Consider the following 71787-nt stretch of genomic DNA (forward strand, 5'->3'; position numbering starts at 1 on the left):
GTGTGGGAAACAGAATTTATTCAGTGCTTTATTTTGACACATTTATTTATTCATTTGATTCCATAGGAATGTATTTGTTTCCACATATAGTTCCAGTTTTATTTATTCATTTGTAGATTTCTCTGTTTATTTCTGCATTCTCTGATGGGCTCCAACTATCAATCAGCTTGTTTTGGTCCACCCACTAAACCCAAAATCAGAATCAGAATCATGTTTATTGGCCATGTAGGTTTGCACATACATGGAAATTGACTCCAGATTCGTGGCTCTTTCAGTGTACTTAACATAGACTAACAACACTACAACACAATAATCTTCAGATATATACACAAGGTTGACTATATACAGGTGAAATAAGAGGTGATAAAGTGCAATGGTTCAGAGAACATATCAGAGATGCTGAAATAGATGTTAGCCGGTTACTTACATACATGCCTGATGTAGACGGACATGACAGAGCGTACCAGTATATGTACAATGTACAGTGTAATATATACAAAATGGTTGGATTTTTTGACAGTGTTAAGTGTTCATTTGAATGACAGCCAGCATAAAATTTGTTTTTATATCTGGTTGTTTTGGGGTACAGTGCTCTGTAGCGCCTACCAGAGGGAGGAGTTGGAACAGGGTGTGACCAGAGTGTGACGGGTCGACAGTGATGTTTCCTGCCCGTTTTCTGACTCTGGAGGTGTATAAGACCTGAATGGAGGGCAGGTTGGCGCCAATGAGTTTCTCTGCAGACCTAACTGTCCATTGTAGTCTGTCCCTGTCCTGTTTGGTGGCCGATCCAAACCAGACAGGGATGGATGTGCAGACGACAGACTGGATTATTGCAGCGTAGAACTGAATCAACAGTTCCTGAGGCAGGTTGAATTTCTTGAGCTGGCGGAGACAGTACATCCTCTGCTGGGCATTTTTGATGACTGTGTCTATGCTGGATGCCACCTTAGCTCCCGGGAGACTGTGGAACCCAGAAATCTGTAGGTTTTCACTGCAGACACCGTGCTGTTGAGTATGGTGGGGGCGGGGGGGGCAGTGTTGGGGGGCTCCTCCTGAAGTCCAACTCATTATCTACAGACGATGTTTTTTCAGCCTTTCTAGACATTCAGAACTACATGCAGAGTTTCGCAGTGTGAGCCGATAGAAAAGTCAACCTCTCAAATTTTAAGAGATACTGACAACGGGTTGTATGCTGTTGGCTCCCCACCGCCAAATCCAATTGGTGTACCATAACGACACTCTCCGTACATGTTTTTATATGAAATCTAATCTTTTACAACTTATTTACCATCACGGCAGTGTTGTTTTTCCCGAAGAAATCAGAATCAGAATCGACTGTATTGGCCAAGTGTGCCAATGCACATGAGGAATTTGACTCTGGTTCACAGCAGCCCCCCCCCTCCTTTTTTTCTCCCCAATTGTATTTGGCCAATTACCCCACTCTTCCGAGCCGTCCCGGTCACTGCTGCACCCCCTCTGCTGATCTGGGGAGGGCTGCAGACTACCACATGCCTCCTCCAATACATGTGGAGTCACCAGCCGCTTCTTTTCACCTGACAGTGAGGAGTTTCACCAGGGGGTCGTGGCGCGTGGGAGGATCATGCTATTCCCGCCAGTTCCCCCTGAACAGGCGCCCCGGCCGACCAGAGGAGGCGCTAGTTCAGCGACCAGGACACGTACCCATATCCAGCTTCCTACCCGCAGACACGGCCAATTGTGTCTGTAGGGACACCCGACCAAGCCAGAGGTAACACGGGGATTCGAACCGGTGATCCCCGTGTTGGCAGGCAATGGAATAGACCACTACGCCACCCGGACACCCCGCAGCAGCTTCTTGCACTTGCAGACATCCCTCACACATACAATGAAAGAAAAAAAAAAAAACACAACAAAACAAAACAAAACAACAAACAAATAAGAAACAAAAAATCAGGAGAAACAAGTGGAACAACAACAGGACATTGGAGGCAAGCATGTAAACACAACAGGTATGTCGCTACTATACAGAGTTTTTGTTATGGTTGAATAATTAACAACCTATGCCCATTTATTATACCGTATTACTTACATACTACATTGCCCATACACTATACACTATACCATATACCATACCACAACTCCACAACTGGGCAAGATGGGTGTGAAGTTGTGCCTGTGTGTGAAAATGTATATCTTATAAAAGTGGGGGATTTAATGTTGACAAAATAGATGTGCACGTGTGGTTATATCTACACGTGCATGAATATGTGCACACACATGGATGTAGGGTGCTATGATCATGTGAGCAGCCAGAAAGATCCCATGCAAAGCTATGCCCACAATTTGGAATGTCTCCCATAGGCATTAACTGAAAAGTAGTCAAGTCAGACTTATTTGTATCACCACATAGTAAACCCTAGTGAAGTCCTGGAGGGTTTTATAATCACATTACATTCTCCCAAACAGATAAGAAATAAATAACAATGTACAGCATCCCTTATCCTTTGATCTTCAAAACACATCAGAAAATATCTACTTTTAGTCTCCTCGATTCCTTTCTCATACACTTTAATTAAAAATATAACCACTATTGACCAGATGTTTGATTTGTGTCTTCAGCATTAGAATCAACCAGTTGCACATGGCTGGTTTGTTCATGTGGGTATGTGTACATATGCACTGTGTGTTTGAGTATAAACACACATGCACATGAAAGTCTCTTTGCATATACTTTATATTTCTATGTGTTTTGCTGCAGCAGGGAGTGGGATGTCTGTGGGTCCAGTGATGATTCCTCAGACCCCCTGGTGATCCATCTTGACAAAAGCAGTCATTATTCCTCAGGAGACCAGATGAAGCAGCGGATCGTGGCAGCATCTCAGATCCTCTTCAGTGTAGCTTTGAAGCCCTATGTAATGTCGTAAATAGATGACTTTGCAGAGTCAAGAAACTCTGCATGCTATTTTAGTAAGTGGAATTTTGGTTGACTATAACTGACAAAATGCTCCCTCTATCCCATAAAACCTGTTTTTTTTCTTCCTCTCATTTTGAATACCAATATTCAGGATTTTAGTTTTGCATTGGTTACTTTTCCTGTGACCAGCAACAGCCACAGCATGAAGATCTGGAAAGAGTAATAGAAGCTAGGTTAAGAGGAGTGGTGATGATTAGCGAGCAGCAGTTTGGTTTCATGCCACAAAAGAGCAGCACAGATGCGATGTTTCCTTTGAGAATGTTGATGGAGAAGTACAGAGAAAGCCAGAAGGAGTTACATTGTGTCTGTAGATTTAGAGAAAGCATATGACAGGGTGCCGAGAGAGGAGGTGTGGTATGAGGAAGTCGGGAATGGCAGAGAAGTATGTAGGAGTGGTGGTGCAGGATATGTATGAGGACAGTGTGACAGTGGGTGTGTGGTTGGAATGACAGATGGGTTCAAAGTGGAGGTGGGGTTACATCAAGGATCGGCTCTGAGCCCTTTCTTGTTTGCAATGTTGATGGACAGGTTGATGGACGAGATCAGGCAGGAGTGTCCATGGACTATGATGTTCATGGATGACATTGTGATCTGTAATAATCATAATAGTAATGTAGCAAGAGTAGGGAACAGGTTGAGGAGAGGCTGGAGAGGTGGAGGTATGCACTGGAGAGAAGAGGAATGAAAGTCAGTAGGAGCAAGATGGAATACATATATGTGTAATGAGAGGGAGGACAGTGGAATGGTGAGGATGCAAGGAGTAGAGGTGACGAAGGCATATGAGTTTAAATACTTGGGTTCAACTGTCTAAAGTAACGGAGAGTGCGGAAGAGAGGTGAAGAAGAGAGTGCAGGCAGGGTAGAGTGGGTGGAGAGGAGTAAGGAGCGCTTTGCGACAGAAGGGAACCAGCACGAGTTAAAGGTAAGGTTTACAAGATGGTTGTGAGACCAGCTATGTTATATGGTTTGGAGACAGTGGCACTGATGAAAAGACAGGAGGCGGAGATGGAGGTGGCAGAGTTGAAAATGCTAAGATTTTCGTTGGGAGTGATGAAGAAGGACAGAATTAGGAACGAACATATTAGAGGGACAGCTCAGGTTGGACGGTTTGGAGACAAAGCAGGAGAGGTGAGATGAGATTGTTTGAACATGTGCAGAAGAGAGATGCTGGGTATATATATATATATATATATATATATATATATAATTTTTTTTTTTTTTTTTTTTACATGGTGATGCTGATCATGTGGCTCAGGTCCTGGGCTGTTCCGGTGGCGTCTGGACACTGCTTGGCGTCCTCCTCATCATATCCTTCATATATTTTATAATTCCATTATAATTCTGTTATCCTCTTTCAATGACGTATTCTGTAAATTGTGTAAACACAACATCCCTTGTACATTGTCCATCTTGGGAGAGAGATCCCTCCTCTGTTTCTCTCCCTGAGGTTTCTCCCTGTTAAAGGTTTTTAAAAAAAATTTTTTTTTAGGGAGTTGTTACTTAACTGGTGCGAGGGTCTAAGGACAGGATGTTGTGTTGCTGTAAAGCCCCTTGAGGCAAATTTGTAATTTGTGATATTGGGCTGTACAAATAAAATTGACTTGACTATATTGGGAGAAGGATGCTGAATATGGAGCTGCCAGGGAAGAGGAAAAGAGGAAGGCCAAAGAGGAGGTTTATGGATGTGGTGAGGGAGGACATGCGGGTGGCTGGTGTGACAGAGGAAGATGCAGAGGACAGGAAGAGATGGAAACGGATGATCCGCTATGACGACCCCTAACGGGAGCAGTTGAAAGAAGGAGACTTGTCCGCTCGCCACCACCTTTTCTGCTTGTTTTATAGATTATTTGCTTTGTTTTCATACATTGTGTATATATCATATGACTTTTTCTGAAGTTTGTTATGTAGTCCTGGATTGCAGGCCTCCTATCTACATTCATCACGTTTGGTTCATGCATTGGGCAATACTGGCCACAGCAATGCTTAATATCTATGTGGATGTGGGCAAAAAGGTTTAGGTATGGCACAGAAGTAATTTATTCTTGAGATAAACAATATTTAAATAAATAACGTTAGGTGCCCTGTGAACAATATTTTTTAATACTCAGTGACATCTACCTTGCGAGATACCTTAAGTTATATCTTCAAAAATTCACAAGTAATTCACAATGCATGCTGTATAGGGACAAATGTGTTACTGGGAGTTACTGAACTGCAGGGGCAAAACCATGGTATAGACATGGGGGGGGGGCAGTATTTGTTTTGTCTTTTTAAAGTGCATTTCCCACAATTCGATGATATTTATATATGAAAATTCACACATTTGGAACATAGTTTTGAGGGCTTGCATTGTGACCACATATCATCATCATTTTAATTTGATAGCTTGAATATCCTGCTTGTATTATTAGTTTTATTGCTTTAATGTTATCACGCTGTTTAGCTTGTTGTATAGTAAGTGTATAGTGTACAGTGTACAGTAGCAACAGTTACTTGAAACGTTAGATATTGCCTTATCTACTAAGCTAACGTTACCTATTTCGGTATCTAGTTACTTACTGTCTGAAAAAAACCTCATATATCTGCCAGTGTGGACAGGTGTCCTGCCAAGGTTTGTATCCCTTGATGGAAGTGTGCCCCTGGCCAAAACCCAAGCTTGTTTTTCACTCTTTACCAAACCGAACCGTATCATACGCCAAAATCTTCAGCGTCTTCTGCTGAATCTAGCAATACCAAGTGTGAAACAAAATGACCCCCGTTTTGGACGCTAACACCGCCGGAATTTACCCTCTGATAGGAGGTGTACCCCCTCTGATAGGAAATGTACCTCCTCTGATAGGAAGTGTACCCCTCTGATAGGAAGTGTACCCCTCTGATAGGAAGTGTGCCTCCTCTGATATGAAATATACCTCCTCTAATAGCAAGTGTACCCTTTGATAGGACATGTACCTGCTCTGATAGGAAGCGTACCTGCTCTGATAGGAGTGAAAAACGCTATATAAAATACAACTTGATTGATTGATTGATTGACGTGCACCCCGTCTGATAGGAAGTGCACACCCTCTGATAGGAAGTATACCCTCTCTGATAGGAAGTGTACCGCCTATGATAAGAAGTGTACCTCCTCTGATATGAAATATACCTCCTCTAATAGCAAGTGTACCCCTTTGATAGGACATGTACCCCCTCTGATAGGACGTGTACACCCTCTGATAGGGAGTGTACCTCCTCTGATAACTACTCGATTCAACAGAAAACGCTGAATTTGTTGATGTATAATATGTGTATGTTAGTTTCAAATTGTGGAACCAGACACACAAATAAAGAGCCATTTGCTAGTAGATCCCCACAGAAACAGCTTGTTCTACAAGCACTTTTTGGGTGTCTTCATTCCCACATTAAAAAAAAACATACATGTTTTACATAAAATATATATATATCCAGCGTTTTCTGCTGAATCGAGAGTCTAAAATCATTTGGATGGATTCAAATAGGAAAACAAAATCATGTAACCGTTCTTCTAAAGCACCCCTGAGCAGGTCTTGAGGAAAATTAACATCCTTTACTTCACAACATCACGAAGTCGACATCAACTGATACTGAAGTTGATGTCCTGCAAGGGGGGGGGGCGACAAATTCACAAAGACAACACCCATAAATATTGTTCTTAAGGTCCAGTTTAGCTTGTGCCTATAAACAATACAAAGGCAGTAAAAATCCATTTGGTTGTGGCCTATTAGAAAACAAACAACAGCGCATGCTCTTCAGCGTGCGTTCATGAACGAGTGGCCTGGAGAGAAGAGAGGAAAGAGCAAGGAAGGAATTCTAATATCATGGATCAATTTTCAGATACCCTGAAGCCATCACTACAAATCAGGCCCCAGAACAATAAATAATACAGCATATTCTTATCTACATGGCTTCACCCCCTCACTCCGCATCACTGCTGTAAAACTACATGACAGCCAACACAACAACACCTAAGTTACGTACATTTGCATCCTTTATCGGTCATTCATTTGCAATTTATTGGACAATTTCTAGACATGAATGATATATGCAAACACTGACATTAGCATGGCTTGTGGTCTGGAAATCTGATCTTTCCTTCTGCCAGGGTTAGTCCAGTCCAGCATAACCTCACCAGAAGGAAGAAGGAGAAGAGCCATGTGTGGCTTTTGCATCACATTCATTGTGAGGGAACCTTCCTGTCTCTATTTCAGTATTTGGAATTGGATGCACCCCCCATTAGAAGGCAGAATAGAAACCAGTCGAACTGGGGGCCCCCGGACGACTGGAGTTGAAAACCACTGAGGTAGAGGATGATGATGGGGATGATGGTGATGATAAGGAGGAAGATGAAAGAATGGACTAGAGGTGTGAATGAACACAATGGTGATAATTAGAAGTATAAACGACTACTGATGATGAATAATTTACCCCCCCTCCGAGCCGCTTCTTGAGAAAACGAGTTATCCTTTGCTGTTGGAATTGAGCGCCTGTTAGTTAGCTCATTAGCAACACTGAGATGGTTTCTAAAGCCGTTCGGTGTAGCACTGGGATGAACACATACATTTATAGTCATTATTATGTACATTATGTACAGTTATTAGGTGCCATTACTGCAAATTGTAGCTTTAATTTAATTCTTGGTCATGTTTTTTTGCTTGCAAGTTATTTTTCGCCTCATAAAGTTCATGGAAGAAAACACCAATTAGAATGTCGCCGCCTGCCCTCTACTGGCCTCGCTCTCTTTTTGTTTTTTTGTCTGGCCAGACATTCATTCATTCATTTTCCCTAGCCGCTTATCCTAATTAGGGTCGTGGGGTGCTGGAGCCTATCTCAGCACTCATTGGGCGGAAGGCGGGGAAACACCCTGGACAGGTCGCCAGTCCATCGCAGGGCAGACACACATTCACATCTAGGGGCAATTTAGTATCTCTGATTCACCTGACTTACATGTCTTGGGTAATTATTGATTACTCCTGTATCTGGAGAAAAAAGTGCTGCAATGTCAAGAAAAGAGGCCTGTAACTATTATGACTTGGACAGGCTCACACACAGGTGCTGTGGCCACTGTGTGTGCGCTGGAATGTATGTTTGGGCCCTTATTTGAGTTAATGCCTATGGGTATGTACATGTCCATGTTTGCATTTTTCATGTTTGTTTATGTGTGTGTGTGTGTGTGTGTGTGTGTGTGTGTGTGTGTGTGTGTGTGTGTGTGTGTGTGTGTGTGTGTGTGTGTGTGTGTGTGTGTGTGTGTGTGTGTGTGTATTTTCATTTGACAAAGGCTTTGGACTGTTTCTCCACATAGCATCTTCCATATCTATTTCAGTTAGGAGATTAATGAAGGAGTAATAGGGCACTTGGAAACACTTACAACACAGCCAACAGACCACTTTAAGATATGTCGTATCTAATGGTCTCTTCCTTTTTTTAATCAAAACTTAACCTCTTAGCTTAACTGAACTTAATGTAACCGATCTTAACGTCATTCATTCATTCATTCATTCATTCATTCATTCATTCATTCGTTCGTTCGTTCATTCATTCGTTCATTCATTCATTCGTTCGTTCGTTCATTCATTCATTCATTCGTTCGTTCATTCGTTCATTCAATCATTCATTCATAACTTACGGTAATTTAACTTAATTTACCTTAACTTACCTTACCTTAACTTACCTTAACTTAGCCTAAATAGCACTACCAAATTGGACTGTGTGAACCAAAATATTTGCCCACCTAAACTTTTAAGACTTGGTGTTCAGACGTAACCTTTAGTTTCAGAAATGTCGTGTCTAAACTGTATATAAACGTTACTTTTAAAGCTTTCTCGCGTTTTTCTTGTAACGCTGTCATCGCCAATTACTTAAAAATCACGAGACCGTTACCAATGTTTTCTATCCTTCTAGTTTTAAAGCCCTCTGCTAATGTCGGCCAGGGTGTTGTAAAAGCTTTATGAGCGACCTTATTACTCATTTATTCATCCCTATGTAGACTATGACTGACGGAAAGGTGAGGGAATGAAATAAGGTGAGGTCGCGCATGCGCATTGACAGCAAAAAAAAAACCGGACGGGACGATGCTGGGCTGCATTTTCACCATCACATGAAGAGAGGATACGTATCGCTCTCGCGCTCTCTCTCTCTCTCTCTCTCTCTCTCTCTCTCTCTCTCTCTCTCTCTCTCTCTCTCTCTCTCTCTCTCTCTCTCTCTCTCTCTCTCTCTCTCTCTCTCTCTCTCTCTCTCTCTCTCTCTCCCCCCCGCACAACCGCTACGAAGGAACCGCGCACGTATCCAGACTCGCCGCGGAGGATTTGCCGAGTATAGAGCGCCATAGCCGCCACCATGTCAGCTGGAGGAGATCTGGGGAATCCTCTGAGGAAATTTAAACTCGTATTTTTGGGAGAACAGAGCGGTGAGTCGAGTCTTGAGGAGGCTGTGAGGGAGGTCTGGACGTACGTACCAGCCCTTTGCTAACGTTGCTGACGTTAACCGCCGGGGTTTTTGTACGGTTGCTGATTTTTTTTGAAGTTTATTTTATCGGCAGTAGCGGTAAAACCCGAGAACCGAGCGACTGCGGTGCTGTTTCGCGCTAATGTGACTAACCCGCTGGCTCTTGGCCACTGTCTGTGTGTGCCCGTAGACAAACTGGATTAACCGTGGGGAAATGATTGCCTTAATTACGATGTCCGTCCTGCGCGATCGCCTGCGAATAAAACACATTTCCGCGGAGCGACCTTTTAAAAGCGCTGCCCATCGCGCCGCGTCGTGTCTCTGCCGTGGTAGCGAGCGATATAAATTGGGATGTTTTGATGTAGTAGTGCTGCAGTGGCCGACACAAATATTTGCTTCTTCTTCTTCTTCTTCTTCTTCTTCTTCCTCCTCCTTTCTCTCTTCTTTTTTTCTTAATTTTTTTTCTTAAATCGATGGCCTCACTGAGCGTTTTCTCGCAGTCATTTATAACCTAAAACGTCAATTTTTACCCCTTTTCTCGTGCGTTTTAGGGAAAAATCATAAACATTTCCCATGTGTCAGTTCGGGACACACCCTAGGTTGACTGCGATGTCTGTGTGGCATTCCTGAAGCTCTTCGCCTGACGCCGTCACGTAGCGGCGGTTTGAGCCCATAAACAATAAGATAACAATGGCTTGACGGTATACCACAACATTATAGTCCTATCCAATAATCCATCTATCCTGGAGACAGTGGCTTGTGTGTGTGTGTGTGTGTGGGGGGGGGGGGTTAATGTGATGGCACAGATTCATGTGGGGGGGGGGGACTGATCGATAATTGTCGAGCGCTATAAAGCTCCTTGAATACGTGTTCAGACATCTGTAGTGGCAGTGGACGTTGCCATAAAATGAAGGCTAGCAGCAAAGGCAAAAGAGCCAAAGCTCCTAAACCTAAAATATGATCATGTTATAGGATTTTGGTAACCGACCAAATGACTCGTGTGCCTTCGATTATAACGTGTATGTGTGTGTGTGTGTGTGTGTGTGTGTGTGTGTGTGCGTGCGTGCTTGCGTGCGTGCGTGCGTGTGCATATATCTGCTGAGTACTCCCATCTATATTCGTTGTAGTATATGTTGGCTAGGCGTTGTGCTCCTCCTGCCTGTCGTGGCGATCAGATGCTGCAATGTGTCTGTCCATGGTGCTGAAACAAGGCCCAGTATGGCCACTGCCCATTGGCAAGCTTACGCAGCCTTCAAACTATTGCTGTCTCGATAGGAGACATTTTCGACTGCTTTGGGCTTGCTGGAACCGTTAATCTGGTGTATTTAAACCCTTTATGATTTCTCTGATATCTGTTAACCCGTTCAGCTGATTGGCCAGGATTGTACAATGCAAACTGAAAGGCGCATATTGGGTTGCCTTCCGATGAAGAAATAACCTTTTTGATTAAAAAAAAGAAGAAGGGAGTATTGTGTATCTATGTTTCCAAACAGATATTGATATAAATCAATGCTTGGCCTTGTGACATGCATAACTCTGTTTCTGGGTTTTATGCATGCAATAAGCAAACATTTACCCATACAGTTATTTCCCCACAGACATGTCGTTGAAACACCGACGGTTAAGATTTTGAACTGACTTGCTTAGTCATTGGGCTTTACTTGTATTTGTTTTGACAATAGATTAATGTCAGATTTGTTAGGGATCATGTTATTGCAGTGGGTTGATAGTGTGCATGTGCATGGATGACATTTACTGTCATTGTGTCACATCGAGCACCACAGTTGAACGGAGAACCTTTTTCTCGGCATTATTCATGGTGATTACATTTGCTCTTGGGTATCAGCAGGTTTGGGAACTGTATCAAAGTAAAGCTAAATTGAAAAAAAAATCTGGTTTTCTGTTCCAGTGGGGAAGACGTCTCTGATCACCAGGTTCATGTATGACAGCTTTGACAACACATACCAGGTGAGCCACAACTAAGGACCCGGGAAAACAAACTGAATTTAATATATCATCATTTCATGATTAGCATCTGTATTTAATTAGCATTATAAGAAGTGATGGGGTTGGGCACCACTATTCTCCGTGTGTGTGTGTGTGTGTGTGTGTGTGCTGCGTGTGTGTGTGAGCAAACAATAGTTCGTTATGCTCCCTGTTACATTAGGGCACAGTTTAATGTGTGTAACCACAGAATAAAGTCCCTTTTTTATTTTGACATGCACTGTTAATGAAGGTCACTTTTTGTCTAAGCACTTAATAAGACGAGGAAACACATCTCCAGGTTTGTGTTATTGATCTTCTGCTTCTTTTTTGTTTTGTTTGTTTTTGAACCACAGGCAACCATAGGAATCGACTTCTATCAAAGACGATGTACCTGGAAGACCGAACAGTAGGGGGCTCTGATTGTCTTTCAAAGTTACATGCATACACACATCTATTGATTAAGTAGCGTACTAGCCTTGAGGGCAGTTTGGATCCCTGTGTTTTGCTTTGGTATGAAATTGTCTCCTCTAACCTTTAAATTAATATGCTTCATCATTTTGTCTCAAAAACTGGCATGATTATCACCAGGTTGTGTTTCAGGTAGCAACATCTTTGGTTCTCTGACTTTTTGAGCCACGAGAAGCCCCTGATGGAGTTCTCCACTCCAGCGAATCTGTCAGGAACATTACCTTTATTCTCTGTAAACCTGCACACTATTTGAATTTGGCTGAGTCGTTTGTTTGTGATCGTTCATGGCCTTATGGCTATGTTTTCTATGTGAAGCATGCGGGTTAACACTGAAACGGCTGTTAGTGTTGAAGCAGCTGTTGAAGGCGTGTATGTGTGTGTGTGTGTGTGTGTGTGTGTGTGTGTGTGTGTGTGTGTGTGTGTGTGTGTGTGTGTGTGTGTGTGTGTGTGTGTGGTGTGTGTGTTTGTGTGTGTGTGCATGCAGGTCAGGCTTCAGCTGTGGGACACTGCTGGACAGGAACGCTTTCAGGAGCCTCATTCCCAGCTACATACGAGACTCTACAGTAGCTGTAGTTGTTTATGATATCACAAGTGAGCAGCAAACTATCTATCTATTTCTCTATCTATCTATCTATCTATCTATCTATCTATCTATCTATCTATCTATCTATCTATCTATCTATCTATCTATCTATCTATCTATCTATCTATCTATCTATCTATCTATCTCTCTCTCTCTCTCTCTCTCTCTGTCTTTCTCTCTCTCTCTCTCTCTCCTCTCTCCTCTCTCTCTCTCTCTCTCTCTCTCTCTCTCTCTCTATCTATCTATAATAATACAGCTTAGCATGTGTAGGTAGTGTAGGGTTTCTTACGTTGGAAAATTGAATTGCTTTATCAAAATGATCTTTCCTCCACAGATGTGAATTCATTTCAGCAAACCTGCAAATGGATTGATGATGTCAGGACAGAGAGAGGAAGTGACGTCATTATCATGCTTGTGGGCAACAAGACAGATTTGGAGGAGAAGAGGTGAACTGAGAATATTTGATTGGTCTGACTCATTCAAGTACTGTACAGTAGACATAAGTAGGATTTATATCTCTCACGGACGTATTTATGTATTGCCTAAGCCTAGGCAGTGTGTTTTAGGGAGAGACCATACACTAAAAGCACAAGATTGCAACAACACAATATCTGTCATCTGTAGTGTTGACATTAGTCTGTCTATAAATGTTCTTTGGTCTGCTTTTCTTGCAGACAAATTACCATTGAGGAGGGAGAGCAGAGAGCCAAAGAACTGAATGTGATGTTCATTGAGACCAGTGCCAAGACGGGCTGCAATGTCAAACAGGTGATCCCTGCCATTTCACACCATTCACCACACTCTCACTACAGTTTTACCCTCAGATACCTTACATAGCATGCAAGGTTTCGTCAAACATGACCGAGAAACATTCTTTATTTTCCAAGGGTTTAAATTTGTCACTTTGTGATACAATAAAGGATACGCAATAACCCTGCGATTCTTGTCTTTCTCTCTCTCTCTCTCTCTCTTGCATCTTGTTTCTTTCCCCCACCTAATGCCTACTGGCCTTTGTCTCTCTACCTCCACTCCCGACCCTTTCTGCCCTCCTGATTCTAGCTATTTCGCCGCGTTGCAGCAGCATTACCTGGAATGGAGAGCTTGGACGATGCAAACCCTGAAGGCAGTATCCTTTCAAACTGCCATGACTCAGTTTTCTGACAACTATAGCTGCCAAAAAAGAGAGAAAGCAACACAAAACAAGAAAAAGACAGTTTTTTTAATCTCATAGTGGTTGCTGGCACTACTGCAAACAGTTGGCTCAACCTTCTGTCTGCTGATGCATCAGCATTTAGCCCCTTGTGCTCAACACAGAGAAATGTTTCGGGTCAGTACGAGTCTATCTGACTGATGTAGCACCACATAGTGGTTGTCTGGTACATAACATGTGACAAGGAGCTGTGATGGAGGAGAGTGACTGTAGCTGCAGAGAGAGACACAGGTTAAATGTTTTTGCAACGCAAAAAAAAATTCTTAAAGTATTTCTTACTGTGAAATACGTGCAACTTCTTGCAGTTTTTCCCTCAGTTGCTTAAATGCAAGTTCCTGAAACATTGTCTAGCTTCTCAAAACTAAGTGCAATCCCCGTGACGGTTAAAATATTCAGCACAACACTACATTTTAGCAGCAAAAGTCCCTGAAACATAAAAAAAAATTGTTAATGAGTACAACAGTGTCACCAAATGGAGGTATGTCTATCATTGTAAAAAGACAGGCAGTATGCCATGTATCAGCATCAATACAACATGGTCAACACGGAATGCATCTTATATAACCTAATGTGACTACCATGTCTAGTATTGCTGTCAATAAAGATTGTCCCACTGTAAAGTAAATGAAAATACTGAAAAGATACGGTACATTTGACTGTAGCATCTCACTGGTCATCCAGTATCTTCTCTATTTGGCCACAACTACCCCACTCTTCCGAGCCATCCCGGTTGCTGCTCCATCCCCTCTGCCGATCCAGGGAGGGCTGCAGACTACCACATGCTTCCTCCAATACATGTGGAGTCGCCAGCTGCTTCTTTTCACCTGACAGTGAGGAGTTTCGCCAGGGGGACGTAGCACATGGGAGGATCACGCTACCCCCAGTTCCCCCTCCCCCTGAACAGGCATCCCGACCGACCAGAGGAGGTGCTAGTGCAGCGACCAGGACACATACCCACATCCGGCTTCCCACCCACAGACACAGCCAATTGTATCTGTAGGGACGCCCAACCAAGCCGGAGGTAACACGTGGATTCGAACCGGAATCCCCGTGTTGGTGGGCAACGGAATAGACCGCCACGCTATCCAGACGCCCTGTTTTTAGTATTTTGCATATTTGCACAATGAACGTATGTGCACTTGTATTGTAGCAATGCTTCAGTACAGTTGCTTTATGTGTGAATGCAGTCAGAAATTATGACGCGTTTTGGGGAAATCAGTCAATCGTGTGGGATTCTGACGCACCGGTTTGGTAGTGCAGACGCTCATTTGAGGATTGCGTTTAAGCGACTGAGGAACATTTGTGATATTTGACTCTTTTCTAACCCACCTGTTCTCCTTAATTTGACAACTTCCAGTGATCGACATCAAGCTGGACAAACCAGCAGAACCTTCCGTCCCCGAGGGCGGCTGCTCTTGTTAATGCAGAGCTGCTATTTGACAGCTCCCTTCACACCATAGGCTTGTTGTGTTGCTTACTACTGGTTAGCTTCCAGTTGACTTCTCTAATTGGATATGGGATCTGGGCCTTGTATCTGATTGGACGAATCCAATGTTACCTTTCAGTCTTGTTCAGTTGTAAAATATTGTATACTTTGTCAATATGTAAGTGCCAGAAAGAAGAAAAAAAGGTAAAGAAACATCAAACTAAATGAAAACAAAGCGTTTTGGAAAATGGAAAAAAAGGGATACAAATGGAATTCTTTTCGCTGTTATGTTTTATATTTTTTATATATAAAAAGGGAAAGCACCAAAAATGATGCCTAACCGTATAAGGAGAAATAGTGGGGTCGGCCATTTTCCAAGATGGCCGCCATATCTGAATGTCTGCAGCACGTATGCACGCTGATCTGATCTTTGACCTTTTGCCTCCCTTTCAGCGTCTCTCCACCCCGGGAAGGAGGTCGACTATCTTAGAATGTTTTATAGCATCTCTCTCTCTCTCTCTCTCTCTCTCTCTCTCTCTCTCTCTCTCTCTCTCTCTCTCTCTCTCTCTCTCTCTCTCTCTCTCTCTCTCTCTCTCTAGCATCTCGTGATGAGCGTATCTCATTTGATATTCCCACAAGAGTCAACTTACAGTAGGTTCACCCAACAGTAGCTGTGAAAATGTGGCACACACAACTCTCTCTCTCTCTCTCTCTCTCTCTCTCTCTCTCTCTCTCTCTCTCTCTCTCTCTCTCTCTCTCTCTCTCTCTCTCTCTCTCTCTCTGGGTTTAACTTTTATAGATCAAACTGTCTTGTGGTATAAAAAAAGGAAGTGATAAAATGACAGCTTAATATCACAGACCCCCCCCCCACCCAGTCTCCCTATCATCTCCATCCTGGTACTACACATATAAAGATCCACTGTAATGCACTGCACTGTATATAATAATGTAATATGTATGTTGTGAACGTCCCTCTGTAGAAGTGGTCCTTGTTCACTGGTATGAATAATGTAATAATGTTTAACGATTAATAAATTACTGATTAAAGGGCTTCACTCTCCTAACCGCCAACACCTAAGTGGTAGTAGAATGTCATCTGGGGTTTTTATTCCGGGTTTTTTTTAATGTTTTATTATTTTCGTCAAAGGGTCCCCGATTTGTTATTCTATAAAGTAATTGATGTCCCCCCTGAGATGGTGAGAAGGCCGTGGGAGGACGAGACGAATATGTCCTGATGGTATGTACGCAGTACATGTCAGTCCAAATGCGATCATGCGAAGCATATGTGCACAAGATTGAGATTTGGGAGACAGAAAAATGACTGACAGCAAGCGTGCTGTATTTCAGTATGACAGCCGGTTTTTACGTGAGTTGGTGAGCGTGGCGGCAGTTGCAGTTGGGTCGGTGAGCGTGGCGGCAGTTGGGTCGGCGAGCGTGGCGGCAGCAGTGGCGCCCCCAAGGGGTGGCTAGGGGTGGCCACGGCCACCCTGATACTATCCCTGCCCCCCCCCGCTGGCCCCCCCAGCCATGAGTCACATATGCAGAATATGCTTCTGATTATGCAGAATATGCTTCTATCTGATATTTTACATTAGGTGCTGTTAATTTAAATTAATAATGTATATATTTCTTAACTCTCATATTGACAGTTTTCAACTAGCCTATACAGTATACTACAACAGCATCATAGAATTCCCGAAATTCAGTCATGGCTTTTGGTTTTGGTGTGCCACCCCAAGATTTTCAGTGGCCCCATTTGGCCACCCCTATGAAAAATGTCTGGGGGCGCCACTGGGCGGCGGTTGGGTCGGCGCGGCTGAGAGCACGCTACGAATCAACCAGCCAGTCGCTTGATGGATTGATCAAATGGGTATCAGGCCATGTTTGCGGCATCACTTCTCCACGGGATATTGTTGAATCACACGTGTCGTACCAGTCACGACGTCCACACTGGCGAATCGGCGTCTCTTGCGGGAGAAGCTGATAGTTCAGGGGAAGTTGAAGTGGAAAGCACCTTTTAAGAGGAAAACTGTCGCTGTGAGGCATCGGGTCACTAACATCTTGCGATCCTGATGCAATAGGACAGGTATTCCCCTACAGCATTTTGATCTCCCACTGGGCAGGCAGGTAAAAGCTGACAGTTGGTATAGTTAGTATACGAAGGACTGCTGCATAGCGTGGGGGTTGCAAGATGGCCTCTTGCCTCCTCAGAGGGCAAACCTTTATTTCTACCCTTAACTGAGGACTTTTCAAGGACCAATGCCTGCTAATGGGGTTTTGTTATAGCATTAGTTGGAGAGAGAGAGAGAGAGAGAGTGTGTGTGTGTGTGTGTGTGTGTGTGTGTGTGTGTGTGTGTGTGTGTGTGTGTGTGTGTGTGTGTGTGTGTGTGTGTGTGTGTGTGTGTGTGTGTGTGTGTGTGTTACCTTTTGGAGACTTTTTCCAGTATAAACACCGACCATGTTGGGACCAGCAGTCCTCATGGGGACCAAAGCCGGGTCCTAATGTGGCAAAGCGTCATTTCTGAGGTCCTGGTTAAGGTTAGGGGTAAGGTGTGAACTGATGTTAGGTTAAGGTTAGGGTTAGGCATGAACTGGTTAAGGTTAGGGTTAGGCATGAACTGGTTAAGGTTAGGGTTAGGCTGGCCACAATGAATGGAAATCACAGCAATGTCCTAATAAGGATAGCATAGCTGCGTTGGTGTGTGTGTGTGTGTGTGTTTGTGTGTGTGTGTGTGTGTGTGTGTGTGTGTGTAACAGGTTTTCCTATCCTAATGGGGACATTTGACCTGAAACCACCTGAAACCACCTACCTTGCGGGGACATTTTATGGGTCCTCATGAGGAAACGAGTCTGTTTTAGGGTTAGGACTTGGTGTTAGGGTTAGAATTATGATTAAGGTTAGGTTAGGGTAAGGGTTAAGATTAGTTTAGGGTAAGGGTTAAAATTAGGTTAGGGTAAGGGTTAAGATTAGGTTAGGGTAAGGATTAAGATTAGGTTAGGGTAAGGGTTAAGATTAGGTTAGGGTAAGGGTTAAGATTAGGTTAGAGTAAGGGTTAAGATTAGGTTAGGGTAAGGGTTAAGATTAGTTTAGGGTAAGGGTTAAAATTAGGTTAGGGTAAGGGTTAAGATTAGGTTAGGGTAAGGATTAAGATTAGGTTAGGGTAAGGGTTAAGATTAGGTTAGGGTAAGGGTTAAGATTAGGTTAGAGTAAGGGTTAAGATTAGGTTAGGGTAAGGGTTAAGATAGTTAAGGTTAGGGTTAAGGGCTAGGGAATGAATGTAGTCAATGAGTGGTCCCCATAAATATAGGGTGGCATGGTGTGTGTGTGTGTGCGCGTGCGCTACGTTCACTGGACACAAGCTATTAACAGCATCCTGCTTTTCAAATTGACATGAAACAAAACCTGCAGATTCAGGGGGCATGTCACCTGTGCCACCATTTCACATGACTTGATGAAGACACGCCTTTAATCCTAAAATAACCGGAATGACCTCGGGTCCTCCTGTGACACCCCTCCAAGTCGACAGTGATTGACGACAGCGCACATCAGCGCATAAAAGCGAGATCACGTCTGGCCTAAGTGATGCACACACACGGCTGCACATCGTGCCACACGGCATACATGAATACATAACACACACACACACACACACACACACACACACACACACACACACACACACACACACACACACACACACACACACACACACACACACACACACACACACACACAGACTCGAACTCACACACACACTCACGCACACACACGCTCACACAGTGAGCGCGGACCATGTCCAGAGCGGAAGCCTTCAGGAACTCCACCAATCTCCGTTCCCAGCTGAGAGAGATGCGTACCGACATCGCTATGGCAGTGGACGACCCTTTCCCTCTGCTGTATGGGCTGGCTGACAAAAACATCATCACTGACCAGCTGTTCAAGGTGAGCTGGTGAAACTTCATTTAAAAGAAGAAGAAGACGAGAATGATTAAGAACGCCACCAAAAAGCTCAGTGTTTTGCTGATGCTACTCCTGTTTCTATTTTGAGCGTTATTATCATTCAGTCTAAATTCTGAAGCATGCAAACCGGTATGGGCTGTCAAAACCGGTTGCGTCTTCTTTCCTTATTCACAGGGTATTTTCAGACCCCCCCCCGTCCCCTTTACTACGTGTTTTACATTTTAATGGAGTTTTAAAAGGGAACGATAAACAGTCAAGTGATCTGATAACTCCATAGACTTGAATAAAACGGCAGTGATTTGAAATGAACAAAGCTTTTTATTTTATTTTTTTGTGCCCACTTCCCATCGTTACTCATTTATCATATGTAAACCACACAAGCGTCATTTAACACGTAAGGGGAGCATAATAATAAAGGCAGCACTAAGAGAGACTGATAACTGATAATGAGGAGGTGAAGGAAGTCACTTATGAGTTGAAAAAATGCATTTGGTATTCATTTGTGAAAAAAAATCATCAAACAATTAACACATGAAATAACAAAACCCCTCGTGTGGGGCGTCGTTAGGCCTGGGAGTCCGAGGCTACAGACCTAAATGTTTTATGACTGGCCCCGGATCTCAAACATTTATTTAGTTATTTTACAAAAATAAGTTGCAGATCTATTCATCTGTCATTCCGATCACGCATTAAAGCCCTCGAAAACAATAAGATATCGTTGATTTAAAACGCATGTACGTTTAACGTGTTGCGTCTTTTGCGCGCACAAATTCATCAGTTTCAACGGAGACGCGCTTAAAAACGAAAGCGCGACGCCGCGGCGGCGGCGCGCTTTGGTTGCGACGCGCTTGTATTTTGGGACGCGGCCGCGGCCGCGGCGAACCGAGATGGAAAATTCTCGATTTTTTTTCGAACGCGGTAAATGCACCGCAGGTCACGTGACAAGAATTAACCAATCAACTCCGTAGGACTTGCTCCACCCTTTCCGTCCAAGGACAAACCTAGCAGTAAAGTTACTGTGAGGGATTTACGGTGCTGGAAATACATTTATCTTTGTTTTGACCTTCTCTTATTTAAACTAGTTTAGCCAGCGAGGCTTACTGCTAAAGTACCGCAACTTTTCCGGGTAAAATGGCCAAATCAACAGATTGCCGCAGACCGCTTGTAATTTGGACCAATTGTCGCATTTCGTGTCACGATAACTTGCGTCTGCGCGCAACTTTTGGTTGCTTGGTAACTTCAGGGACAGTAGCGCAACCTCCCAAGCACCCTGGATACAAGGACGAAAGCGGCACGGCTGGCGTTTTCCAACGCGTTTCAGACGCACCGTGTGAACGCCCCCCAAAGCAGCACAGCTACTTCACGCTACTTGGCACGCGCGCATTTTGTGTGAGCGCGCGAGAGGACGGCGCGATCCATTGGAAATAACGGGCCTCAGAGCGCAGCGGTGCCATTGTCGCTAAGTGGGCTTTACAGGAATACAACATCCTGTCCTTAGACCCTCGCATCGGATAAGGAACAACTCCCTAAGAAAAAACAAACAAAAACCTTTTAACAGGGAGAAAAAAATAGGAAGAAACCTCAGGGAGAGCAACAGGAGGGATCTCTCTTCCAAGACGGGCAGACGTGCAATGGACGTTTACAGAATACCGCATTGAAAGATGAAAACAGAATTATAATGGGATTATAAGATATATGAAGAATACGATGAGGAGGGTGCCAAGCAGTGTCCAGAACTGCCCAGGACCTGAGCCACGCGACCACCATCTCCATATAGACCTGGCAAGAGGACAGACTACACATGCACACAGGGGAGACACATCACACCAGTCACATACATAGGAGAAGAGACAAGAAAAAAAAAGTCACACATCGGAGTGAGAGAAGGATATAACATTGAGACGGTATGGATTTATAAGATTTTTTTTTTTTTAAAAAGTGATGAGGAGGATGCCAAGCAGTGTCCTAGTGGCAACCACCATCACCATGGAGACCTGGGAGAAGGACAGACTACACGTGCACACGGGAGGCTCACATCACACCACACCAAGTAGACGTATCAGGGACAGATGCATCTGCTGGCAGCAACAAAATAATGTTACAAAGTGAAACAGTGTTACAAAGTGCTTTACAAAGAAACAGAACCAGACAAGGCAAAAATAAGAACAAGACCAAATAAGTAAGAGTAAAGATAAAAACTGTATGAATAAACAAAAACAAATAAACATTTGTAAAAGCTTTCACATAAAGAAAAGTATTAAGACGAGATTTAAAAAATCTAGAGACTTAGTTTGTCTTAGTTCAGTAGGAAGAGCGTTCCATAACGTGGGGGCTCAAACAGCAAAAGCCTGATCACCTTTTGCAGATCAGCAATTGATAAAAATGAGCTAATTTTGGAAATTAGCTTGAGCTGGAGAAAGTATGACTAAACAACATATTTGATTTGATTATCAGAACTGAAGATAACATTGGATATGCCCCCAAAATTCCTAGCAGCCTGTTTAAGACTACCTGACAGACCACCAAGATTAGTATAGGGTTGATGGATTTGGGGGAACGAACAAAATGACCTCAGACTTATCATCATTAAGTTTATGAAAAAATTCGGACATCAATCAATCAATCAATCAATCAAGCTGCATTTTATATAGTGCTTGTCTAGCTGCAACAGCCACTCAAAGTGCTTTACAATCCAGGATTTAATGTCAGAGAGGCAAGTTGTGAGAGTTGCTAGGGCACTAGGATCTGTGGGTTATAATGGCATGTATAACAGTGTCGTCGGCATAAAAATGGTAAAACACATGGTGATTTTGAATGACCTGGCCAAGGGGCAGCATGCATATATAAAACAGAAGGGGGCCAAGAACTGAGCCTTGGGGGACACCACAACTCAACTGAGCCATCGAGGAAGCAAAGTTACCCAGAACAACAGAAAAAGTTCTGCTGGTGAGGTAAGGGTGTAATAAACTAAGAAATTATGAACTTCTCCTGCTAGAAGTTCTGAAAAGTTCCGCTAGAAGTTTTGAAATCTCTGGCTATTTTGCTCTGTCATCTGTCCACTGTCCTCCTCCATCCTCTGTCCTCCTCCATCCTCTGTCCTCCATACTTCACGCTCCATCCTCTGTCATATGTCCTCTGTTGTTCGTCCTCTGTCCTACATCCTCTGTCGTCAATCCCCCATCCTCTGTCCTCTGTCAACCGTCCTCCATCCTCTGTCACCTGTCCCCATCCTCTGTCCTCTGTCGTGCGTCCCCGTCCTCTGTCCTCCGTCCTTTGTCATCCATCCTCCATCCTCTGTCGTCAGTCCTCCGTCTTCAGTCCTCTGTCCTTTGTCGTTCATCCTTCGTCCGCCATCCTATTCCTCTGTCTTCTGTCCTCTGTCCTCCATCCTCTGTCGTCCGTACTCTGTTGTCCATCCTCTGCTTTCCATCTTACGTCCTCCATCTTCTGGCCTCGTCCTCCATCCTCTGTTCTCTATCATCCATCCCCTGTCCACCATCCTGTGTCCTGTGTCCTCCGTTCTCCGTCCTCTGTCCAGCGGCGAGTGCAGCTCAAATCACGTGTCTCAAAGCCCCAGAAGAGAGAGAGAGAGAGCGCACCGCACCGGTTACAGGGCTTGTCATTGCTGGCATCTGGTGGCAGCTAACTAGCTAATTCACTTGAAGGCTATGGATAGAAGAAGCTTTTTCAAAAAGAAAAAGTATGAGGGCAACGAGGTGCAGATGAAGCTAGAGGAGGTGGAGGAAGAGTTATCTCCTGTTGCTGTAGCGGCAGATGAGTCAGGACGTGAGTGCCACAATGTCAACGAATACAATACGTGAGAGAGAGCAGCAGGAGCACAACAGAGGAAGAGATGAGGCCGTGAAAATAGATGTTATTACATGGAGAGAGCACGGAATCCACTGATTACCCTAGTAAGTAATAAATAGCAATAGAAAGCTGACTGATGTGCATCCGTTGCTGCATTGAATATTGGCCTGTCGCTGGCATCCAATAGTGTTGCTGTGTTGTGTGACTGTCAGTCCATGTGGAATAATGAGCACTGATGACTAGTTGGCCCCTATGGTAGGGAATAGTACATTAATGGTTTGCTTTTGTATAATCTGATATTGGCTGGTGTGTTCAAATAACTGGTTAAGTGAATATATGAAATAAATTGATAAATAACTTGTGTTTATGATTGAATCATCACGTCAAAAATGAGAGATGCTGATCACATCCTTGTTATGAGCAGGTGAGGAGAGAGGAGAAGAGAAGAGGAGGAGAGAGCAGAGGAGATGAGGAGTGCAAAGTTGAATGAGAGCTCAGACTGAACTCATTTTGTTTATTTTGATGTCCTCTTATGAAAGCCAGCCTACGCACCTGACTGGGACATGTTGGTAGAGCACACCTTATATTCACTTTACTCTGAAAAAACTTGAAAATGGTACAGTTATCAGGTGAAAATCTAAAGATCTCTGGACTGGGCTAGTAAGCCCCTGCTGTTTCAAGATCCTACCAGCACCTCTGGTAGCAATCATCTTTCAAGCCAAATGGTAGATGTGCATTTGCATCATGCTGATTTTTAGTCTGCATTTGTTTTCTCCAACTCTACAGTTATCAGTTAACTTTTCATATTTGCACCCTTTTGGGGTTCGCATCAAATGATAAATTGCAATTGTGTAGTAAAAAAAAAAAAAGGACAGACAGAAAGGGATGAAAAGGAATAAAAAGAGCAAACACTTTTTAAATGAAATCTTTGCTGCTTTACCCTTAATTAATTTAGATTTATCGAATCAGTTGACAATTTATTATGATATTTATTTAATTCACAGGCATTTTTTTGCATCTAGTCTTATCATCTGGGTGCTTGCTAGCTCTGTGACATGAAAGGGGCCTGATGAACACAGTGTTATCCTTTGCACTTTATTCATACTGTGCAAAGGATAGCAAACATATACCTAATTGTATTTTGCCCATCTTGTCATTTTGAAAGCAATGGCATCACAAATGTCAGGCAGCCAAGTAGTTTGGACTGCTCTGAGCAACTTAGGTGCAAAGCTTCTCTGCAGGTTAGCTCTGCCATAGTACATCCTTCAGCATGAAGTGATTTGCTGACTGCTTCTAATCTCACCACTTCCAAAGCAGCTGACTCTGTTATTTTTTTCTTTCTTTTTTTGCTTGGTGCTCAAATACATCTGATTGTTTGGGTCAAACTTAAGGAAACTCTGGAGAGGGAGGCGAGCGAGGGAGTCCACAAGGCCATGTATTCCCTGCTATCGTGGGTCCTGCAACAGAGCAGAGCCACGATCCAGGGCTTCTGGGGCAGTTTGGTCAAAGACTACAACATGGAAAGTTACCCTAAGCTGCAGGCCCTGCTCACCAGCATGCACTCTGGTAAGTGATTTTGAAATATTCATGAATAAAAGCCGGCTTTAGATATTGAGGACAGCGCTTTGGTTGCATTCACTTATATAAATGTGTGTGTGTGTGTGTGTGTGTGTGTGTGTGTGTGTGTGTGTGTGTGTGTGTGTGTGTGTGTGTGTTTGTGTGTTTGTATGTGAACTAATGTAAAATTAAGCGCTGCTCAGCTTGGTGTATCATACTGAGAATTATAGGAAAACATTCGAGGCTTAATAATGGAAGACAAATTACAGAGACTCCTAATGACAACTCGCAATGTTACACTTGTGTTGTTTTAAGGTTTTAAGTGAAGTCTGGTAGGCTACAACCTTAGGTTTTTCCCAAATTGCATGAGGAACAGAAACAAAATTATAAGTTTTGTGTTGTTTTGTAACGTTTCCAAACAAGGATTTTGTTGTTGTTGTTGTTTGTTTTGTTCCAAGCGGTTGATCGTTTGTTGTTGCAGCATGCAACTTGCATGATTGTCGTTCACTTCTGCCAGGAAGGGATGCATTTGGCTCCAAATGTGACAAGAGATCCCCTGGAAGCCCTAAAGGTCCCCACAGAAAGAAGAGGAACCGGGAGGAAAGATCAACAACCCCCCACCATTACCATTCCCAGCACCATGCGGAGACAAACGGTGACCCAGGTTGGCTGACCTCACAGACGTCTGTACCGTGTTTACTATAGAATTGATCCATTAGCACCTTTTCACAGTGAATTATTAATTTATTTATTTTGCAAATGTTATGTATTAGATCTGAATGGCATACTGGAAAAGAACAAACTTCATGTTTTTCCAAACACAGCTTTTTAGTAGCGGTGCAAGATTGCAGCAATGTATGATGGCAACATCTGTGGAAGTAAAATTGCAAAATCAAACTGCAGGTGGTTTTTGGTGCAGCTAATGATCATTCTATTATTGTTTTCCTTGCAATAGGAAATAAAATAAGATTGTACAAGGTGAAGAGCGAAGCCTCAGCAGTCCCTCAAATGCCAGCTGGAAGTGGTAATGAATAAACTAGAGAAAAGAGAAAAACGGAAAATGTTTTACCGTCTGCTGCCTGTGTTCTTTTCCTGCCATGGCGAACACCACTGACTTTAAGTCAAGCAAATCTGCTCATTTCTCTCAATTGCGCAGTTCAAGCGACCGACAAGACCACGCACGATTCCCCCAGTCAGCTGACCATAGGTGTACAGGCGGTGCCCTCCTCGCTTCAGAGAGTAGTCCCCCTGTCATCATCCCCTTCCTCCTCCAGTAATGCCTCAGTCAGACAGGAAGCCAGAGAGGAGGACCTTATCAAACAGGTGTTTGGCTCAGAAGGTAAGCTCTGCCTGTTATGATGTCCCTTTTTCTGGTCCAATTCATCTTCCACAGAAGTAAAAGCTGAGAAGAAACCAGTTCATGTATCACTGCTTTCATCTGTCTGTCAAATTTGAATAAATGATGCACTGGTAGAAGGGAAAACTCCTGTAATGAACAACGCTAAAGTTAAATTGGTTGATATCGCCACAAAATGTCAAAGTACAATTACAAAGTTAAATGTTCTGTACCGCCATCTTGAGGGGACAAATGCTGATGCCAGGCTGTTGGTTATAGATTTCTCCTCAGCCTTTAACACGATCCAGCCACATCTGTTAGCAGAAAAGCCAATTCATCTCTTCAGACTGGACCTTAATCTAGTTGGCTGGATACTGGACTTCTTGACGGATAGGCCCCAGTGTGTGAGGGTTAATGGCTCTTTTTCCAATCGGCTGTACTCTTCAACCGGTTCCCCTCAGGGCTGTTGCCTCTCCCCGTTACTCTACATCTTGTACACTAATGACTGTCGCAGCAACCATACCAATAGACACATATTCACATTTGCAGATGATTCAGTGATCGTAAGTCTTCTTGAAGGGTAGGAGGAACAACACGGACCTGTGGTCGATGATTTTGTATCCTGGTGTGATGAGTCCTTTCTCCCCTTAAATGTGTCTAAAACAAAAGACATGATAATCAGTTTTAGAAAGACTCCTCCTAGTCCTGTACCAACCAGCATTAAAGGTGCTGACATTGAGCTTGTGGACAGCTACAAATATCTGGGGGTTGCTCTTGACAAAAAATTAGGGTTTGAAACTCATGTTGCTTCCACTTCAAAGAAGGTCCAACAAAGACTGTTTTTCCCTGAGGAAAATGTGGACATTTAATGTCTCCTCCCAGATGATGACTCTCTTTTATACAAGTTTTATGGAAACAGTTTTAATGTACTGTATTGTGGCTTGGTTTGGTAACTTGACTTTTGCCAATAAAAAACAGCTTGATAGACTCATCATGGGCTAGTAAGATCTCAGGGAGAAGCCAAGCCCAGCTTACTGACCTTTTTAATAAGAGGGTGTTCAGAAAGGCAACTTCCCTTCTGGAGTGTTAAGGTCACCCCCTTCAGCCAGAATTTGAGCTGTTACCTTCAGGTCGTCGGTTGAGGATGCCCTATATTAGGACTAAGAGATACAAGGCTTCATTTGTCCCCACTGCCATCCCACTGTTAAATAGTAGATAGTATGCATCTGTTGTCTGCAGTTCTCTTGATTCCTTGGTCTGTATATTTTATATTTCATATATTATATTTTATATTTGAACGACTTTGGTTCTCCTTGCCCACTATGTCCTGTTGTCAATTCCACCTTGTTGTTCGTATGTTTTGTCTTTGTGTGAGAGTTTTTATACCGGCTGCAAACTAATTTCCCTGAAAGGGACAATAAAGATACTTTGACTTTGACTTTGACTTGAAGTACTGCAATGCTCATTGAGATTACACAAATGAATGAATATTAATAAGAAGTCGAGTGGGTCTATGTATACTCTGTGCTACCTATGGTGCCAAGGCCTTCCCACTAAATGTCCAAGTTCATTACAATAGTCTGAACTGAAAATTGAATCTAGCTGAAAAATACTGTATAGAGTCTAGCTGATGACGTTTACAATTTCAAATGGAAGCTGTTAGCCAAATTTGTTTTGTATGTAAATTGATTTTAATACGTTTGGAAATGGAGCTGCAACTTGGGCTTTTTTTTGCCATTCTGAAGGGTCATGAATATTGTGAATGATTCGCACGAAAAGTTTGTTCTACCACATCAAATAACTATAGCCATACTTTTCCTTGTCTCTTTTTTCCCCCCCACAGGGAATATCAAAAAATGCATCAAAGTCGGTGGGGAGTATTACTCGGGTCCATCGGAGGAGAGCAATAGACCGCTGTCTAAAGCCGCTAAAGTTCACCACAAGGGGGAGACAAACACCAGCATGCTGGAGGTCATATGAGCCGCTGGCGTTCTCTTGCGTCATATGCAGGTATACCTGGCTGCAGCCTGCAGGACGGGGCGGGGTTCAACGTCGAACGTTTAATCCCACCCACCGTTTAATTTGATTGGTTTAAACTGTCGAATTTGGGCGAGATTGGGGTTAGAATTAGGGCTAGGTGGACGGGTGGATGGGATTAAACATTCGACATTGAACCCCACCCATCCTGCAGGCTGCAGCCAGGTACCCCTCAGGTACAACAGATCCCTCCACTGTTGCGCTCCCTGAGGTTTCTTCCTATTTTTTCTCCCTGTTAAAGGTTTTTTTTTGGGGGTGGGGGGGATGTTGTTCCTTATCCGATGTGAGGGTCTAAGGACAGGATGTTGTATTGCTGTAAAGCCCCTCGAGACAAATTTGTAATTTGTGATATTGGGCTATACCAGCGGTGGCTAACCATGTGTATGGAGAGCCATGTGTATGCAGGCTTTCATTCCAGCCGGACTCCACACCAGGTGATTTCACTGACACATTCTTCCTGTTTGGTTGAAGGGTTGCTAATCAGTGAAATCACCTGGTGTGGAGTCCGGCTGGAATGAAAACCTGCATACATATGGCTCTCCATGGCACATAGTTAGCCACCCCTGGGCTATTCAAATAAAACTGACTTGACTTGACCCCTCGTCATATGTGCTAAATGTGTACCCCTGTGTGTTTTGTGTACCCCTGTGTGTTTATGTGTGTGTTTTGTGTACCCCTGTGTGTTTATGTACGTGTGTTTCTTTTGTGTGTCTTCATATTCAGAGTAATGATGATGAGTGCACAGTGTGTAGGGATGGAGGGGAGCTGATCTGTTGTGATGGCTGTCCTAGAGCTTTCCACCTGACCTGCCTAGACCCTCCACTGACATCCATACCGAGGTGCCTACCACTGACCTTTCCCCTGGACCACCTCAGTTACTTGGAATCTGTACTACATCATAAACTCATTGTGTATTAGCAAAAATGATTGAATTTAATGTGGAAAAACTTGATCAGCGATTAAGTAAAATAAAGCAAAATAATGTCAAAAATAATGCAAAAAAACAAACCTAAATAGAACATGCATATGGTTTCTGTTAGAGTCTCCCTGGATGGTATGGAGAGATTTAGAAAATGTCACACTTTAATCCGAGTGAGCAAAGGATATGAGTTTACCTGTGTGCGCATCTATGTTTGGGGTCCGGCTGCGTTATACCAGCCTTTGTTTTTGGAAGGAAGGATTTTTGTGTCGATGTCATCTTCACCTTTGCAGTGGCACCTGGCGATGTCACTGCTGCCATGGCAACAGAGTGAAAAAGGAGAAAGCCCAGCTGTCTGTTCAGGTAAACTTCAGAAGGAAGAAAAAAAAAACCCAGTTGATTTCAACAGTGTATTCGTCCGTAGTGTACACCTGTAAAAACAATACTAGTATGGTGATGTGACTAAACTGTCGTTTTCTGCCTCGTTAAGAGGATTTTGCAATCATGAAGATAAATATGGAGACATCCGGATAACCCTGTGTAATTTGCAAAAACCTTTAGTATTTCAATTTTGTAGTGTCATAGAAAGACGGTGTTGTGTCCCACTTTGTTTTAAAAGTGATTATTGACTCTAACTATAAACCTCACAACTGCACGGGTGTTAAGGCGTCCATGTCCCGGAAAGGAGACGCTCTGGTGAGACAAGGTTTTCACTGTACAAGCACCTACTGACCATAGCCATTCATCTTTACTGCATAGCCTCTCCTGGCCCAGCCCCAGCCCCAGCAGGCAAACACAAGCTCCAGCAACGCCGCCATAGACGTCGCCCTCTTGTCCTCGCTGTCCTCTTCCTCGCTGTCTGGAGTCACGCCAACCAAGAATGGCTTCACTTCCAGAAACCAGGTAGTCGTTATACTAGGTGCTGGGATGTGTGGAGGGGATGGTCATTTAAACTTTCTGTCGCCTCATTTCACCACAGCTGCTTCCTGAATGAGGGGAGGACTTGGTGTACCGTGCACTATGTGGTGTACTGCCGCACAGGACTTGGACTTGTTTATTTTTCTTTCCTTCTGTTTCTGCTAGGTTTTCCTGTCTCATGCCATAGCTGCCTGCAAAATATATTTGTTTTAGAAATTCCTTGTTTTTACCATTGTGTGTGTGTGTGTTACCAGTGTTCAGGTGGAGAGGTGGTCACCATGAGGGCGGTGTGTGGCGTGTGTCACGTGGGTGGAGGAGACCTCATTCCCTGTCTTCAGTGTCTACAGAGCTACCACGTACACTGTCACTTCCCTAAGTAAGACTTCCCCTTTCCCCTTTCCCCTTGTTCAGAGGTGAAGCTGCCATATAAGCAGGTAATGCAGCTGCACTGGGGCCTGCATCAGTTTAGGGTCCGCATGCATGGATCCCTCTTTATCTCGACACTACTGTATCAAAGATCTCGAGCCCTGAGTCTATATCATTATGGGGTATGTTAAAAAAATGTACAAAGTGTGCCCGTGTGGACATGCGCACTACTGCATAGCAAAATCCACACAGAGGAGCTAGCTAGCTGGTGAAGTGTCAAGACTTCACACAGCGAAAAGCCTGGAGAGTGCGCCTATGATGCCAATAAAACTTATCATCTTGGCCTCGCTATTATGACTCCTCTTCTATAGCACGGCGGTCTGTTTCCCTAGTAAACATTTCTTTTAGGTGTCCGCTATGCAATGCATTTGGCTGTCTCTGGTAATTTTTAAAGCCGTGTGCTTTCACCTCTTTCATTTTCTACTGACGTGACGTTATGTTGTCTGATTGTGGTGGGCAGGCTGGGGCCCGCTTTGACCATCTTGTATTGGGGCCCGGCGCTGATTTGTTACACCTGTGGCCTTGTTTTAACACGGCAGTGGCTGTTGCTGAAGTTTCCCCATTTACTAAGGAGTGCAAGAGTGTCCTAACAAGCCCTGCAAGTGTGGAGTGGAGTAACACAGTACCAACGACAGAATAAGTGTGTTAAATGAGTCAAGACTCAAGTCAAGGGCGCCCGGGTAGTTTAGCAGTCTATTCCATTGCCTACAGGGATCAGCAGTTTGAATCCCCGTGTTACCTCCGGCTTGGTCGGGTGTCCCTACAGACACATTTGGCCGTGTCTGCAGGTGGGAAGCTGGATGTGGGTATGTGTCCTGGTCGCTGCACTAGCGCCTCCTCTGGTCAGTCGGGACACCTGTTCAGGGAGGAGGGGGAACTGGGGGTAATTGCGCAATCTTCCCACGTGCTATGTCCCCTTGGCGAAACTCTTCACTGTCAGGTGAAAAGAAGCGGCTGGTGACTCCACATGTATTGGAGGAGGCATGTGGTAGTCTGCAGCCCTCCCCGGATCGGCAGAGAGGGTGGAGCAGTGAGCGGGACAGCTTGAAAGAGTGGGGTAATTGGGCAGATTCAATTGGGGAGAAAAAAGGGGGCAAAAAAAAAGATTCGAGTCAGGTACAAGGTGGTATGGGGTGGGTACAACTTACGTCATCATAACAATGAATGATAACACATTTTAGTGAACTGGCACCTTTCAGGATACTCAAGGGCACCTTACAAAAAGCAGGAAAAAACAGTAAAACAACAATTAAAACATTTCGAACACAGTCAGACGGTGCTGGTACACAAGTGTCTTTGGGTGAGTGAGCATGCATTGCAGCAGAGTTTTTCAGTGAGCTTGGTGTGCACACCTGTAAGTCTGATATAGCAGCGGTAGGTTAAGGTTTTAGCACTATAACGGGACAGGCAGGAATGGAGTCTGTTGATGTTATGCAGATGAGAGAGCATTCCTTGAAATGTGTGTTTATGTGGGGTTCAAAGGCTAGAGTACAGGCCAGGATGGTTTACGACTTCTGTCGACAGGAGGGTACGGAAAACCAGAATACACTGGTACCTGTTCTTATGACACACTTTGGCTAGATATAGTCAACAATAATGTAAAGCCCATAAGAGCGGGCAACTTAGCTTAACTTATGGGCGGCACGGCGGCGCAGTGGTTAGTGCTTTTGCTTTACAGCAAGAAGGTCCTGGGTTCGAACCCTGGGGTTGTCCAACCTTGGGGATCATCCCAGGTCGTCCTTTGTGTGGGGTTTGCATGTTCTCCCTGTGTCTGCGGTGGGTTTTCTCTGGGTGCTGCAGCCCCCCACCCCCCCCATCAAAAAGACATGCATGTTAGGGTTAATACCCCTGACTGAGGCATGGCAAGAAGAGCTGGAGTTGTTCTCTGGGTGCTGCACGGCGGCTGCCCACTGCTCCCAGCTACACAGCTAGGATGGGTGAAATGCAGAGCGTAATTTCCCTACAGGGATCAATAAAGTATCTCAAAATTAAAATCAGAAAATAGACAAGACCCAATCTCAGTCTTAACTTCATCATGCAGGATGTGCGTGTTGCGTTCAGCACGTATTTTTTTTAAAACCTTATCCACTTTCTGCGGATTATTTTTCACATGAGTCTCGATCAGCGGCATGCACTGGGGATGTGTGTGCTCTCGCGGTAATGAGAAAGTGCCCAGTGGCTGCTAATGGATCATAATAGATACTCACAGCAAGGTACAGGCTACAGTGTTTATTTCACGAAAGATTTAGTGGTACTCTGTTACGTAATGGTTGTCAGGAATCGTGATTTAAATACAACAAATGAGATACTGATTCCCTGTGGTGGTTTCCTACAGTACAAGCACTCTGGATCCTGTCACACTCCTGTATGCCACCCAATGATGTATTGATGAGCGAGCTCTTGTTGCAAAGCCCTCTGCTTTCCAAGATGCATGATGCCTTTATGAGACGAGTCCTCCCCCTTGGAAGAACACAGTTGTGTCTTTCATGTTTTCACCGGAGTATGTTTTAATGAGCACCGGACTCAGAGCAAAGCTAACGCTTATTTGTTCAGGTCCTCAAATGGATATGATCAAGAACCAATGTTAGCTCTATCGTTGCTATGGTTACAGCTCAGAAGCAGCATACTGAGTCACAATAATGCGGTACACCTCTCTCGCTAATAGTAGCCCCGTGTTCTCTAGGGGGAGAAGCATCTGTTCATCCTGCACCAGACCCTGGGGCAACTCCATGGAGAAAGAAGTTGAATCGAGAGCCGTACAGGTGTGTGTGTGTGTGTGTGTGTGTGTGTGTGTGTGTGTGTGTGTGTGTGTGTGTGTGTGTGTGTGTGTGTGTGTGTGTGTGTGTGTGTGTGTGTGTGTGTGTGTGTGTGTGTGCGTGCGTGCGTGCGCACATATATAGAAATCCAGTGAGTTACACTGTCTCAAAGAATTTATTTGACTCACTGGATTATTTAACTCCTTATTTGTTGAGCACTTGCCTTACCGTTCAATGTTTCTTTTAACAGAGTTATATATATATATATATATATATATATATATACATATATATATACATATATATATATACATATACATATGTGTGTGTGTGTGTTTGTATCTATATAAATATATATAAATAAACATATACACATATGTATGTATGTATATATGGATGTGTGTGTATATATATATGTGTGTGTGTATCTATATAAATATATATAAATAAACATACATATACACATATGTATGTATGTATGTATGTATGTAGTATGTATATACACGTGTGTGTGTGTGTGTGTGTGTGTGTGTGTGCGCGCGCATGCGCACATATATAAAAATCCAGTGAATTGTACTGTCTCATAACGAATTTATTTGGCTCACTGGATTATTTTGCTCCTTTTTTGTTGAGCACTTTCCTTACTGTTGAATGTTTCTTTTAACAGAGTTATATATATGTGTGTGTGTGTATTCATATATATATATATACACATACATACACACACACACACACACACACATATATATATACACACACACACACACACACACACATACATACGTACATACATACATACATACATATACACGTGTGTATGTGTATATACGTATATATGTGTGTGTGTGTGTGTGTGTATATATATATATATATGAATACACACACACACAGATATATGTGTGTATGTATATCTGTAATCATGACACATAGTTAAGCGCTACTCCTGGACTCAGTGTTTAATTCTGTCCTCTTGGTCTTGTGTGTGTGTGTGTGTGTGTGTGTGTGTGTGTGTGTGTGTGTGTGTGTGTTGAATGCCTTCTCCTCCAGGTCCCCCATGTGGTCCAACCTGTACACAGTAATGAGCAGAGCTGCTCTCTCTTTGAGCCCATCCTCCCCAAGGATGAAATGGACTCCATAATAGGAGAGGTAAGAGGTCCTTGACGACGTTCACACCACACATGTGCTGTAGGTGGGATGTCAGCGTATCATGCAGCACAAAATGGCCATTTCTTATCACCCAATGAGAATGATCTCATTTTGCAAATCATAGCTTTGAGTATTTCTATACTTTGAGGTATTTTGAGCTTTTAAGTATTTCTGTACAACTTTTGGTTTGAAAAAGGGGGAGGCTACAGCAGTGCTGTGTGGTTGGTGATATTTTTTAATGCAAAATAGACAGGTGATATTGATGTCAGGCGAGATGGGGGCTGATAAATTGATCATTGGTAGCAAGTTGCAGAAACATGACTAATCACCGTTGGGTACCATCATACATCAGAGTTATTAAATATTCAACCGACAAGGCTTGGCCATCCATCTCTGGTGACTGTTTGTCACTTGCACTTTCACGTTTCCATTTTAAAAATCTAATCTATCAACAGCCACAACGAAATATGAATAGATTCAGGACACGTCATTGCATTCTGTCCCTTGGATCATTCTTATTAAGCGGCCATTTTGGCTGAATGCAATTACTGATTCTGAGAACTGAAAAAAATAAAAAATAAAAAATGGGCATCCAGGTGGCGTAGCGATCTATTCCATTGCCTACCAACACAGGGATCACCGGTTCGAATCCCCGTGTTACCTCCGGCTTGGTCAGGCATCCCTACTGTCGCAGTTCCCGGGCTGCCCCCGAATTCACTACATTAGTGCCAGAAGTGGGATGGTGAGACCGTAAGGCCATCAGAAGCACGTGCGCCCAGAGGGGTGAAGGAGCTGATATGCTGAAGCATGGGGACACACTTCCCAAAGGAGGGGGGTAGTGTAACGTGCATGGATAAATAGACTCGCTAGCCCTTGGCTAACAGGTCAGACCCTTTAATCGACTGGTTAACGTTGTCGCCCATGGTGCGGGAGATCCGGGTTCGCTTCCTGGCTGCGGCGGTTCCCGGGCTGCCTCCCGAATTCACTATATTGGCTGTGTCTGTGGGTGGGGAGCTGGATGTGGGTATGTGTCCTCGTTGCTGCACTAACGCCTCCTCTAGTCAGTCGGGGCTCCTGTTCGGGGGGGGGGATAGCGTGATTCTCCCACGCGCTACGTTCCCCTGGCGAAACTCCTCACTGCCAGGTGAAAAGAAGCGGCTGGCGACTCCACATGTATCGGAGGAGGCAAGTGGTAGTCCGTGGCCCGACCCGGATGCTACCCAAATCGGCAGAGGGGGATGGCACAGAAGAGTGGGGTAATTGGCCGGATTCAATTGGGAAATCCGGGAAACACTCCCCTTTTTTTTTTGTGTTCAGGGCAGTTATTGTTGGAAGCTAGCAGCCCCTGAACTTGTCTGGATATTGATATATGCTGACGATGAGACCACCCCCCCTTTATGTGAAATGCAGCATTGACACATGCAGTCTCATGGTAACATTACACAGGGTGGCTGTAAGTGATGTATAGTGACATCATGGTATCGATAATGCCACCAGGTATTGGATTCAGGACCATGCCTTGCTGAGTCTTGTATTGTAAACCAATAATAATAAGATGTGTTTCTTTCGCAGCAGGGATCCATTGACGGGATCTTGCAGTGGGCTTTCCATAACATCTCCAGGCCTCTCCCTGACTCACAGGGATACTATTAGAGACGCACACATGTACACAAATACATTCCCCATGTACAGATTAGGTAATGCTCTGGTCCGCAGAGGCTTATGTAATTGCTTGAATGAAAAGTTAACAAACATATAACATATCGCGTTACACAGATATGAAAATTCTGGTGCCTTATTTGTTTTCTTATCCATGGTAGATTATTAGCAGCTGATTCTGTGACCTTGGCCTCATTGCTTGTGCACATTCAGATAATTTGTTTTACGAGCACTGAGATAAGTTTATATTCACTTCTGCTTTAGCTGTTGGATATTATGTGTCTGGGATTTATTGGCTGAAGGAGAATAAGGGAAAGAGTGCCAAAGAACTCACAACTCACTTGTACTTGACACGCTGAGAACCTAAGTTGAAACATTTGCTGGGAGAAGCTACAAATGGATCGAATCTAACACGGTTCTGTTTCTGATCGGTACTCATATGGTTTGCCTCTCGCTCCTTTAATATCTCTGTAGATCTTCAAATATGCCATCTGTAATGGTGTTTGACACATGCCACTTCTCCAATAAATACTGCTGCTTTCAATTCAAATGTCCATATTTTCACAACCCCCCCCCCCTTATCTTTGTAAAAGTAAATACTGCCCATTTACCAGAAGCAAGGCATGGGAACAAACCCTCATAGTGCTTCTGATGGGGCTTCTCTAGACCTTTACCCTCTGAATAATGAATTTTAAGATCTTGACTGTTAATTTTCAAGACCTATTAGCTAAAAAGTGATGGTGTGATGGTATAAATGGTGATGACGTGACGGTGTTATGGTGCAATGGTGTGATGGTATAAATAGTGTGATGGGATAAATGGTGTGATGTATAAATGGTGTGATGGTGCAGTGGTGTGATGGTACAAATGGTGTGATGGTGTGATGGTATAAATAGTGTGATGGTACAAATAGTTACGACGGTATAAATGGTGTGATGGTACAAATGTTGTGATGGTATAAATGGTGTGATGTGTGATGGAATAAATGGTGTGATGTATAAATGGTGTGATGGTGTGTGTTTGATTTTCTTGTGTTTTATGTTGTCTGTGTTGTTATGTGTGAAAGTGTTATGAGCACTTAAAGAGCAATGGTGACTGTACTTTTGCCACCAGGGCTGCTACATAGGATTTGGGTTGATATTTTGCCATCCAATATGTGATATATTTTATTATAGTTCATCCTACGTTTTTTTTAATCAGTTTTGTGATGCAATTATCCAATTGTAAGTATAGTTTGAAACTGTTTTAAAAAGTAAGCTCACAAATACCGTTGTCCTTATCCATTTTAAAAACAGAGGGAGTCAAACAGCTTACATCTTCCCTGTCATCCTTTTCCTTATGCTTTTATGTAGTTCACGTATTCACCATCCGCTCTCTGCGAGCATTTGTGTGTCGCTGCGTTCATCTCATCACGGGGGAAGGATGACTAGCTGACGGTGCCAGATGAGGACACGGTCGGTGTCTTACTCCCCTGAGTTCCCACCAATAGAAAATATGAACAGGCGCATCAGAGGAGCTCCAAATCAGCACAGGGAATTTACATAACAGCAAACTGCTTGTACATATCTACATGCAAAGACTATTACAAAACACACAATTAGACTTCCACACACACAAACAAAACATACTTGCTCATGCGTGCACATTCATGCACATTTTTTTGCACTCTCTCTCTCTCTGTTTCTCTCTGTCTCCCTCTCTCTGACTCCGTCTCTCTCATTGTGCATCTGGGAAAGAATTCGCATTCGCACAATACACCAGATGGTTTTAGTTTGATGAGGTATGCGCGCTGAGCAATGCCTCTTTTTAACAGGAATTCCTTGCAGACGATCACTTAGATGTGGAATGTTGTTTTTGTCAAGGGATTTGAGAGTTTTAACATAACCGCCAGAAGGATGGAGCTCTGCCAGGCAGCAGAAAGATATTTTTCTCTTCAGTGTTTAGTTACCATGGCTGCCGCGCTCCCCGAGGCCCCTTTCAAGCGTGTGTATCTGTGCATGAGTGCCTCTGTGTATATTTTGTGTTCACTTCAACTTTCGTCTCAATACGGCAAAAAATAATTTATAACTGAAGGCTGTAGGAGTCTTATCCTCGTGGCTCTGTGCTTCATCACTCGAAACTGTATGAAAGTTTTCTCGGATTCCCTCTTGAAACTGTAGCAAGGAATTCGAGGAGTAATTTTTGCCGTGCATATTTTCTAGGAGGTGAAATGGGACTGAAATGAGTGTCACTGTTGGCGTTGTATGGCAGTGTATCCATAACCCTACTCTCATTGGCTTGCAAACACTAGATGAGTTAGACAAAAGCTGGAAAAGGCAGACTGTTGAGGTCAAGGGTCACATAGGCAACACTCATATATAACGCAACTATGGCGAGTTTCAGCAATATCTCATCAGTGTTTCTTTACATGGCAATTACATTTATAGATCTTCTCATTTCCCCTCATCGCTAGCTGAGGGTCATATTGTTGCCGCAGATTCCTGCATATCATCATTAATAAAATCAGAAATTCAGAATTTACGCCATGAAAACGTCCACCATGGATCCAGACACATGCTGTACTGCCAACACAGCTTCCTCCTATCCCAAACACATCCAGAACCTACATCTCATTTACAAGTGGGCCCGGCCAAGAAAGCAGCACAGGAAGTTAAACGTGGAAAACACAAAACACTAAAACGTACTGAAACGAGACATCGGCACACTTGCAAAGTGCAGCAGCATTAAATCTCCAGCAGTTCATAAAGATACAAGTCAACAAGCATCAAAATCAGATCCAAGGAAGCACAGTATGGGGGGGGACACCGAATCAAATGCAGCTCCTTTCTTCCCAATAGCTTCCTCTAGGTGGCGCTGGTTTACCAGTCTATGCTTATAAACCTGTTGGCACAAGACGTTTGTGAAGTGAGTCTCTCACTGTGGTAACTGCACTGATCCCTTACCCCCCCCCCCCCCCGATTCTTTATTACTTGTTTGTATAGAAAGGATTATTTCAGTGTCAACCCTTAATGAGATGCACACAGTGTGTGTGTGTGGCGGGGGGAGGGGGGGTAATATACAATAACTCTTTTACCACAACAAACATGTCCAACAGATCAAAGAAGGTTGACTCAGTTCATCTGGACACAGCGTTTATTGAGGGAAGCGTTTCATCGCTCACCTAAGTGACCTCTTCAGTCTCAGCTGACTGCAGGTGTCCCCACCCTTAGAAACAATACTACAGTGGCATAACGACCGGAACCAACGATCGGTTCCATATGCAAATAGCTGTGACCATTAAGTACAGTTTCAGTGGCCATGTGTACTATTCACAGAGCATTTTGGAATGTCTGCAATCACAGTATTGTAAGATGGCGACAGATGTACTCTTAGCCCCCCCCCCCCCCCAGCGTTCCTCCCTATCAAGGATGTGCCCATCCTCATCCTTGACAGAGTGGCCACTGGCCTGTAGATGGGTGTAGACTGTGGAGTCCTGGCCCAACGTGTTAGCTCTCCTGTGTTGTGCCATCCTCTTGGCCAGCATATGGTTAGTTTCCCCGGTATACAAGTCACGGCAACCCTCCTGGCACTTAACAGCGTACACTGTATTGCTCTGTTTGTGTCGGGGGACCAATCAGGTGGACCAATTTCTGGCGCAGCGTTTTTTGGGGTTTGAAAGTAACTGTGACCCCCCCAACTCCAACCCCCAAACACACTGCTTATCAGTATTTTTTCTGTCAGAGCCACAGGTGATGTCATTTGTCAAGGTTATCATCACCCTTAAGACCTAGTGACGCACGTTTTACACAAAACTATGTTCTATCTTATCATTAGATGCCCCCGAGGGCTAAAGAATTTGGCCGACTGGTCGTGTGAGCAAAATTGCGTTGTTTGCGTGTTGACCTATGACCTCTGTGACGTCAAACTCTCTATCTCTTATTCTCTCATCTTCCCCATTGTCTTCGTCTTTCCTGTCATCCTTCATTGTATGCTAATCAATCAATGAAAAATGCCATAAAAATTGACTTTGTGATGTTTTGGAAGGCCGTGTCTGAGCCATGAGCTTCAGGTGACACTGCACCATAAATAAAAACTGTAAAGCATTTTCTATGTTAGCTTATTTATTTGGAACAGTTAATGAATATATCCGAGATGTGTCAGCATGTGTTATGATGTTTTAGGATTTCTTATGATGGTTATTGTTATGTTTCCCCCTTCCAGACCACTGTTTCAAATATAAAAAAAAAACAAAGTAAAATTTTGTTTTCGAGCCAGGTGTTTCTCAAGCGAGTGCTCCATGTTTGAGTTGAGTTGAGTTGAGTTGAGTTGAGTTGAGTTGAGAGAGATAAAAACAGTGAAGCATACGTGTCAAACGAAGTTTTGTCTGATTCGGTGTGAAACCTCAAGGTTAACTTCCTCTCCCACAAACACACACCATGCACATGCATACATTCTTGTATTTCTATCTTTGTGAGGACCCCCTTCATTGACTACATTTGTTCCTTAGCCCTTAACCCTAACGTTAACATCATGCCTAACTCTACCTCTTACTGTAACCTTAACCTAATCCTAATCCTAATTCTAACCTTAACCCTAAACCCAAATCCTAGCCCTAAATTAGACCCTTGAGGAAGTGAGGACTGGCCAAAATGTCCTCACTCTTATGGTTTAAAAACACAAAATTGTCCTCAAAGAGATAGAAATACAAGAACACACACACACACACACACACACACACACACACACACACACACTCACACACACACACACACACACACACATCCTGTTTTCAATGTTATTGGTCACAGCCATGGAATTCTTTGGAAGATATGATAAGTGAAACTCCCACGGTTGGGGGATCCTTTTTGCAGCTTTTGGCACTTGAGAGGGGCATATTTGTGGGGCAGCTTTCACACGGGTGTTCCTGCTGGGCCAGCATTGGTCAGGGGGTATCTGAAGGGGTGAAGGCTGCATAACTTCCAGTCACAACCCTCTCCCTCTCTCTCTCTCTCGCTCTCTCTCTCTCTCTCTCTCTCTCTCTCTCCTCTCTCTCTCTCTCTCTCTCCTCTCTCTCTCTCTCTCTCTCTCTCTCTCTCTCTCTCTCTCTCTCTCTCTCTCTCTTTATACTATTGTTATAAGCAGGAAATTGTTGGGCTTCAGCATTGTCTCAGTTCTGGTGTTGGGTTTCAGACCCTAACTTCTGCATTCTTTGTTCACTGACTTGTGGCAGCATACAGATGCTGTTAGTGTGCTGCATGTGACTTTTGGAGATCCTGCTTGGTGTTGTGATAATTACTGTTCCCCCCACCCTCCCCCCTCGTTTTCCACTGAATAGATTCGTCCAGATTCACAGCGGTAATTCAGAGTGAATTAGAGAGTCGAAAATGGTTTGAAATCCTCCAATCTCTTCTTACTATCCTATGTTTTACACAATAATACGTCATTAACTTTGGCGGCTGACATTGAGTTATGTGTTATGCGACCAGAGCCACTAAAAGATCAGCATACTGTTTTAAAAACCGTGACATTTGCTTTCACCTCAACCAGCGATGGAGCGACGCTTCCAACATTCCAGCGTTACATAAGAGTGGTCCGAAGTCAGGCCTTCTTCTTGTTATTCGTGTTTCTGATCTCAGCAGACTAGCTGGCTGGCGGTGGGCACACCGCCAACACACACTAAAACACTTACACACACACACACACACACACACACACACACACACACACACACACACACACACACACACACACACACAACCACGACTATGTCACATACTTCTTCTCGGCTTTGGTGGAGAAACATTCCCTTCCTCTCTGTCCTACTTGAAAGCTTCCAGTTTCAGTCGAGTGTCAAGTTCACAGCTCGTTCCTGGTTTGCGTGACACCTGGCATGTTAACTATCATGGATGCTGAGGGTGACGGGTTTTTTTTTTTTTTGGCAAAACAATGATCACTTTGCACAGCTTTACAATGAATCAAACTCTGCTTGACATCGGCGGTCAGAAGCCCACAATATTCAGCACCCACAACACAAAGAAGCTAATTCTACAGGGTAGCAATTCCATTGCATCTAGTTATTCATCTGCATATCTCCCTAAATTGTTATGGTTTGCTGCATCTGACACTTTAAACATCCCCCTTGGGAAAACACTCTGGTCCCATGTTCTCCTGCTTTTTGGAAGGCTCACATGGCCAAATCTAAGGATAGACGTCAAGATTTGTGGTCATGAGGAAGAAAACTTCTCTCTCTCTCTCTCTCTCTCTCTCTCTCTCTCTCTCTCTCTCTCTCTCTCTCTCTCTCTCTCTCTCTCTCTCTCTCTCTCTCTCTCTCTCTCTCTCTCTCTCTCTCTCTCTCTCTCTCTCTCTCTCTCTCTCTCTCTCTCACTGTGTGTCCTCTGAGCGGACCATATAATGATACACTGGCGGGGCAGATTGCAGGGTTGCCATCAGTGTGGACCGGTAAACACAGCAGAGTGGGGCTGGTTAGGACATTCCAGAAAGGTCCTCAACTGAGGATTCGTGGAAGCGGCTCCAGGGTGTTTGCATTCTTTCTGTGGAGCACCGCCGCTAACAGCATTGCCTGTGATCACTACCTTGTCCCAAGTGATAATTAAGTGAGGGGAAATGAAAGCTAGCAGATGTTGAAAATTCCTCCACTCCTTGAGAGATGATCAGCACTAATGCGGATTTAAATTAGCAAATAATTCTGCGCAGCAATTCACTAGTTGACCCCCCCCCCTCATCTTTTCTTCATTATCAAGTCCTTAAAGCTACAATCCTGCAGATTTAAACGCAAATAATGCCCTTGTTGGTGTTTAAGACAAGACTACTAGCGTTCACTTCAATGCTGTTAGGAAAAATAAATGACACAGTGTTCTATGTCGTTACTATAACAAGCCAGGTATGGAAGGATAAGGTAGGTACCAGAAACTTTGAGGAAGAAACTGGGATGCTGGAGCCCATCCCAGCAGTCATCAGGCGGCAGGCGGGGAGACACCGTGGACAGGCCGTCAGTCCATCACAGGGCCCACACACACACACACACACACACAATTTGGTACGGCCGATTCACCTGACCTACATGTCTTTGGACTTTCTGATTTTAAGTTTTTTTAGCGGATGAAAAACAGAACTGGCATACTTAGCTCAGCGCTGACTTCCCCCCCCCCCCCCCGTTTTTCTTTGGGAGAAAAGCGATTGGGAAAAAGTGGGATGGGAGAAAAACGAGAGTGGGGTAATGGAATGGGGTAGAGTGGGGGTAATTACCCCACTCTTCCGAGCCGTCCCAGTCTCTGCTCTACCCCCCTCTGCTGATCTGGGTAGGGCTGCAGATTACCATATCCCTCCTCTGATACATGTGGAGTCTTTTCACCTGACAGTGAGGAGTTTCACCAAGGGGACGTAGCATGTGGGAGGATCACGCTATTCCCCCTCCCCCCCGAACAGGCGCCCCGATCGACCAGAGGAGGCGCTATTGCAGCGACCAGGACACATACCCACATCCAGCTTCCCACCCGCAGACACAGCCAATTGTGTCTGTAGGGATGCCCGACCGAGCAGGAGTTAACACTGGGATTCAAACCAGAGATCCCCGTGTTGGTAGGCAACTGAGTAGACCACTACGCTACCCAGATGCCCTTAGCACTGACTTTTACCAAGAGATGTTGCAACGCCAATAGCTAAAACTCAGGTTCAACATGTTTTTGATTTCTGGAATTTGGAGGCCTCAAACATCACTGCAATTGCCAATTATCAACATATAGGTGTCAGCGAGTTACACAAAGGCCTTCGGGTTGTAGCTTTAACTTAGCCATTTAGACTGTTCAAGAATTCAGGTTTAGCAAAGAAAGTTAACATCACAGCTTTTGCAAAGCTTGCAAACTTTGCCCCGTTCACTTTGTTGTTTCCAAATTTGATGATATTTCCAAATTGAAAGTTTTTGCTGTCACAAAACTGCAATTGTATTTAATTGTCCAACACAGGCCAAAGCTATCAACGTAGCACTGACAGCAAATGTGTTAAATCCAATGACTCTAACCTAACCAAAGTCAGTAGTGGGGCAAGCATTTTAACATGGAGCGACATAGAGTAAATACCGGCTTAGTTGAAGTGATTTGCATCAGAATGAACCCAGCCATTTAGCTTAGTTTCCACCAAACAACTTGCAGACTAGCGTTAAAAATTCATCATTGTATGAAGTTTGCTGAAGTGGGATGATGCTTGTGAGAAACCAAGTCAAGAAAGCAATTTCTTGTCATGCCGCTGCATCATATTTTACGATGCTACACTGAAGTCATACCTCCCTTTTTCTTTTTTCTTTTTTTGACAAAATGGTGTTTTGGGGCAGTCTTATTCAGTTAATGAAATAACCACCATTTACCAAAACTAATTCTTTAAGGGTTGCTCATAAACTGACCGTTATTGATGAGAATATAAGGGTCTGCAAAGTTGACTTTCGCTCAGTAATTGTGCCAAGTGGGCTGCAATGCTTCTTCACATGCGCTGAATAAGAGAAAAAACTCTTGTCAGTTGTATTCACCTAAGAATTTAAATCGAGTTAAGAGCTAATTTTGGTCCAACGCTGTTTGTACAATGTGACAGCAGTCTCTCTTCAACTCCTACAGTGTGACAAGGGGGTTATATCAAGATTTGACTCCTTTCCCGTCTTACGGTGTGACATACACTAACTGTGCAAGATGGCCACAATTGTACAGTATGTGGGGGCCTTTGGAGGATAACACTGGAGGAGGAAAAGAACGAGACTGCTTTAAAATCAGTTCATGTTTTTGTGCACTTGACGAGTTTTCTGCCCATTTTCTGAGACTGTTTGCATCAGAATGAGCCAAACCCTTCATTCGACCTTATCTGATTGTGTTAGACGTGCATCAAGACAGCAGCCTCGCTCCAGTCTTAAACAGTCAAGTCCTAGCTAGGCCTAGCTGCATGACAGACAGCTGGTCAACCAGTTGGGATTATTCAAGATCCATCTCCTGAGTGTGTCGACATGCTGGTTCGCTGACTGCATGGCCCCGTTCAAGTCTATCAGAGTTAATAATCAATATGCTCTTTCATTTCACTGACTTGAGACAAATGTAAATGAACTTCCCTTATTTGGCAATGCAGGTAATTTGAATCCTATTAATCTCAAAATAGACATTTCCCCCCATGGCTGGTTCTCCAGAAGCCTTAAAAAATAGACAGCTTATGTGAAATAAGACAATGACTGTCTTTTATTCAACACGCTCCAAACAACAAGGCTTTTGTCTGTTTGCAGACACATCGAGGCCTGGAGTTACAACTATTAACATATCTCATAGCTGAGTCATCTGTTACTGGTAGTAACACCAAAGCTGGAATTCATCTACTGCCGATAATGGATTTTCCCAGATGACACTCCCAGAAAGGGTTTGATTCTCACCAAACAGCAAGCCAAGCAGAAATAAAAAACATGCCCACATGGAGGAGATTAGCCATTTTAAAGGACTTGGCGCGACTTATCCGATTGTGTTCAATGTGCATCAAGACAACAACCTTTCTCTGGTCTTTAACAGCCAAGGCCTAGGCCCGATGGCATGACAGACAACTGTTCAACCATCTGAGATTATTCAGGGTCCATCGCCTGAGTAAGCAACACAGAAGGCCCATTATTCCTACTGGAGGAGATAATGCACGACTTCTTCAAAAATCACATTTTGTTTTCTACTTATCTGACCTGTAATGTGCACCTTACAACCTGAGGAGCATCTATATCATACTAAAAAGCTTATACAGTTACCTAAATAAATTCCAGCTAATTCAAAAATACCCTCAATATGAAAGACTCAAGACTCAGAATTAAGAACCGTATTGATTTGTCAAACAAAGGTCGTTTGGGGTGTTTAAAATGTTTATTTCCTTGATCCCAACCTTTAGAGTCCAAGTTTACCAACATCACATCCCACAAAGTGATATCAAGCTAATTACACAGACAACCAGAATAAGATGCTAATCTCTGCAATGATACAAACACCAATGTACATGTGCACAAATATGCAGGTACACAAGCAATAAAATGTAGTAATTAACTGCAACGATACACACCGCCGCCTATTATCAGTATACCTTATCTGAACATGAGCTGATTGGCTTTACAATGGAGATATATATGAACCTTGTGAAACACATTTTCCTGAATTTCTCTTCTCCCATCAACCTCCAACCCCTTTACCTTCACCCTTCTACCTGTTCAAACCTTCGTGTTACCCCTCATTGAACCCTTGCACAGATCCCCATCCCATCCCACATTCCCCTCATGGCTTTTGGACCACGGAAAGCCCCTGGTCGGTTTTCAGAGCTGCTGAACCCACACAGACACAGAGCCCTCTCTCTTTCTCTCTTTCCATCATGCCGCTGGCCAAAGGCAGCAATCAGATCACATGCTATGTGCAGCCTCAGCAGCAGAGGAGCGCAGTTATTTGCTGGGGGGCACACATGCCGAGGTCCAAATGAATGACTGGCATTCTGGTGACCTCCCAAGCTGGCGTTGGACTGCCGGGGTGGAGGGCTGTTTTAGGACAGAGCGTTGTAGCTTGTTGCTGTGTCATTCGTCTCCGGGAGGTGCGTCGTATCCAGGGCAGATGGCTGCAAATATTTTCACACCTCAAAAGGGCAGATAGGGCCGGTATTTATAAAGTGTCTTCGAGTAGGGATGCCGATTTTGTTTCAGTTTCACCCTCAAGACTGGGATGGCTGAGATGCCAAGGGAATTTGGTCTGAGATCCTAGACCAGCTTTTCTATTTTGAGAGGCTGGACTAATTTGGGCCATTAGCTCACACTGAAATTTAGCACATTACATGATGTACGACAACCACCACCCTGAAACTGATATGCAAGATAATGCTGCAAAATAAAAGGCCCATAGCCCTCCAGCTTGTGGCAGAGTACTTTTCTTACCTGGCTTGTTATTTCCCTACCCAAGCCAACCTAAACCGTTAAGGGTGCATCTTTGCATTTTGCCCAGCAAGTTTCCTTTGTGTTCAGTGCTAGAAATGCAGATGAGATAAGCTGCATGAGCAGTTTTAAGATCAGTTGGAGAGTAGGGAAAAACTGATAGGAGAAGTGGAGGGCGATAAACAATGGAGGAAGGAGGTATCATTATAGTGACACTCAACTATTTGCCCTCAGCAGCATGTAAGTAATAGATGTGGGTGCAGGTGCCAAGTTTTCTCTACTTTGAGCTGAAGTGCACCGGTTAAGCTGTCACGTTGGTGTTGTGATGTATTTTTAAATATTACAGAAAACAGACTTTAATGCCCTCTTAGGAAGAAAAAAAAACGGAAAAAAAAACTCCATATCTTCATACCATAGAGAAATTCTCATTTAAATGCGGTTTCATTTTGACACCTGCATATTATAGTACTCCAAAAGGCAATCAGATATGAGAGGACAAAATGTGCATTTTCCAGTGAGGCAGGTGTACTCAAAATGGAACTGACCAGCATATTGCCAGCATATATCAGTTCACACACACACACACACACACACACACACACACACACACACACACACACACACACACACACACACACACACACCTTTATAGACGTTGTAAACTTCAGGAAAATTTGCTCTCGTGAATCACTTATCTGATGTCTGTCTGAAACAAACTTTCCTGGGAATTCCCTGGAGCCGGGCTAGACCAGCTGCAAAATGGAAAAGATTGCGCAACACTCAAGTGCTATAAATCAGTTTTTTTTCCCCCAATGCAAGTTTCCCCTCAGCAGTTAACCATGAGAAATTATGTACCCTCATATAAACAAGGAATAAACAATGCAACCCGCTGGCCTTTACTACCTCTCATTGGAAAACTGATCCGGAAATAATTCTAATTTGCCAAGAACACAATCCAAGTCAGTGGGAAATTGGAATACATGGGAATGCTGAACATCAATGGCTTCGCAAGAACAGGATTCCACTTGTGAGTGTCACACCTTATCCTCCCCTATTGTGTTTGTGTAAATCAGGAAGCTGCCTGTCTGTATGAGAGTCGTGCAGGGGACTGCGTTCCACTCTTTTCAAGCCTATCCGGTTTCGGACTGTTCGAATCCTAGCGGTATCAGATGACCATGAGCTCTGCTCGATGTTATTGTTTCCCACACAGTTCAGCACTAGCATCCAACCTGTTGGTTCTCCTCTGGTCTTTCCTAGTGGTGTTTCCACAAGGCACGGCTCTATGTGATCCCTATGTCCAAGCTGGTTTCGGCCCTCAGCACACACAATGGGAAAGGGGAAAGGGGAAAGAGAGGGTTTAAAACAACAAAAGAAAACAAATAAAAAAACAAGCAAAAATTGCAATTTGCATCTAATAAAAGAGAAACAAACCCAAAAAAAATTGAAGACAGTATTTTTTTCACTATTATCTTGATATACCTTATTAATCCCCATGGGGAAATTATGCTCCACATTTAACCCATCCTAGCTGTGTAGCTAGGAGAAGTGGGAAGCCGTCATATAGCGCCCGGGGACCAACTTCAGTTTGTCTTGCCATGCCTTGGTCAGGGGCACAGGCAGATGTCTTAACCCTAACATGCATGTCTTTTTGATGGTGGGGGAAACCGGAGCACCCAGAGAAAACCCACCGTAGATAGGGGGAGAACGTGCAAACTCCACACAGAGGACGACCTGGGTTGACCCCCAAGGTTGGACAACCCCAGGGTTCGAACCCAGGACCTTCTTGCTGTGAGGCGACAGCGCTAACCACTGGGCCACCCAAGATATGATATGATATGATATGATATGATATGATATGATATGATATGATATGATATGATATGATATGATATGATATAACTATATTGTCCCAAAGGTAATTTGTCTTGGACATCACAGTGTTTGCTGTATAAAATAAACATTCAATTCGAAGAACATCCAAGGATGCACTGGGACACATCGTCAGTGATGTTTCCTAAGGTCCTCTGGTGTTTTGGCTCTTTCAATATCATACACCCTCGCTCATGTGACCCAGCTAGGGTTGATCATGTCCTGGCTTGTGTCCCAGCAGCATTGGCCCACCGATCATTCCTTCTGATCCAAAGCCATTTGGAGGCCCTCTTTGCAGCCTCTATGGAAGACTTGATGGCTTTCCTCTTTGCAGCCCCAGGGATGCCAAGTAGAGTGTAGAGATTGCACAGTGAGTGGCCAGGAAAGCCTCTACACCCCACATCAGTGGGCTAACAACATGCCTTCCAGCCTCTCGTCCTGCATTGATCCACCAGCTCCTGGTACTGACTGACCACTTCCACTCATTTGCCCCTTCCATCCGGTTCTCCCAGAGAACTGTCAGCTCTATAAGGAGCACCTGTTTTGAAGAAGCTGATGATAGCAATATGTCTGGCCTCAATAAAGTTGTCATAACGTGGCCCGGGAACCTGAGATGCCCCCCGAAGTCGATTTGCAGCTCCCAGTCTGATGCAGAGGTGAGGAGACCGGCTGCTGATCTGGGCTGTGACTGAGGCTGTTCACCAGCCCTGACAAAGGCAATGTTCCTCTGTCCGCAGGCTTGCTTGTTGTTGGCTACAGTTTTGGAGATGGCCTCTGCAACTGTCTTCAGCACCTGGTCATGTCGCCAGTGGTATAGGCACTCTCACAGAGCTGATGGGCAGCTCCTGGGGATGTGGTCGGGTGAACCTTTTCCAGGGCACAGAGGATATGATGGAGAATTAATCTTGCCTCAGAGATGGAGATTTGCTGGGCTAGGTAGTCAAGTCAAGTCAAGTTTATTTATATAGCACATTTAAAACAATCACAGTTGAACCAAAGTGCTGCACAAGCTTAAAATACAATATAAAATAAGTGACACATATGAATATAAAAATATATGTAAAGAAAACATAATAAAATAAAGAATATAAAATATAAACAATAAAACATAAGAGTAAAAGTATATTTGCACAATAAATTCCTGTGTCAAGCTCAACTTGAATTGTATGCCAGCGAGAAGAGGTATGTCTTTAACAAAGATTTAAAAGTCTCTAGGGTCTGAGCAGATCTTATGTGTACTGGTAGGTTGTTCCAGAGATCAGGCGCAGACACTGCAAAAGCTCTGTTGCCCCTATTCTTAAGCCTGGATCTCGGAACATGTACGAGCATCTGGTTTGTCGACCTGAGTGCTCTGACTGGTGTATGATGATGTATTAGCTCAGATAAGTAAGGTGGTGCCAGCCCATTTAAAGACTTAAAAACAAGTAATAAAATCTTAAACTGGATCCTAAAACAGACAGGAAGTCAATGAAGGGAGGCCAGCACAGGTGTTATGTGATCACATCGTTTCTTTACTGTCAAAAGGTGAGCAGCTGCATTTTGTACAAGCTGCAAGTGACGAAGCGATGACTGAGCTACGCCAACATTCAATGAATTACAATAATCCAAACAAGAGGTAACAGATGCATGAATTACCCTTTCAATATCATTTGGAGGGAGATAGACCTTTACTTTTCCAAGAAGTCGTAATTGAAAAAAAAATTATATAGACAACTGAGCTTATTTGTTTATTAAAGTTAAAAGAGCTGTCAAAAATCACACCAAGATTCCTCACAGAAGAGCGACTGTAGGAAGCTAAAGGGCCAAGAGCGCTATCACAACCATCCAGAAGATCAGGTTGTCCATATGCAATTATTTCGGTCTTATTTTGATGTAGTGTCAAGGAGTTTAACTCCACCCATGTTTTGTCAGCCTTTAAACAACCCAGCAAAGCCTGTATAGAATCTCTGCTGTTTGTTTTTATAGGCACATAGATTTGCAAATCATCAGCAAAAGAATGAAAAGACTTCTTTTTTTTTTAAATGGACCCCAAGGGCAACATATACAATGAGAAGAGAATGGGGCCCAAAATAGAGCCTTGAGGGACCCTCCAGTTAAGTGGGGCTGCAGCTGAAGAAAATTGGTCTACATGGACAGAAAAGCTTCTATTTGACAGATAAGACTTGAACCATTCTAGGGCAGTACCTTTAATGCCTACACACAGCTCAAGATGTGATAAAAGAATACTATGGTCAACCATGTCGAAGGCAGCAGTCAGGCCCAAAAGCACCAGAACAGCAGCGTTCCCAGAGTCCACAGTTAAAAGAAGATCATTAAAAACTCTTAAAAGGGCTGTTTTAGTGCTGTGACGTGATTTGAAACCAGGCTGGAACTTTTCAGAAATGCCATTAATTTCTAGGTGCATTTGTAATTGTACATAAACTACGTTCTCTAAGACTTCTGAAAGAAAATGCAGCTTAGAAATTGGCCTAAAGTTAGAAAGAACAGAGGGATCAAGATTGCTCTTTTTGATGAGGGGCTGTACTACAGCATGTTTGAAAGCAGCTGGAACACAGCCTGAGAGAAGAGAGGTGTTTATCAAATTTACAATGCAAGACCCAACAGTGGTAAAAACATCCTTTAACAGTCTGGGTGGAATACTGTCAAGGGGGCAATGTGAAGGCCTCAAATACTGAACTATCTCAGATCTAAAGGAGAGGGACATGGGCTCAAACTGCTCTAAGACAGCTGGGCACGTAGAATAAACAGCAGGATCTGAGGTAGAACATCATACATGGCTTGTACCATAAACTTGATCCGCTGTGGTTCTGCCTACCAAATATCTGCCCAGGATATCTTCCTCTCCAGTAAACTCCCCCACCTTGTCCATGCTCCCTGCTGCCGCATGCCCACCATTCTGCTGGTCCTTTCCTTCTCGACACCTGCCCGCACCTCCTCCAGGACTAGATGGCGTTTGCCCTTCCCATGGGCCTTATCATAGTGAGGTTGTGGGATGGCTCCCAGCCCTGCTCGTACAGTTGCCACCATGCCCACCAAAGCCCTGTGTCTCAGCCAAGACTCTGCTATCTCCAGGCCTTGTGTTCCTCCCTCTTCTTGAAATATGTATTCACCACAGCCATTCCCATCCTTTTCACAAAATCCACCACCATCTGTCCTTCTACATTTCTCTCCTTGACACCATACCTACCCATCACCTCCTCATCACCTCTGTTCCCTTCATCAACATGCCCATTTAAGTCTGCTCTAATCACCACTCTCTCCTCCTTGGGTATACTCTCCATCAGTTCATCCAACTGTCTCCAGAATTCTTCTTTCTCTTCCATCTCACACCCAACTTGTGAGGCATATGTGCTGATAACATTCATCAACACACCTTCGATTTCTAGCTTCATACTCATCACTCTGTCTGAAATTCTCTTTACCGCCAACACACTCTTGACATACTCTTCCTTCAGAATTACCCCTACCCCATTTCTCCTCCCATTCACACCACGGTGAAAGAGTTTGAACCTTCCTCCGATGCACCTGGCCTTATTCCTCTTCCACATAGTCTCTTGCACACACAGTATACCTACCTTTCTTCTCGCCATCATATCAGCCAGCTCTCTCACTTAACCAGTCATAGTGTCAACATTCAAAATTCCGACTTTCACCTCTACACTCTTACCCTTCCTTCTCTCCTGCTGCCTCTGGACATGTCTTCCCCCTTTTCTTCTCCTTCGCCCAACAGTAGCACAGTTTCCACCGGCACCCCGCTGGCCAACAGTACCGGTGGTGGTCGTTGGTAATCTGGCCCTCGACTGATGGAAATCTGATTTATGATCTGCACATTTGATTTGGCAACATTTTATGCCAGATCCCCTTTCTGACGGAACCCTCCCCATTTATCCGGGCTTGGTACCGACACTAAGAACGCACTGGTTTGTGCATCCTCAGTGGCTGAGTTAAAAGTCATTCGCCTACATTCATTTTATATCATGAGAACTGCGACATGTAAACACATCTGAAGACTTTTGATAAGGGCCCCTTCTCCTGGCAGGTGAAGAAAGGGGTGGTTTGTTGCCAAGTCTGAACACAGGGAGATATGCCTGTTAACTGACTAACATATCTCCATGCTCCGTGCTCCATTCCAGACTTCTCTTCCATAGAGGGTACTGTTGATGACCTGTGTTCTTGATCCTGTACCCAAGCATCTCCAGGATTATGGTTGCAGTGGCATATACAAGCTCATTGGTCTCTGTTATGGTGGCAATCAAGATATTGCGTAAGGCTTTGTTCACATCTACAAGCAGGCTTTGTGAAGGTACTTTGTCACTGAGTTGTGGAAGCCGTGCCCAGGGGTTGACTGTCTTTAGTCTGGCCATGATTCTCATTTGATATTCAGTAGCTTTAGCTGTCATGGCTGGTAGGATTTTTTCAGCTTGTTGGGGTCTGTCCTCATGTATCGCCTGCCTACTGGGTGGCCATTCAGGGTGCTGAATAATCATCCATCATCCCATTGGCGCTCTCTTTCTCAAGTTGTGACGGTATTTTCCTCCTTTTTTTTCTTCTTTTTTTAGGACCCCCCCCCTTTTTCTCCCCAATTGTACCCGACCAATTACCCCACTCTTCCGAGCCATCCCGGTCCCGCTGCTCTTCCTCCTCTGCCAATCTGGGGAGGGCTTTTCACCTGATAGTGAGGAGTTTCACCAGTGGGACATAGCACATGGGAGGATCACACTATTCCCCCCAGTTCCCCCTCCCCTCAGAACAGGCATCCCGACCAATTAGAGGAGGCGCTAGTGCAGCAACCAGGACACATACCCTCATCCGGCTTCCCACCAAGCCTGAGGTAACACAGGGACTCGAACCGGCGTTCCCCATGTTGGTAGGCAAAGGAATAGACCACCACGCCACCCGGATGCCTAGTAGCTTCCTTCTATTGATGTTCGAGTATTGAGCCACTAGCTGTTTCTGAGTCAGTGTGGTAGTAGGTCTCCTACTGGTCAATAGTTCCCACATTTGCTTTATATAGCCCCTCTCCTGGGGTCTGCTGTTATAGTAACACTCCATCAGTTCCAGGTTCTCTTGTTCCAGTAGCCCATTTCTCATCATGTTGCCCTAGTTCCCCAACACCTGATGTGGACCTTGTTAACCTGGGCAACGTCCAAGCCAGTATGACTTCTCTCACTCATATCTGAGGTAGTTGGCTTGTATAGTATTAGAAGTCTAAGCCATGGATCTCAAGCATGCAAAGCCGGTGTTCTTTCCTACTGAGTGATCCAGCTGCTATTAATATATATATATATAGTTTTAATACATTGCAGTACAGGCCTGTTTCAGCTGCTAACTCATTAGCAGCTGATGAGTGCGCGACGCATGAAACAGGCCTGTACTGCAATGTATTAAAACTTTTTTCCTGTATCTGTATTGATATTCCGCTCCTCATTAGTTGAGCACTTATAACAACACCATTGACGGTTTCAGAAAAAAAAACGCTATATATATATATATATATATATATATATATATATATATATATATATATATATATATATATATATATATATATATATACATATATATACATATATATATATTAATTCATTCATTATCCAAACTGCTTATCCTTACTCAGGGTCGCGGGGATGCTGGAGCCTACCACACGCCCTGGGATCATTTAAAGTTTATAAACCCGGGATTAGAATTCACCACTTTGTTGGTCTGTCAAGATCATTGATTTTCAACCACAACCCCCCCACCAAAAAAAGATCTTGACTTCATTGACCATTTCAATTGCAGTGTTTTCCCCTTTGTGTCTTTATCATCTTCTTAGTAAAGGTGTTGACCGTCAAGTCAATTTTATTCATATAGCCCTCAATCACGGTTACAGTATATGGGGTTTTATATTCCCAAAAGTAAAAACAGGTCGATACAGTGAATGACACCCCTCACCCTAACTTAGACCCTTGATTTCAGAAAAAACACTCTACAAGAAAAAAGTATCACTGCAAAAGGGAAGAAACTTCAAGAATAGCATCACAAAGAGGGAGCATGGTAGTTACCATGCTCGTGTCAGTGGGACTTGACATAGCCTGGCTGGATGGGTAGGCAGACTGCTTTACCTCTGTGTGGCTCAATGTGTGTCCTTTCCCAGATGGTACAGTCCCCCGACACGAACAGAGCAATATAGTGTACACTGTTACATGCCGGGAGGATTGCCGTGACTTGTACATCGGAGAAACCAAACAGAGGATGGCACAACACAGAAGAGCTAACACGTCAGGCCAGGACTCCACAGTGTACACCCACCTACAGGCCAGAGACCACTCTTTCAAGGATGAGGATGTGCACATCCTTGATAGGGAGGAATGCTGGTTTAGCCCCCCCCCCTCTGAACCGAGAAGGGGCTAAGAGTACATCTGTCACCATCTTACAATGCTGTGATTGCAAACATTCTCCAAATCCTCTGTGTACACATGCCATTGTAAATCTCGTTAATGGTCATGGCAATTTGCATATGAAACCGATCGTTTTCTATCGTTATGTAACTGCATTGTTTATAAGGGTGGGGATGCCTGCAGTCAGTTTAGACGGAAGAGGTCACTTAGATGAGTGATGAAGCGTTTCCCTCAGTAAACGCTGTGTCCAGATGAATTGATTCAGCTTTCTGTGATTTTCTTACTTGGATTATTGCGCATGCATAAAGACACTTTCCCCGGTTGTGTTTATAAGGAAATTCATTTTAACATTTAAAGCAGAGACGCATGAGGTTTTCATGGGTCAGTAAATGAGCAATTGCTTTAGTTAGTCTATGCCATTTTTCAAGTCATTCGCACCATGAGCAATGGCACTACTATTTTCAGATTGCTCTTTTCATGTTTGAGCTTGTTTGGCCTGCCCTTCAGTAGCTTGAGAGTGAGTTTGCATGGGTAAACATGGTTTCACACTGAGATGGATCTGGTGTATCCCCATGCCGGTTGTAGGACATTCGGCGCTTGTCACATTTATGATGATCAAATCTGCTTCAACTTTCGCTTGCATTTGTGATCTCTCTTGCAGGAAAAAAAAAGCCTTGCCACATTTTGAATAAAGCAGGTGCTTAGTATCGGGACCATTTTTGGATCCTAAAATCCACCACACAGTAAATTTGTTCAGCTTCCATCTGAGATTTAGGATGCCCATTTGCAAAACTAACAAGCCGAGAATGTCTTTTATTTCAATTGTAATTGATTTTATCACCAAATATTTGCCTTTTGACTTCAGGATGCCATATTAAGAGACAATTGTGAATACACTTTCTTATATGGACTTGATTATCAGCTGCTATATTTTGATGATGATGTATTTTAGATGTTAAATTTTAGATGTAATGTTCTTATTGTAGAATAAGTGGGACTTTATTAAGTTTGTAACTCACTTGTCATGCTCACTCTTTATTTCAGGCTGTCTCTCTGTTCTTCCTCTCGATTACCCAGATGTCTATAGCTCATAAACCAGTTGTCACAAACCAGAAGACAGTTCTCTTGTCTCAATGTCATCCTAATCTACTCTATTTATACTTCTGCATACAGTAGAAGTATACATCGAAAAATGATATTAATTTAGAGGTTGTGCCTGTGTCCCACCTGAAAACTGAGGGGACAGCAGTTTCTTTGTATTCTTTTGTCTTGGGAGAATTTTTTTTTTTTAGATTTAGATATTCATTCATACTCATTCTTATCTGTTACACTACTGTATTTCAATTTGTGTACTGCTGAAAGTCACGGTCTGCAAAACTCAAAACTTCCTGTGGGGAAATTACAAAAAGATTCCTTCAGTTTTGTATTGGTCCTAAGTAATGTTACAACCTGGAGCATTATGGCACGGCAGGACTTGGTGAAAATATATAAAGGGAAGTAAGTTGAGTATGACCTTATCAAACCAACTAAATAAAATTGAGGTTCAACTTAAAATACTGGAAGGTTTCAGGCTGGAACAGACAACTGTATGGAAATGCAGCAATTTATAGAAGTATACACCACTGTCCATGCTATGAAATGGCTGCAAATACCTTTTCTCCTAAATAAGGCCCTGTGCGGTGGCAATGATACCACTAGCAGACAATGCTAATTACCATAATCTGGAGAGGAATTTAGGACGTCGTTACAGAAACTTGCTGTGTTTTTTGGAGCATGGCTTGCTAACTTCAGAAAAAATGAGCTTTTCCTCGCTAAAAGCGAGGTTAGAGTTTTTGAGATGAGTCACTTAGCATCACAATGTTACTGGTCCCCCCCTGGTGTGTGAGTCCTAACAGAACGTAAACGGTTGCATTCCTCAAGAAGTAACTCATGGCATGCTATTGGATAGGTTGTTCGACCAACCCCAAAACTCAAAATGTCCAAAAAAGTCCAACTCAAGGCAGTTAAAATTAAATCAACCAACAGTAAGTGTTAAGAATTTCCCCAAACTTCTTCCCATTTCCCAGATCATCCAATAGTCAAGTCAGCGCTTTTACAGTCATATGCAGTTAAAAACAAGTTTTCCTGTGCAACGAAATTCTTCCAATCTGAATCCCATTATCAACAAAACAAAAAAACAAAAACACAGAGAATAGAAAGAAAAATATAGATGAACATCAGCAGAGATAAAAAGAGAAGACAGATAAACTATCTGAAGAATACTATGTACAATATGCAATGTACAATACATGGCGGCGACATATTGTATTTGTGCAAAAACTGTATCTGTGCAAGGTCTTCTGGCTCTGATTGGAAAGAATGCAGCTCTGCCTTTTAAATTAACCACTAATGCTCACTGTTGTGGCCTCTCGGCAATTGACCCCATCCGGCACACATCAATTCCTCGTCCCACATTTTTCCCATTCCCGTGTATGTGCCCTTGACCAGTGTGAGATGGGAAATCATGGATTTTGTTAACAAGAAGCTGATTTACACAACCAGTTCATTTGTTGTAGTGAGACGAGTGACTGAAGTTTGGCATTATGGTGTTGTGCTACTGCATCCCTCTTTTGCTTTCATATGTTAAAAATCTATCTACTCGGTCCGCGGTGGCGTAGCGGTCTAAGCATCGGCTTGGTGTCGATGCAGTTGCCCACTGGGGACTGGGGTTCGCGCCCCGGTCTCGTCAGATCCGACTATGGCCGGACTCGATGAAGCAGCAATCATTGGCAACGCTGTCTTCGGGAGGGGTGCGGAGTCGGCTTGTGTTCGTCATGTGAATGCGTCTCTGTGTGTGTCGGAAAAACGGTGGTTCGCCTTGTCACGAAAGTGGGGAGGCGCTTTCCTTCGAGACTGCCGGCCGGAGAGATGCAGTTGGCGAACGCATGCAATACGAGGGTGGGTGTTTGAATTAAAATAGGGATCAATTGGCCACTAAATTGGGAGAAAAAAGGGAAAAAAATCAGAAATGAATTTAAAAAAAAAATCTATCTACTCACATATTTTTTTAAACAATTGTAATAGAATGCAAAATCACGGCTACTGAGTCATTGCTATGTTTAAGTGGCCTTCTGATGGCTCATATTCGTGATAATTATCGTAGTTGGCAATTCATACTGAAATAGTACCGTCGAGCCTCCAATCCTATTCATCCATTTGAACCCATTTATTTCTCCATAATCGCCTAATTGCAGAGATGTTGTCATCTGGTGTGATTTGGCACTAATACATCCTCTTGTTTCACAGTGCCAGGCTCTCTACTGCCACTGATCCCACCAACTGTTGTTATTGTCACCCTTGTTTGTGTCACACTCATTTACCTCCATGTTAACTCAAGTCAGCAAGTAAATAGTCAGTGTAATCATAATCGTCTGCCTTCCATCTGCCCTCGAACCGCAGCCTGTCTCGTGGATCTGGCCGACAGATTTTCATTTAGCAGTCAGCCCAATTTAGTCACCTTGGGAGCACAATGGGACCATGATGTGTAAACCAATTAAAAATGTCGGTCATTTTCATTATTTGATGATCCTTCCGCTTGGTTAAATTTCCACATGCCTACCATATGGTAAAGCAGACTCGCTCTTCATGGATGCGTTTGACGTCATTGATGTGCAACATTCTCGGAGCGTGAAAAACGGGCTGTGTGCAGCCGATTCAGATTCACCTTGTGCTTTGGAAAGGAATGTGAGAAATTGGTAAGTGTTTGCCGCTGTGAATCGTATACTGGGCCTGTGGTACGTCAAAGGCTTGTCTCGCCTAAGCTATTTGTGGGTCTGAGTAGAGAAAGGTTCACTTTGCGTCCGGGTAGCGTGGTGGTCTATTCCGTTGCCAACCAACACGAGGATCCCCGTTTCGAGTCCCCGGTGTTACCTCGGGCTTGGTGGGAAGCCGGATGTGGGTATGTGTCCTGGTTGCTGCACTAGCGCCTCCTCTGGTCGGTCGGGACGCCTGTTCGGGGGCGGGGGGGGGGACTGGGAGGAATAGCGTGATCCTCCCACGCGCTACGTCCCCCTGGCGAAACTCTTCACTGTCAGGTGAAAAGAAGCGACTGGCGACTCCACATGTATCAGAGGAGGTATGTGGTAGTCTGCAGCCCTCCCCGGATCGGCAGAGGGGGTGGAGCAGCAACCAGGAAGAGTGGGGTAATTGGCCGGGTGCAACTGGGGAGAAAAAAAAGGGGGGGGCAACTTTTGGGGTGAAATGGCCATCCTATCCAGTAGCCTGGCTATGGCCCTGTGTAACCTATAGAAGAAGAAAAAAGATTTGCAGCATTGCTGATTTCCTCACTTTGAGAAAAACAGTAGTCATGCGGCTCATATTCAAAGATATGAGGTGACGGATTATTGTAGCTAGATTGAACTGTATGCTAGTTGCACATGGTGAATTTAGCATCAGCGTCCTGGCTGGAAGGGTAGTCTGATTAAAAGGTGTATTTACCGAAACTGCAAGTGTATGTCTTTAAGGACTAGCTTTCCTTTTAACAACGCTCACATACAAGTACATAGTTCCCGGCTCCATCATTTTGTCAGCCCTTTAACAAAGATATTTTTATGCTGAACTTAAGATAGCAGCGACCAATTTAGGGTCAGACCATTTGCAATTGCGGAACTGGTAGTTTGAATGCTGTCACTGTTGTCCTATATTGTTTTCATCCGTCCACCAAAACCGCAGAGGCAAAAAGATCCCGCTGTATATAACAACAAAGAACTGAGCTTTAAAAAAAAAAGTCTTTCACTATCCTAAATGCCACTATTCCCTTACATAAACAAGGTTCCGGATGTAACACGTGGGATATAGTTCGTCCAATTTAAGGGTGCAGCGTCCACATAGAGATACAGGAATTTTTGTAGTAAATCCTTTTTGGATGTCCATCTGCTGTAATGGGTTGTTTAGATTGTCCATAATTTTCAAAGGGTCAGCCTTGCATTCCTTTGGATACTCACAGGAAGTGTCATACAATGGAGGGCAAATGGCCAGAGGCGTTGTCCACCAAAAGAGACTAGAGCAAGGGTCAGCAGAGTGTGTGAGCGCGCGCGCACGCACGCACACACACACACACACACACACACACACACACACACACACACACTGAGGAGTAGAGGAAGTAGTGAGGTGGTGCCAAAAGACATGGCGAGGCTTTTTAAAACATGGGGACGGTGGCATTTTGCAGTCTATATTTGAAGAGGAAATACTCATGTTCCACTTTGCTGACCAGTCATCTCTTGTAAGAATGTCGCCTGAAGAGCCATATTGTTTAGATGGGAGCAAAAATGTCTGTATATGAATACTCACTGTCTGAAACATGACACATGACTGGGATGTGTGGGTGTGTGTGTGCGCGCGTATGTGCGTGCATGTGTGGGGTATATTTGAGTGAGGAGATTGAAAGAGATTGAAAACAATCACGATTTGGGGCACATATGATGAAAAATTCAATACTAATTTGTTGTTGGCTCTATAGATTTTTTTAGGCTTAATGAGACAGTTGGCCCGAGGCCAATGACCACATATAAAGTGCTCTGGTTTGTTGAGTCACATACACCGGCTATCTCTGCTTAGTTTGCATCTTTCTTGTCATCTGTTGGGTTTGTGTGTTTCTATTTTCTATACCTATGTGTGTGTTTTCCTTTTTAAACTTTGTACATGTAGAGTCGAAACGGGGACGATGCAAAGACAAGCCTGGTGGATATTATAGTTCTTTCTCTCTCACACAATGCATTCCACAAACACCATTAGGCCGTTATGACTAAGATCTCTGCTATTTAAAGAGCCCAAATTGAATTTCAGGATTACCCTTTTAAAGTTCTCCATGCAACTATAAAGTCCAAACAAGCAATAAATACCTAAAGACAAAAATAAAGCATGTCATAAAAGCTTGCTCCCTCGCTCTTGGCTAAGTTTATCTCTTCATCCAAATCCAACTAAAATGGCTCTTTCAATACCATACTAGCTGCTTGTATTAAGGTCTGGGTTTGTAGGATTTGCTCCAGCAACATAAAAGACAGAAAGCAGCTGAAATATGTAACAGAATTCAAATCAATAAAGTTTATGTTTTTCGTTAGGAGGGGGAAGAAGGTTCAGCGTGTGCTTTTGTACGACATTGCTCTGTTTATGGCATTGCTCTGTTAATGTTTTGCACCATGTAGTGTGATGGTTACAGAGGATTTCGCTCTCGCTCGCTCGCTCTCTGTCTCTCTCTGTCTCTCTCTGTCTCTCTCTCTCGCTCTCTGTCTCTCTCTGTCTCTCTCTCACACACACACACACACACACACACACACACACACACACACACACACACACACACACACACACACACACACACACACACACACACACACACACACACACACACACACGCCTCTAAATGAAAAGAGTCACCATTATGCTCAACATATGATGCGGGATCCGACAAAACAGGCAAAAATGGAGTCAAACCGCCATCGCTGATTCTGACAGCCTATGGGAGCCCCCCTCAGCGCGACCCTCGTCCCGGTGCGAATCCATACCCGCATCCGTGACCGTGAAGCATGCACACGAACACGCCGCAAGTTTGCCGTACTAATCGATTTTATTCATCCCAAATATTTTCCACTCGGGGGAAAAAAATGCCTTATAAAACTTCATCTCCTCGTGGTAGTAAAAGAACGTTGCGGGTTTTTTTTCTCCTAAGGCCACAGCCCGCCCCCCCCCCCGCCTCCCTGAGCGCGGTTTTACGCGTTTGATCCCCGAGGGAGTTCGCTCTTTACATTCCCGGCATACCGACCTCCGTCCCTCCTCGGTTCCTTATTACCGCCGCCTGCTCCCTCCCCGACCATTTCAGAGGAGGCAACAGCAAACGCGGACGGCAGTCAGCTCGTCGGATTCAGTCAAATGCGGGGGGGAGAAAGGAGGACGAGAACGAATTGTATTTGAGAATACATTTTGGAAATAGTGGATTATTATTATTATTATTACCGTTGTTGTTTTTAACTGTTTCGAGCGGAAAAGGCGTCCGCCGGGGATGAGAGCGTGAACGGGTAAGAACGAGCTAATGACACTTGAATACGTAGCGTGTTTGTCACTTTACGCGCATCGTGTGAATATTTTCTCTCTTTTTTCCTCCTCATTTCGCACGAGAAGTTGTTTGAAAAGTTAGAATTGGTCATTTTAGTGTTGTTGAAGTTGTGCGCGCTTTTGCTCCCCCGTGAGATTGGAATTGTTTTTGACGCAGGCATTTTTCTTTTGCCTGTAATAGAAAATCTCCCCACACACCCCCGACTGTCGCTGTTCGGTGACGAGAGTAGACGGACACCGTGACTCGGTTGATAACCTTACAACCCGAACCAAACAATACGCCAATTTAGACGGAGATGTGTTGCAAGTTATGTCTCTTATAAAGAAAAAAATATTGTATTTGTAAATCTTTTTTTAAATCATTTTGAATGTTTCTCGTACCACAGCAGTGCGTGTTTATCTGAGATGCTGACTGCAAAATGAAAAGATTGCAAAAGTAAACCAGTGTCGTTGGAATCTAATTTCATGCACACTTGTCACAGTGACTCAGTCCCAGTTTATTCCCCCTGCCAATTAAATAATTCATTTTGTTATCTTTTCAGGTTCACGGCTTGCTCCAGAATCCTTAGCAACTGATCCACAATTTAGCTGTTCAACAGCGACAATAACAGTAACGTCCACAATCCAGTATGTCGTCCACCGAGGAACCGTCAGGCACGGTACTGCACCGGCTCATCCAGGAGCAGCTCCGCTATGGAAACCCCACAGACACTCGCACCTTATTAGCCATCCAGCAGCAGGCCCTGCGTGGAGGCAGCGGAAACAACAGCGGGCCAGGCAGTGGAGGGGACGCCGCTAGAAGTCCTCGCTCCTCTCTTGAGAGCCTCACCCAGGAAGACCCACAGTTTCCTCAGCTGTCCGCAAGGCAGGAGCCCCAGGGCCAGGAACACCAGGGAGACTACCAGCACTCAGAGAGCAGCTACCAGCTCTACCAGCTGCACGGTGAGGAGCTGCCAACCTACGAGCAGGCCAAAGCTCAGTCCCAGTACTTAGCCTCTCACTGGGTCACAACTGCACAACTGGTGGCAGCGGGCCCCTTCAAAACGCTCCAAGAGGGAGCCCTCATACATGAGGGAGACTTCCACGAGGAGGTAGACTCGATAGACGTGAAACGCGGCCATGTGCGTTCACTCAGCGAGCGCCTCATGCAGATGTCTCTGGAGAGGAACAATGCAAGGGCCAAAGCAGAGGCCATGAAGAGCTCCTCTCACAGCTACCCAGAGGTGGATTACTATACCCAGCATAGCCCCCACAGCATGGGTCAGAGCCAGGACAAGCGCAGCCCACCGCCAGAGTACTCAGCCCCCATCCAAGGCCAAGGATTTATTCCTCACCATGTTCAGGAACCACTGCAGGCACAGCAGCATAGGTACAAAGGGGATTTAGGACTAGTAGGCATATAACACAGGCACACACATACACAAAATAACAGTACCTCGTGTTATTTTGTGTGTGTGTGTGTGTTTGGGATTATTTTTGTTTGTTTTTGCCTATTTTTGAGGTGTTTTCCACTTTCTGAATCACAACTATGTTGGGAAACATTGCATCATATCCCGTATTCCAGTTTTATACGGGTGTCGTCTTTCTTGTAAAAGACTTCCAGGACTGTATCATCAAGTCTCATGCGTAAACACATACTTAACACAGTGAATCACACTGCAGCATGCGTAAGGGCATACATATTTTCAGTAGAAGTCTCACATTGTAGGTGGAGTTTAGCTAGGTAGTGTCTGTAATGCTTTGCATTGCTGCAACAGGGTAGTTCCAGTTGCTTGTGATACTTGGGATGCTTTTAAGAAAGTATGTTCCTCATATAGGTTTTTACATTCTTCCAACCCACTGGAGCCAACATGCCTGTGTGTTGATAGACAAGAAGAGGGGATAAGGGTTAATGTGATATTTCACATGCCACGTTCAATTTTAGTCCTTTCCCCACACCGATTTTACTCTTGTGTATTTTAAGTATAATTTTTTTACCAGTTTGTAGTTACAAACGGTTATACCTTTCATTATGAGTCAGCTGGGTCTCGTTAAAAAGTTCACGTACATAAATACAACATTGCAACTCATTATCACTCAACATTGTCCCTTTTCCAGCTATGCCCAGCCTGGCCAGCCAGGTGAGATGTCCTGCTACAACACATTCAACAGTCTGCCCTCTGCTGGTCTGGAGGAGCCCAACCAAATGGAACTGTTGTTGATGGAAAACGAGAGACTGAGACAGGAGCTGGCGGCATACCAGGAGAAGACTGGCCGCATCCAGAAGGTAAAGGGGGACTATCCCACTGGGTCACTGTAGACTTGGGTTTCACATCATGTATTGAAAAGTGTAATCTGTACCTGGTGAGATTCCACCACATGATCATTTAATGATCTTAGTAGGGAAATTAAGCAATTTTAATAGTCGTTTTGGTTTGAGTTTTTCTCAAGAGACTTTGATTACATCTAATAAGCTTAACATACATGGCAAGAAACCTCTCATCTCCGAAGAGAAAAGTTAAAAACAGTGGCTTAAAACGGGTTGAAACTTCATTTGAATCTGATTGGCTGTCCCAGGGACGCAGAGAGAGAGAGAGATACCCGAAATTCATTCATTTCAGTCACTTTGTCAGTTGGTCCAACACCATGTTCTTCATAGCTATTGCCACCTGTCAAGGAAACACAAGCCTAGTTAACAGTTGTCCCTAAAACATCCAACCACTGGCACACTTCCTCATCTATATGCTGGACAGATGAGAGCAGCAGCTGCGACCTCACATGTCACAGAATCGCAAACAGAGGCCACAGACTGCTACTGTGTCCACACTCCCCTCATTGTCTCGCTGATCTAGAGGAGGGCACGGTGTAGTGTGTGTGTGTGTGTGTGTTTGTCTTTCTGTGTGCTTTTGGTAGTGTGCTTGTGCGTGCGTGCGTGTGTGTGTGTGTGTGTTTGTATGTGTGTGCATGCGTGCGTGCTTTTGTTGCAGGGAGGCCATAGATTTTTAGCCTAATCCAGGGCTTGTCAAACAGCAGTCAATTGGGTTGTGACCCCCCTCACAGCTGAGGAGGGGGGTGGTAAGAGAGGAGCAAGGAGAGAGAGTGGATGTGCCAGGCTATTTTGTAAAAAGTGAGTTTTTTTTAGTTTTTTTACTGTGACCCAACCAGACTTTCACTCAATTCTTTAATTTTTAAAGTACTTCATAACACTTCTTCCTTGGCTTTCAATTTTGTCCCCCAATCTAATCTTTGCACTCCAATTCAACAAGAATGAATTTTTTCATTTAACATTCAAGAAAATCAGTTTAACAGTTAAAACTGTCTGTGTAAAATCCTCAGCTCTTGGCTGGAATTACATCACCCGGCCCTTGCCTTGTCTCAGCCTTAAAGAATGATAATTGCCAGGGTTGGAAAGTTTTCTTCACTGGCCACAGCCCTGAGTAAACATGCCTGTGTGACTGCTGTAATGGTGGGCGTCTCTTAGTAGTTTCCACAACCCAGGCACAGGCATGCACACCTTCCCTGCACTGGCAACCTTCTCAGGCCTCTGCATTTGTGTGTCTTTGTGTTTTGTGTGTGTGTGTATGTGTGTGCCATCATACTCTGTGGTATGTTGGGTACGTGCACATTTGTGTTTGTGCACTCACACCTGGTACTAGGACTGTTAGCCCTGAGGAATGCAGATATAAATCAGTCTCACAGGGAGTGGTGTGGTTTTAAATTCCTTCTCAGGATTATCGACGCACACAGTGCACACTGTTTGTACTGTATACATACAGTTGTATATGTGTCAATATGTGTATCTATGAACCGTAGCAATGTAAGTTGACAATCTTTCTCATCTTTGAAGTGTAAAGTGGGTTAACCAGAGATCCCGCTCTTCTTGCCTTTATCTTTTACCTTCCTCCTGCTTTCTCTTTCCCACTTTTTTCTTTCTCCTCTTTCCCTTCTCTCCATTTTTTTACACTTTTCTCCAATTTTCTTTTTCAGTTGGAAGAGGAGATCCAACATATCTCTGAGGCCTATGAGACCTTGGTGCAGGGCAGCAGTAAGAGAGAAAACCTGGAACAGACACTGAGGAGGAGACTGGTAGCCGAGATCCGGAGGCTGCAGGACTTCAACAGAGATTTGAGAGGTACAGACTATTTTCTCGAAAGCCATTAGATGCCAGCCAGGAGGAGTCAGCCATATTTTCAGCAACAGTTTGTGTTGCTGACCCAGAGTTTTCTACAATTTGTTGTCGCAATTCATTCCAACTTTGGAACTATTTTGAATTACAGAAAATCTAGAAAATGCCAGAACGCATGTTGCAAAAGAGGTTGAGGCTGCTGACCACAACCAGCACATCATGGCTAAACTCCTTGAGCAAAGTAAGTATGTATGGCAACCTGCCTAGTTAGATTCCTCTCTCAGGCTTTGTATCTCCCCTACTTCATGATCAGCACTCTTGAATGGATTGGAGCTTAGCATGGGGCCTTTGGTAACTAAGCACATCCTGCATGCAAGAATTTCACTTGCGTAACCTCTGCTTATTTGGTAAGGGCTTAATAATTGGGAATTCAATCCAACTCCTCGAAAGGGAAGGAGGAAGGGAAACTCAAGTGGTTATAAACTAAAAGATGTCAGGTAGTTAAAAAAAGAGGTTCCTCCACCTGCTGTTAGTTGGATTTATATTGTCCATCGAAGAGCCAGGACTTGTGCAGAGTGAAGGTGTCCATGTGGCCTTGGTGAGGAATGTTCTGGACTATGTGGGTCAAACGGATAGGGCGGACTTCCCCCTTCCTCTTCCCTCCTCCTCTCGGCATTCCATGAGTGCCTGGGTAAACGAGGACCATCAGCCATGATGTAGGAATCCTGGGACTTATTAGTGGATTTAGACTTCGCAAGGAGAAATGAGGAATTGATGGCGATGGACTTTATTTTCTTTGTGTCTCTGCAAGTGCTCAAAGTAGCTTTGAAAAGACTGCGCCTCACCCCCAGTTGTATCTTGGCTTGTTATTTTCAAAATGCTTTGACTTTTAGCATATTTTGATGTTCTGTCATGTTGACACCTACAACTCCTAAGAATTTGTGTGTGTCTGATTAAACCTAAAACAAAACAAATCTCTTTTCTTCTATCCTTCACTCTCCTTTCCTCAGATGAAGAGCAGAACAATGAGCGCGAGCGAGTTGAGCGGGAGCTGGAGCGCCTACAGGCCACAGCCAAGGAGCAGGGCCTGAAAGCGGAACAGCTGGAGGACGCCTTGGAGGCGGCCCGTGGCCGTGGCCGTCAGCTTGAGGAGGAACTGAGGAGGAAGAGGGCCTATGTGGAGAAGGTGGAGCGGCTCCAGAGTGCCTTGGCTCAGCTGCAGGCCACCTGTGAGAAGAGGGAGAGCCTGGAGATGAGGCTACGAACACGTCTAGAGCAAGAGCTGAGGAGTTTGAGGGCCCAGCAGGTAAATGAAAGCAACCAACGCCTCCATGGTTGTTCCTTTTTTCTGTCAGATCAAACATACATTACAGTATGTGAATCTCATCATTGTCTCTCATATAAGCCTGTGCCCTAGCTTTAGGCCATTATCACCAGTGTTTCAGTATTTATCGTAACTTAACCGCACTTATTCTCTCTCGCTCTCTCGCTCTCTCTGTCCTCTTTTTCTCCATCACAGAGGCAATCCCAACCACCGGGAGTGACGGTAAGCTCTCTTCATGAGCGTCTGCGTGAGCGTGAGGAGCGTATCCTAGCACTCGAGGCCGACATGGTGCGTTGGGAGCAGAAATACCTGGAGGAGAGCACTATGAGGCAGTTTGCGATGGAAGTGGCTGCCACAGCTGCTGCCCAGAGGTCAGTTTTTTATCCAGCATTGGCTAACAGAATGAGCACTGAGAAACTTTACTTGCACCAAGGAAATTCCAGTAGAGTAGAATTTTATACTATGCATCAACCAGCATTTAAAGGGGTTGGCGGTCAAGACCAGTGTTTATGGAGTAGTGTAAAATTGCATTCATTCTGTAGGCCAAATCCTAACACTATCTCCTGTCTTTCACAGAGACACCACCATCATTAACCACTCCCCCTGCCACTCTTCCAACAACAGCTTCAATGAGGACCTGCCAGTTGCTGATTACAGGAATCAAGAAATGGAAAACAGGTGCAATGTCTTAATTGATCCCCAGTGTTTGTTAATTTAGATTTTTACGAGTGACATATTTAATATTCACTACAGCTCATCACAGATCAGTGCCCTTGTTACATTTCAAATGCAAATTTATTTTAACTAAATTCACAAGAGCCAATTTAGGATTTTTAGGATTTTAGCATCTTATCCTTTCAGGAAGAAAATTTTACTTAGTCCTCATGTTTTTGTTTTTGTTTTTTTGCTTTTGTCTTGTTGTAGGATTCGGGCACTTTATGCTCAGATCCTGGAGAAGGATGCTGTGATAAAGATCCTCCACCAGCGGCTGCATCAGGACCAAGGGAAGAAGGATGGGCAGTGTCTGCGCTCCATCCTCCTGAATAACGCAGGAGCACCTCTCCGACCTGCCTCCTCTACTCCCTCCATCAGCACAGCCAAGTGCACCACCAAGAGCAGAGGTGAGGGATAAATGTTTTGTTGTTGTTGTCAGTCAGCACCAGGCCTGATGCTAGGGAAAATACTCAAGCGTCCATCCACTATTTTTCCAACATTACCTGTTGTCGACTACAAACACACACACACACACGCACACACATGCACACACAGTGCAGTTCATACAGACATATTTCCTTACAATATAAGATAACCTTCTGTAAAATATTAGTATATATATCAATATATATTAACTTTTGTGGTAGCAACATATATTGATGTTTCCCCAATGTTGTCCTCAAGGCAAGAGTCTGTCAGATGACCAGACTATTCCACCACGTCGGTTCTCTGCCCAGTCCGAACCGGGAACACTCAACCGGCAGGAAGAGGGAACCAAGGCTAAGGAGCCAGCCACTGGAACTAAGCTCACCAGTGGTAAGTGGTCTATTAGATTGTGTGTGGTGTGTGCGTGCATGCGCATGCGCATGCGTGTGTGTGTGTGTGTGTGGCATAGCCAACAACCCAAAAATGTTGAGAATTTAGTACATGAGTGACAGAAAACTTGCCTACCTCCATTTACACGTCCTCAGAACTAAGTACCCATGCATATATCTCATAGAGGTTTGCACATAACTAAACGAACATATATAAAGATACATGTTCAAATGCACAACAGACAAATTCTCAACCTTGACTGCAAGTAGGGATGGGATATGCATTGATTAACCAGGCCTTAGCTTAACCAGCCAATCAGACATAAGCTGTCTGGGTCATGGTTCACAATCTGGTCCTGGAATGTGTATGGTTAGGAAGTTATGTAGATCTATTGACTGAGCACATTTACCAAAATGGTTTCTTCCGGTGTGGAAAATCTCCATTAACCTTTAGTCATCTGCAGCCTGCCGTATCTGTTGCAACTGCTGCAATTTTCCATTGTTTATCTGCAAAACATTCATCTAGTTATTCATTCTTTTATTGTTATTTCTCCCAGACACGGCAGCATCAAAGAAGTTGCCATTAAATCCCTTCAGAGGCCTGGATGATTTGGAGTCTGAGGCAGTGGAAATCTTCATTTAAAAAATCAAAAACCAATCCTGGAAGAGAAGAACAAGAACAAGTAAATCATTTCGGAAGCCATGGACAGAGCAAGTTGATGTTGATTGGCGAGATTGAACATGACAAAAATGTTACTCAAGACAGGAATGTTGCAGAAAGACAGGGCAATGTGTGAAGAAAATGGACTGTTCTCACATTTATGAGGCATAGCTGTGCTCTGTCTCACTCGATCTCACCGAGCTGGGAAGCTGCAGGCAGACCGTCTAGCTGGGAGACAAAATGTGAATCTTTTGAGGTACTTAGACAGTATTGTTGATTGTAATAGGGCAACATGTTCTCAGAGAGTGTATGCCAAAATATTTATATAATTGCTGCTTCCCCCCCCCCCCCCATTTACCCCGCTTTTCTCCTTTCTTAATCTATGGAGTAAGAAGCTTCATTTATCTAATCTGGTTTCCACATTCCCCAAAAATTAACTAAAGTCTCCAGTTCTTCTAGATAAATTGTCAAGACAAGGTTATCTTTGTGGACTCCTGACCCGCATTCCCCTCCCCTGCAGTTATTCTGAGTAACTTCATTCCTGCAACTCAGAGCTGTTTGGAAAACATCCTTTTGCTCAGTGACTCATAAAATGCTAAAACACAGTTGATTTACATTATATGGTTCCCTTAGTCATATTTCTTAAGCCCGAGTAGCTGGCTCTATGCAGGCCTAGAAATACTTGAACAGAGACATGTAATGTAATATACAGGGAAGGCAGTATGGGGTTACTTTCCAAATTGTTTTAGACAGACCTGGAGTCCTTGTTCAGTTCAGGAGGGTGATGTGGTGTGGCGTTGATTTCATCAGTTTTTCTAATTTTATTTCCTTTCTCAAAGTATGTTTGTGTGTGTGTGTGTATGTGTGTGTGTGTGTGTGTCTGAAGTGTCTGTTTCCTGATTTGGTGTATCTGCTGGTCTGATCACCATGGGGATGAAAATTGAAAACTACACCATTTTGGTTTTGTTTACTGTGAGCTTTGAACTAACAAACAGGTTAATTATTATTATATATTTTATACAGATGTTTGTATTATTTTAGATATAATAGTGCTGTGAGCAGGATGCCAAAGAGTTTATGTACGTTCGTTGTAAGTTATGTGCTGACAATCACGGTCATGTCAAGCTGTATCCCAACCAACCAAGTGTTGACGTCAAAACAAAGACATTTCTGTGAACTTCTAACAAAATGAAGGTTTTTAAAATTTTAATTCATGCAACATTTCATAAAGCAATAAATATTCTAATATATAAGAACCTCACGTCCTGACTTGATCATTGAAACAGTGTTTCGCTCGGGGGGGCTTTTGCGTTTTCAAATTAATTTGTAGAAATGAAGAGTTCATCTGAAGTATCTTGGGAAGGGTTAGGAATGTCCGTCCCTCTTTCCTCCCAATCCTCTCTCTCTCCCGGTCATCCTATCTGTGCTCTCCGCTTCACACGTCCTCCTGACTCCCGCCACAGAGAAGAGGGCTCTTCATTAATGAATGCCACGGCTGCATTCTTCTGGGTTCAGCTTTCTCGGGTGGCCTATTCTCTTGTTCTCTCCTCGCTATGAAGAGCATGCTTGACATAGATAGCATTCTCAAAGGGACATGTAACCATATACGTGACTAGGACAGGTTTCTCCAGGATTAACGGCTAATGCCATTTCAAATTCCTGTGTACTGCGATAGACCTTCACTAACATTATGTGGCATTCACAATTGGCTTCACTATGGCCTCTGATTCAGCTAACAGCTGTTTATGTACTATTGTGAGGTATGCTGCAGGATATGAAGATGAGAATAGACATGTGAGCTCCTCTGTTATCTGACATGCTTTTTTTTTGTGGACCCCCCCTCATGAACACGTATACTCACTCACAAGCTATAACACACAGAGGAGAGTCCCAGATGGTGAATTGTACCAGGTTTGGGTGGTTGTGCTATGCTGACAATGAGACTTCACAGTGCAGCAGGAATATGACAATGACAAAGAATGTGCTGGTGTCATCAGTCCCGGGGTCGACTACCACAGAGGTGCGCTCAACTCCAACCAAGCATCCTAAATACCTGTGTGTGTGTGTGTGTGTGTGTGTGTGTGTGTGTGTGTGTGTGTGTGTGTGTGTGTGTGTGTGTGTGTGTGTGTGCGGGTGGGTGCAAGAAAGCTGCAGTGATGAAGCTTATGCATGTTTTTTTGTCCCTTTCTGGATAGCAGAGAGAAATAGCGTAGATGGGACCCATTCTTTATCATGCAGATATGGATACGAGCCTCTCTGGGTCAACAAGCATCTGTCTAGCTGTAATGTCCTTGAACAAGACAATGTGTCCC

At 43.9% G+C, this 71787-nt stretch overlaps 3 protein-coding genes and 1 long non-coding RNA gene across 5 annotated transcripts in view; 3 read left to right on the forward strand and 1 right to left on the reverse strand.

Moving 5' to 3' along the window:
- The first annotated feature begins 9300 nt into the window (after positions 1-9300).
- On the forward strand, positions 9301-15077 carry rab6bb (RAB6B, member RAS oncogene family b). Its single transcript, XM_056293324.1, is given in 10 exon segments — positions 9301-9370; positions 11318-11376; positions 11748-11766; positions 11769-11800; positions 12347-12385; positions 12387-12453; positions 12780-12891; positions 13120-13213; positions 13505-13571; positions 15013-15077. Coding segments are annotated over 10 exon segments (624 nt in total).
- Positions 15078-18874: 3797 nt separating this feature from the next.
- On the forward strand, positions 18875-36124 carry aire (autoimmune regulator). The gene is made up of 14 exons (XM_056293857.1): positions 18875-19024; positions 20935-20946; positions 24244-24418; positions 24927-25096; positions 25313-25433; positions 25566-25748; positions 27589-27716; positions 28506-28621; positions 28995-29064; positions 29461-29604; positions 29874-29995; positions 32729-32807; positions 33849-33947; positions 35520-36124. The coding sequence occupies exons 1-14, from the start codon at positions 18875-18877 to the stop codon at positions 35598-35600; spliced, it is 1650 nt and encodes a 549-aa protein (XP_056149832.1). The 3' UTR covers positions 35601-36124.
- A 25493-nt stretch (positions 36125-61617) lies between these two features.
- Positions 61618-70736, forward strand: amotl2b (angiomotin like 2b). 2 transcript variants are annotated; one of them, XM_056292781.1, is made up of 11 exons: positions 61618-61819; positions 62399-63225; positions 63954-64122; positions 65823-65967; positions 66113-66202; positions 66972-67267; positions 67481-67656; positions 67862-67963; positions 68210-68406; positions 68684-68815; positions 69372-70736. In XM_056292781.1, exons 2-11 carry the CDS (start codon positions 62486-62488, stop codon positions 69455-69457), a joined length of 2133 nt encoding a protein of 710 aa, XP_056148756.1. In that variant the 5' UTR covers positions 61618-61819; positions 62399-62485; the 3' UTR covers positions 69458-70736. The 2 variants fall into 2 exon arrangements, with proteins under 2 accessions (XP_056148756.1, XP_056148757.1); XM_056292782.1 differs by lacking the exon at positions 66113-66202.
- LOC130123572 (uncharacterized) overlaps positions 69364-71787 on the reverse strand; it is a 10461-nt gene continuing 8037 nt past the window's right edge. Inside the window, exons 3-4 of the long non-coding RNA XR_008811335.1 lie at positions 69632-69703; positions 69364-69474 (exon numbers count right to left, since the gene is read on the reverse strand). This is a non-coding gene — a long non-coding RNA (uncharacterized LOC130123572). The remainder of the gene's footprint in view (positions 69475-69631; positions 69704-71787) is intronic.

Source organism: Lampris incognitus, chromosome 14, assembly GCF_029633865.1.
Source record: "Lampris incognitus isolate fLamInc1 chromosome 14, fLamInc1.hap2, whole genome shotgun sequence".
Classification (NCBI taxonomy): Eukaryota; Metazoa; Chordata; class Actinopteri; order Lampriformes; family Lampridae; genus Lampris; species Lampris incognitus.

Excerpts from the sequence above, each read along its gene's own strand:
- aire (XM_056293857.1), top strand. The coding sequence starts at position 18,875 with ATGTCCAGAGCGGAAGCCTTCAGGAACTCCACCAATCTCCGTTCCCAG. Across the intron at positions 29,605-29,873 it reads GCTTCACTTCCAGAAACCAG|TGTTCAGGTGGAGAGGTGGT; the intron begins GTAGTCGTTATA and ends GTGTGTTACCAG. Across the intron at positions 33,948-35,519 it reads TGGACTCCATAATAGGAGAG|CAGGGATCCATTGACGGGAT; the intron begins GTAAGAGGTCCT and ends TTTCTTTCGCAG.
- amotl2b (XM_056292781.1), top strand. The coding sequence starts at position 62,486 with ATGTCGTCCACCGAGGAACCGTCAGGCACGGTACTGCACCGGCTCATC. Across the intron at positions 65,968-66,112 it reads CTTCAACAGAGATTTGAGAG|AAAATCTAGAAAATGCCAGA; the intron begins GTACAGACTATT and ends TTTGAATTACAG. Across the intron at positions 66,203-66,971 it reads GGCTAAACTCCTTGAGCAAA|ATGAAGAGCAGAACAATGAG; the intron begins GTAAGTATGTAT and ends TCCTTTCCTCAG.